Source organism: Narcine bancroftii, chromosome 5 (assembly GCF_036971445.1).
Source record: "Narcine bancroftii isolate sNarBan1 chromosome 5, sNarBan1.hap1, whole genome shotgun sequence".
In the NCBI taxonomy this organism is placed as follows: Eukaryota; Metazoa; Chordata; class Chondrichthyes; order Torpediniformes; family Narcinidae; genus Narcine; species Narcine bancroftii.
Window position 1 is genome coordinate 58,445,713 of NC_091473.1, and position 72,089 is coordinate 58,517,801.

General features: G+C 40.9%; 1 long non-coding RNA gene across 1 annotated transcript; it reads right to left on the reverse strand.

Annotated features, from left to right (window-relative positions):
* Positions 1 to 1,809: 1,809 nt before the first annotated feature.
* Positions 1,810 to 57,176, reverse strand: LOC138762682 (uncharacterized). Its single transcript, XR_011357051.1, has 3 exons — positions 57,117 to 57,176; positions 40,666 to 40,808; positions 1,810 to 3,485 (listed from the first exon to the last, which is right to left on the reverse strand). It is a non-coding gene; the product is annotated as an uncharacterized lncRNA (long non-coding RNA).
* Positions 57,177 to 72,089: the final 14,913 nt, after the last annotated feature.

Here is a 72,089-nt window from a genome sequence, read left to right on the forward strand (position 1 = left end):
GGCTGCACCAAACTGCAATACTAATCTAGCTGATCCCTTCTGCCTGCACATGGTCTGGAACCATTGATTCCCTGCCTCTTAAACATTGCTATTGTGATAGTACAGACCTATCACCAATGTATATAGTTACAGTATCTAGAGTATGTATGTAATGACTGTGTGTGCTTACAGCGATTGGCTGAGAGCTTGCCACGCCTACTGTCTGGGCCTTAAAGGGTTGTGTCCCTAGCCAGGTCGGATCATTCCGGACTGGTCGGCCACCTGTGAAGAGCTCCTGTCTTTTGCTAATAAAAGCCTTGGTTTGGATCAACAAGTCTTTGGTTCTTTCGACGAGCTCTACAGCTATTTTATCGACTTCCACCACTTACCTGGCGGTGTGCCTTGCATACCTCCTTTAAACTTTGCCCTTTCACCTATGTCCTCTCGCATTTTCCTCAATTGATTAAGGCTGCTATGCTTATTTGCCAGCTTACCAGTATCATAGAGAGTGAGAAAATGAGAGATGGAGGGGAAGAGAGGGTGAGAGACAGCAGAGAGAGAGAGAGAGAGAGAGAGAGAAGGGGAGGGGGACAACAAAGTAGCAGAGAGATAGAGAGCATTGTGTGTGTGTGTGTGTGTGTGTGTGTGTGTGTGTGTGTGTGTGTGTGTGTGTGTGTGTGTGTGTGTGTGTGTGTGTGTGTGTGTGTGTGTGAGAGAGAGAGAGAGAGAGAGAGTCGTAGAAAATCCTACAGCCTTTTAGCCCAATTTGTCCATGCCAACCAAGCTACTCCCATTTGCTGGTGTTCAGCCCATATCCCTCTAAACCAGTGGTTTTCAACCTTTTTCTTTCCACTCACATACCACCTGAAGTATTCCCTATGCCATAGGTGCTCTGTGATTAGTAAGGGATTGCTTAAGGTGGTAAGTGAGTAGGGAAAAAAAAGATTGAGAACCACTGCTCTGGACCCAATTGTTACTGAAATATTTTGAGAGTGGGAAGAAAAAGGTTGAAAACCACCGGTTTTCAAAACCATTCCTATCTATATACACCTCTTAATGCCTTTTGTACATTACATTTGTCCCTGCTTTGTCCACTTCTTTAAGCATTCATTCCAAATACCCATTACCCTACATGTGAAGCTGCTGCTCAGGTCACTTTTAAATCTTTCCCCCTCACCTGAAATAATTTCAAACCCAAAGCATCAGCTGTTTCCTTTTTTGGTTCACACTAACGCTGCTTGACCCATTGAGTTCTTCAAGCAGATTGGAATTAATGAATGGTTAAATTTAATGGCCCTTCATTATAACTGGAAATAGTTAGCTATGTGGCAAGGAAGCAAGAACTAAATAAAAGTCCATAACAGGCTGAAAAACAGCAGTAGTTCAAGGAGTGTTGGTAAAAGGCAAAGGGAAATGACAATCAGTTCCGAGGATAGGTGTCCTGCTTAAAAAGTTAAGTTTGTCACTCTTTCCATGGAGCCTACTTTACCAGCATCTTCAATTTTGTGTGAGAAAGACAGGTAAAGAAAGACATTATACCGTATACCCAGAGAGCATGTGCATGAAGACAGCAGGTCATGAGCTGAAATTCTTGACAGTACTAAGTTTGTAAATGAAGTGGAATATCTGGGACAGTTAATTTAACTCTGGTTGTCTGCAATGAAGATGTGTGAAGATTGTATGAGTCCTAAGTAATGACTCTCTTTGAAAGGAGGTCGGGAAGTGAGAGGAATGGTCTGCTACACAAGGAAGAGTCCTGGTCAAGGAGATTGCAGAGACACAGAAAAGGGGACCTTGAACAAACCACATGGATACAAGAGCTGCAGATACAATAGGCCTTTATTCATCACAACAAAGCAGACAGACTGGTACAATTTCCCAGGAGAACTTCTCAGAGGAAGCTTTACATTGAGGTTTTATACTCTGAAGCATGAAGAAAACAATATAGCTTCAGCAGTTACAATAAGAAAATGGAAGGATTACACAGTTCCAATGGAACTACATCTTGACTGAAGTGTTCCATATATCCAAAGGAACCATTTTTAGCAAAAGTATTGATACTTGGTTTATTAGATACACAACATCCCAAATAGAGATTGTCCATGACCATATTTTGAGGGGCAAGGTGACCAGTTTGGACACTCCCTAATCTCATCTGAGGGTGGAGATGGGTGTTTAATGCAGTCTGATTTACCAAAGCTTCGTGATGGTTTCGGAGGTTTGGATCTGGAGCTCGGGTTACTGATGGATTGAACAGAGTCTATAAGGCTGCACAGTTTGTGGAATCACTCGGGGCAAATCCATAGCCACACAATGACTCTGAAGGGGACTCTCTTTTAGTTCTTTTTATCTTATTATTGGGGGTGATGGACAATGCTCATGGTGACTCTTTGCTTGCTTTTATGGCAGGAGAAAGTTGATGTACATTGTGTATACAGGGAAACCCCAACTTAATTGGGAAAAAAGATTGCTCATAATTCAGATTGGGCCTAAGTCGGACTTATCCTACAGCACATGGCTTAACGAGGTCTAAAAGCAAATTTTTAAAAAGATTTTCAACAAATCTAATGAAGAATTTCAACATACGTACAGTACAGTACCTTTAATAAAGATACTCAATTTATGAACTTCTAGTAAAATATAGAAACAGTACTTTTAATAGAAATCCTGTACCTGCACAGTAGTTTTAATAAAGATTGTCAACATTTGAACTTTGTTGGTTAGTGACTTTCATTTTTACCTCCAAAGTTTCCTGAGTCTCAGCACATCTATCTGCAAGGGATTAGTTTTTCCTCTTGCTTACTGTATTTCTAGAATTCCAACAGAATGACGACTGTGCACACGGCCCTCTATAGCGCTGATGTGTTATGCGTAAACAGACACGTATTTTTACAAAAATTTTGATCATATGTGCAGGTGGACACAACTCACATAGGTCGGAAATCTGGGACTACCTGTATTACCTTCTTTGTATGATTACATTTTTCTTATCTAAGCCAAAACTCTTTCACACTTAATTGGATTATTCAAACGCTGAACATTAAAAGTTGCAAAATTAAAATTATACATTTCTTAATCTAATAATATATTCCACTACTATAAAATAATGCTCCCCTTCTAGTTCTCTTAATATTCTAAACCCCCCATGTAAAAATTCCAAAAAAAATGGGAAAAAAACTTACAGTCCCCATAACAAACTACTAAAAAAGTAGTAGCCCCCTAAAAATTTGGGTGTGGTAAAACCCACTAATGGCAGATGACTGAAGGTCTCAGTGTCATCCACCCACCCCCACCCCCCAGTCAGACTTTCACAAAGTACTGAAAGAAAAATAATAAACTCAATGATTCCAATCCCAATGATTGTTCCGGATCGTCAATATCAAGAAGACTTTGTGTCAATTCAACTTTCTTCCCATTCTTTCCATGTTTTCCATTCTTCCCATTTCCATTGCCATTTACCATCCTCATAGGTGATGATAGTGGTGACCGTCCATTTCCTCGTAAATCTGGCAATGAATTAGCAAAAATTAATGCATCGTGATCATTTTCAAAGAATTGAGATTGAAAGTTCTCATAAAAAATTTCAACACGGCCGGATAACGAAAGGCAAATTTATATCCCTTTCGCCACAATACTTCTTTAGCTGAATTAAATTCTCGGCACCTTCTAATAATTTCTTGTCTCAAATCCACATAAAAGAACACCCTATTATTCTGGACCATCATTAGAGCCTGATCCTGCCATGGTTTCTGCACCACCATTCATAATATAATTTCTCTATCCTAATATTTCAAACAGCGAATCAAAACTGCTCATGGTGGTTGGCCTGGAAATGGTTTCTTTCTTAGTGTTCTATGTGTTCGATCTAACTTCAGACCATCTGGAAAAAATTCCTTGCTCAGTACCTCAGGGTTCCATTTCTTAAAAAACTTTACCAGATCAGAACCTTTTACATCTTCTGGAATACCTCCTATTTTTACGTTATTTCTTTGACCCTGATTTTCTAATGAGTCAATCTTCTTCAATAATTCCTTCTTCTGGATCCCCCAATCCATGAACGAATCGTCCACTTTTTCCACGTTTTCTCTATTACGCTCCACTTGGTTCTTACATTCAAAAAAAGCTTCTTCAGTCTTTTTAAAGTTTTCTTGTACAGTGTCCACTGATTTTATACATCTGCTAACATCACTTTTAACTACATTAATATCTTGCTTCATACAAGTCATTTCTTCACATATCGTAGTCATTTTAGTTTTTACTTCCATTAATCTTTGAGTCATTTGAGTACACATCTGTAATGACATATTTTCCATTTGATGAGCAATCCCTTTCAAAATTGTGAACATAGAATTCAGTCCAGGTTCCATCACCTCCCTTTGAGGCCTACCTTCTCTGGTCTCAGTCCTCATTTCTTCTTGTGTAAGTTTCTGTAATGTTGATCTTTCTTCCTCCTCTAACATCCAGTGCGGCTGCGGGACTGGACGCCCTTCGACAGTGTGCCGACCTCATCAGACCACCACCGATCAGGGTCCCCCACAGCCCACACCTCGTCCAGTAGTTCCCGGACCCGCGACACTCCGCGCATGCTTGGCAAAGTCACCGACAGCGTAGGTGCATCTTCTGACATTACTCTGCACACTCCCGGACTGCCAGTCAGTATTGTGGGCTCGCGGGTCTGTTTTCGCTTGGCCGATCCGCCCGCACCTCCGGACTCACGGGGACACGAGTCAGGGCCAGCCGAGTCCATCGCTGAGCCGTCACCACCTTGCAGTTGTGCGATCGGCGCCAATGTAATACTTAACTGAGCAGGAGTCCTCTGAGGCTTGGGGACTCCAGTCGATGACTCCGTGGCTTCAACTTGGTAAGTAGTCCTCAGTTCTTCAACACTTTTATAAGGAAATTTCTTTTGCAATTGAGCTTTTGATTTTTTCACGTTTGCAGCCATTGCAATCCTCCAATATTCTGAAGTTTGTAAAAACTATTTTTAACCACTTTTACTAATTTCAAATTCAGGTATTTAGAAGTCTAACTGGGTGAAGGTGGAACCACATGTCTTCCCACTATGCCATCTTGCCACGTCCTCCCTTTTGTATGATTACATGCCATTAAAAGGAACTTTGAATCTTGAAAAACAATTGTTTCCATGTAAAAAAACATACAAGAGAAAAAAAATCACAAAATTCTGTAGACACCATGGTTGAAGCAAAAACAAAAAATGCTGGAGAAGCTCAGCAGGTCAAACCGTCTCCTTTGTATAGCAAAGGTAAAGATACTTAACCAATATTTGGGCTTGAGCCCTTCATCGATGTATGAGAAAATGGCAGCAAGTGTCCAAACAAAAGACTGGGGGAGGGGAAGGTGGGGGGGCTTGGTCAAGGCACGAGATGATAGGTCAAGAAGGCAGAGAGGGGAAAACAGCAATGAGGGGGAGGGGGTATGGCTGGGTAGGTGGAGGACTGGAAAGATAAGAAAGGGGAGGGGAAAGAAAAGATGAGCAGGTTTAGAGGAAGGCAGTAAAGTCAATCTTCATGCCATCTGACAGAAAATATGGTGTTATTCCTTCCAATAAGGGTGGGATAGTGCACAAGACCATGGATAGGCATGTGAGCACGGGACTGTGACTCAGAATTGAAATGGTTGGCCAATGGAGGATTGGCTGTGGTTGCGAATGGAGCAGAGTTGCTGAGCGAAGTGATCTCCCAGTTTGTGACCAGTCTCTCTGATGTTGAGAATGCCACAAATGGTGCACGAGATGCAGTAGATAAGTCCTCTGGATGTACAAGTGAAGTGTTGCTTCACGGCCCCGGAACATGGTGAGGGAGGAGGTGTGGGCCCGTTGCAACTCCTGCAGACACAGGAGAAGGTGCTGGAGGTGCGATGGGTGGGGAAGGATAAGTAAATAAGGGAATCATGGAGGGAGCAGTCCCTGAGGAAGGCTGAGAGAGGAGGAGAAGGAAAAATGTGTCTGGTGCTGGGATCCTGAAGTAAGTGCCAGAAATTCTGACAGATAATGTGTTGGATACAGAGGTTGGTGGGGTGGTAGGTAAGGATGAGGGGATTCTATGTTTGTTGTGCCTGGGGGAAGAGGGGGCCAGGGCAGATGAGTGGGAAATAGAGGAGATGTGGGTGAGGGCTGAGTTGATGATGGTGGAGGGGAAGCCTCTTCTGTGGATGAAGGCAGACATTTTGGAAGATTTGGGCTGGAATACCTTACTTTGGGAACTGAGGCATCAGGGACAGAGAAATTTAGTGAAGGGGATGGAATCCTTGCAGGGAACAGGATGTGAGGAAGTGTCATCCAGATAGTTGTGCGAGTTGGAGGGTTTGAAATATATGTTGGTGGCCTATTTGTCACCTGACATGGAGACAGAGAGATCCAGGAAGGAGAGAGTATTATTGGAGATGGTCCAGATGAGTTTGAGGTCAGGGTGGAAGCTGGATGTGAAGTGGATGACGTTGACAAGCTCATTACGGGTGCATGAGGAAGCCCCAATGTAGTCGTCTATATACTGGAGGAAGAGCTGAGGGGTCTTGCCCTAGGCTTGCAGCATGGATTGCTGTACAAAGACTGCAAACAGGCAGGAGTAGCTGGGACCCATGTGGGTACCCGTGGCTACTCTTTTGATTTGGAGAAAGTGGGATGTGTTAAAGGAGAAGTTATTTAGAGTGAGGATGTTCTGCCAGGCAGAGAGCGGTGGTGCTAGAGAGTGAGTGGTCAGGTCTTTGGACCAGGAAGAAGCAAATTGTTTGCAGACCTTCTGTGTGGGGGATAGAGATGTAAAGAGATTGGACATCCACTGTGATATGAGGCTGTCCAGTTCAGGGACTCTGAAGTTATTGAGGAGATGGAGGCCAGGTAAGATGTCGCTGAAGTAGGTGGGGAGGGATTGGACCAGGGAGAAAGGATAGTCAAGGTAAGATAAAACTAGTTTGGTGGGGCAGGAGCAGGCAAGAACAATGGGTCTATCTATCCAGATGGTTGGGTTTATATACCTTGGGTAGTAGGTAGAAATGGGCACTGCAGATGTGGGAGAGAATGAGATTAGTGGCTGTGGAGGGGAGGTGACCAGAGGTGATAAGGTTGGAGATATGGTTGGAGACAGTGGCTTGATGTGTGGTGGTGGGATCCTGTGGGAGGGGATGATAGGAGAAGGTGCCTGACAACTGTCGACTGGCCTCTGCAAGGAAGATGTCAGTGCACCAGATCACAACTGCATCACCCTTGTCTGTGGGCATGTGTTAATTTCAGTGGTGCAAAAAACCAAAGCCAGCTAAATGCTAGATCTTCCTTCCAGCATTATCACAGAATTTCCATGTAAAAATCATAATTAGTTTTAGAACCATTATAATATTGATGGATGTTACATTATTTCACAAAGTATCTTTGTAGAGATTGGATTGTCAGTTTCCAAAGTACTCCACATAAGTCACCTTGTGTTGCAGATAGTGGTGTTTGTTTTTCCAACAATTTTTTGCAATGCCAAAAGTGATTATCATTTATAGTTTGCATTCAAAGACAGTTTAAAAGATGGCTCATTTTGCATTACTGGCGCATACTCCAAAATTTTCTGCTTAAAGTGGCTTTTCCCCTTACATGACCTACCATCGGTTCCGTAAGATAGAAAAGGAGGTCAGTCTTTGGAGAGGTGGGGGCGGGGGGGGGGGGGCACTGTAAGTGTTCTTGTTAAATAGAAGATACCCTGGTAAACTATCTAGATAAGAGGGCAGACAGTGAGTGATAGGCAATAAGTGATGGCCTTGGCAGTGTTTCCACATGCTGCAATTACATTTAAAAGCTTGAAGATAAATTTTTCTTCTTTATGTTCTGAATGTTTACAAGCATTATGTTTTCAAACTGGTAGATAACAGGATCTGTACCTGCTAATACCTTCCAGTATTAAACCCATATCATAATTTTAAGCATTAAAATCCAAATCATCTTACTGTTATGTTTTGCAAATCTACACTTCTGTTGTGCGAGTCAGCCCCGATGGCATGAAATAATATAAAGCCTGTTTGTGGCAATTGCTGACTCAATAGAACAATGAAGTGGATTTGAACAAGCTACGTCGCCATAGATCTAGTAATTTGACCAAGTTTAGAAATTCCCAGTCAGGCTTACAGACAACTTAATGATGACTTGCAAAATCCAGATCTGCCACTGTGGCAGCATTCTGATAAAAAACTAACATGCCATGTTACAAATTTTGTTCAATTTACTGGCATTAATTTCCTGCAATCTGTGACACATCTAGTTTCAAAATGTTACAAAACAGAACATTAAATACCTTTGTACTCATTATGTTTATTGCCTGCCCTAATTCAGCACGAATATGGCAAATATTTAGTGCTTGCATTTGCAACTGCTCAAAGACTGACCAAGGTGGCCAACATAATATAGGGGGTTCCAACTAAGCAATGACCATTTGTCAATGGTCACCTCAAGACTGTAACTTATTTAGTGTGTCATTTAGTATATGGGTGGGGGTCGGTGGTTTATGGGAGTTCTGGGACTGATCTCCCGCTCACCCAGGGAAAGTGCACGTATAATAGGTAATCTCTCCTTTCTTGATGTAGTGAGGTCACTGCAAAGGGCCTTTCCTACATTACTGCAACCTTAGCCACATCTCGTTGGTGTCCCCTGTTTTCACTGAGATTGCTACTTTATGGCATGACCAAGTGTAACTGGATGGATAGGTTGGGCTTGTTAGCTTTGGTTGGCAGCCAGCCTAAGAAAAGGAAAACTCTGATTTCATACCTGAGCAGATGGGGTTCAGGCCATCCATCAAAGAGAAGGACACTCTGACTTGACCCCTATGATCCGAGGACCTGGCTGTCACTGTCCTAACATGCTCAGCTGTGGCAGATAAACCCCAGTTGTAAAGGATGGGGTTGGTACTGCAAACACTGCACTCCACCTAAATAATCCATTGTGCATCCTCGAAGGACATGCCCATGTCTACGATCCTCCCTAAATTTTCATTTGCAAAGCCAGCCATGATGATGTATTAAATATACAGTAAAACCTCTAATATCTGGCACCTATGGGGGGGGATTGGTAGATGCCAGATAAGTTTATTTTCTGGATCCTTGGGATTCATTCTTCCAATACCTAACTTATACACCTGCATTAAGAAAAACAGTTTAAAACACAAAAGACAAAAATACTGTACTGTACTTACATTGATCAAACTTTACTTGCATGAATATAAAGAAAAAAGGTTCCATTATTGTCACATTAGAAGGTAACATACATGAAATTCTTTAACCTTGTCTACTCTAACAAAGACAGAGAGTTGCTACATTTTCCAGCACCCCACACAGAAATGATGCCCCAGCAAGAAACAAACTCGCAACCCCTGGTTAACAAGACCACTACTCTAACCACTAAGTTATCAGAGTCTCTGAATATATAAACCTTAAAGCATTTTACTTTATTTTCAGTCATATTCCTTGAAACATTTAACTGTCGTTGAATCTGCAGGCTCCTCCTCCTACATGGAGACGCTTGAAAGATTAATTATATTATAATAAAAACAAATTATAATTATAGATAATTAATTCCCTCTCCCTCAAGTTTACAGATAAAGCTTCTGACTGGGGCAACTCTGTAGTGATGTAATGTATTATGCTGACTGATTGCTTTTGGTTATGACTGTAGATTGACTCCACCCTACTGGTATAACGGATGGTGCAACTTATCCCACTGGTCAGTAGAGGTGGCTTCTTCTGTTAATAAAAGCCTGTAGTATGATACAAGACAGGTCCTTGCTTATGGCATATCAATTTTATTAACAGAAGAAAATAATGGATACTTCCCTGAATCCTGGAAGTCTCGAGATAGATCAAGATGCCACGGAGCTGGAGAAAAGTTCCACCACTGGCTCCAGTGTTTTGAAGCGTACATGCGAAAGAACAATGTCGTGCAAGATACCGAGAAAATGGACCATTTCGTGGCTCTCCTCGGAGACGTCCCCTATTCTGTGCTATCAGAATGCAGAATGCAGTGAATCTCCTTAGAGCCTATTATGATAGGCCTCAGAACACCCTATTTGCAAGGCATCAGCTTCACATTCAGAAGCAACAAGCAGGTGAGAGTGTAGATGTCGTTGTACTCTCCCTGAGATGGCTATCCAGGGACTGTGCCTGCGCTGCTGTTACGGCTAAAGCCCACCGTGAGTTCCTGATGTTAGACGTGTTCATAAGCGGTCTGCAATCAAGATATGTTAGACAGCATCTACTGGAGACTCTGGGTTTGACCTTTAACGCGGCTCTGCAACAAACGAAGATGTTTCTAACTGCGTTACAAGGGGCGAAAGCATTCGAGCAAGGGAGAAGTGCAGAAGTGGCACCCCTCAGACTGACATGTAGTGAAGATACGCTACTGAGCACTACAAAACTGCGGTGCAAAAGCTGGTCCCCGAAGTGATACTTCTGCAGCTTGGCACTACATGCCTGCAACCGGTGCCCTGCACAGCAAGATACCTGCACCAACTGCGGGAAGAAGGGCCATTGGGTCATAGCTTGCCAAGCTAGAGAGTCGACATCTGGCACTTGTGGTGAGCAGAAGTAGAAGAAGCGCTCAAGCGCTGATACTAAGCAAGGTTGTCGTCACAACGCCACGATGCTGAGCTGGAGAATCAATGATTCATCTAGCCCGACTTCAACTTCTTCGACTTCTGAATCATCCAGCAGCGAGGCGAAGCCCTACACGCCGCAGCTACAAGGATATCCAATCCTGGGTTCCATGAAGGTAAATCAAAATAAATCCTACGATCTGCAGCCATCCAAGATGAAAGTGGAGGTAAATGGGCAGCCTATTAACTGTTTATATGATTCGGGCAGTACAAACAGTTACATTCACCCTTTGACCGCTAGAGCACTAAATGTTGCGCTATACCTGACTAAGCGCATGATCACGATGGCTTGCTCGGGACTAGAACAAGATACAACAATTTATTGCAAAATTAATTTAAAAATACATGACAATGAATATACTGAATTCAATATTTCTGTACTCCCTGCGCTCCAATGCTTCTGGGTCTAAACTTCCAATGCCAAATGAAAAGTATCATATTACCATCCATCACCGTCTTGCCAAAGATGTTTTGCAGTTTGCCCACACTAAAAATCAAACCCCTTCGTCTCTTCACTAATTTGACCTTGGATTTAACCCTATAGCTACAAAAAGTAGGCGCTACAGTAAAGAAGACAGACTCTTTATTAAAGATGAGGTCAAGAACTTGTTAAAGGAAAATGTCATCGAGCCCAGCACAGGTCCTTGGCGTGCTCAAGTAGTAGTGGTCAGAAATGGCGTGAAACCTAGAATGGTCATGGATTACAGCCAAACTATAAGCAGGTACACTCAACTAGACCCTTACCCTCTGCCTCACATTTCAGACATGGTTACTCAAATTGCCCAATATGACATATAATCTATTATTGATCTGAAATCAGCTTACCACCAAGTTCCCATCCATAAGGATTAAAGGCAGTTTACTGCTTTTGAGGCAGACGGCAAACTCTTCCAGTTTAAGAGAATTCCTTTTGGCGTCACTAATGGGGTATCTGTTTTTCAAGGATACCTATAAGTTGCAGGTTACTTTTTCTTATCTGGACAATGTTACAATCTATGGCAAAGACATGAATAATCATGATCGGAATTTACAACGGTTCCTCCAAGTAGCCAAAACCTTGTGTTAAACCCTGAATAATGACAAATGTGTCATGTGTCACAAGGAACTTGCCAATATTAGGCTACGTAGTAAGTAAAGGAGAAATCAGTCCGGCTCCAGAGAGAATGCGACCATTCATAGAGCTGTCCCCTCCAACAACGCAAAAGGCCTTCAATTGTTGTTTAGGGTTTTTCTCCTATTTTGCTCAGTGGGTGCCAAACTTCGCTGACAAAGCATGACTTCTTTTTAAAACCGTCAATTTTCCTTTGAGTAATGAGGCCCTCCAAGCCTTTGAAAACATTAAACAGGATATAGCCAAGGCCTCCATGTCTGCAATTGATGAGGATTTACCTTTTCAAGTGCAATCAGATACATCTGATTTTGCTCTAGTGGCCACACTAAATCAAGCTGGCAAACCTGTGCCCTTCTTTTCTTGCAACTTATGCGGGCCAGAATTAAAACACTCTTCCACTGAAAAGGAAGCACGACAAGGAAGCACAAGCTATTATAGAAGTTATCTACTACTGGAGACCCTTCTTAGCTGACAGGAAGTTTTCCTTGTTAACTGATCAGAAATCTGTTGCCTTCATGTTCAACACTAAATTGAAGAGCAAGATTAAAAATGATAAGATTATGCGATGGCGCATCGAACTTTCTACCTATGACTATGACATCCTCTATTGTCCAGGAAAATTCCATGATCCTCCTGATGCTCTCTGTCGCGCATCTTGTGCGAGCCTGCAGCTAGACCGATTAAAATTTCTTCATGAAGAACTGTGCCACCCAGAGGTCACAAGATTTTATCGCTATGTGAAATCTCTCAATTTGACGTATACATTAGAGGATGTGAGAACCCTAACTGGACAATGATCTGTCTGTGCTGAATGCAAACCGTGTTATTTCAAACCCTCACCTTCCTCATTGATCAAAGCTTCTAGACCCTTTGAATGCCTCAGTGCAGATTTTAAAGGGCAACTGCCTTTAGAAACGTTTACTTTCTTCGTGTTATTGATGAATTCTCTCATTTCCCTTTCGCTCTCCCTTGTACGGATGTTTCTGCTGGTTCTGTAATTAAATGTCTTGATTCCATTTTTAATATTCTTGGTTATCCAAATTTCATTCATAGAGACAGAGGTTCAGCCTTTATGAGCTCGAGCTTCAGCAATATCTTCTTGACAGAAGCATCGCCACAAGTCACACTACCAGTTACAACCCTCGAGAGAATAGGCAAGTTGAACGCAGCAATGGCACAATCTGGAAAGCTGTTACCTTGGCACTCAAATCTAAGGGCCTCCCCACTAGCCGCTGGCAAGAAGTGTTGCCTGAAGCTTTGAACTCTATCTGTACCTTACTTTGCACGTCAACTAATGAAATGCCTCATCACCGTTTGTTTTCTTTTCCCAGAAAGTCAAAGATTGGATCGACCTTGCTGGCCTGGCTTTCCAGACCTGGAGAAGTCTTACTGAGAAAGCATGTAAGACAGAGCAAGGAGGATCCATTAGTCAAGTGTGTACAACTGCTTCATGCTAACCCACAATATGCTCAAATTGCTTTTTCTGATGGGAGACAGGACACTGTTTCCTGTAGGGATCTTGCTTCACCAGGGGTTCTGTCTGCAGGTTCTAACCTTTTCCCACTACCACTAATCTTCCTTTGCCCTCCTCAGAACAACATGTCATTGTCCCTGATATTCAGTTTGCAACACACAGAGACTTGCCCCAAATAACAACTGCTACCAATCATTTCTTATCTGCTGAAAAAGCAGCTTCTCCTGTTAGCTTACAGGAGTCCTCTCCAGTTGTTTTAAGAGTCTCAAGGCCACCCCAACGGCTTTCTTACGATGTTTTTATTGCCGCATTTCTCACAGATTTTGGGGAGTGGTCAGTAGAGGTGGCTTCTTCTGTTAATAAAAGCCTATAGTATGATACAAGACTAATCCTTGCTTATGGCATATCAGACTCTTACTAAGCAGCGATAAGGAGACAATTTCAGAGAGTCACCCAACAGCAAGTGACATCAACAACTCTTCATTCTGGTCATTGACATTTATTCAAACACTACTTTATTCAAACTTTATCCAAACAGCTGCTACAAGCAAAACACGACCAAGGCACCCCCACTGAATATTTGCTCCCATCTTCATCAAAAGTTCATGTGCTACTTCAGAGAACATTTATATTATAATTTTATAAAATTATAAATTTAGATATACAGCACGGTAACAAGCCCTTTCAGCCCAATTGCACCCAATTAGCGTACAACTCCTGGTATGTTTTGAAGGGGGGGAGGAAACTGGAGCCCCCAGGGAAAACCCGTGCAGACACGTGGAGAATTTACCAACTAGTTACAGTCAGCACAGGATTCGAACCATGCTCCCGATTGTTGGCACTGTAACAGCGTTGCACTAACCGCTATGCTAACGGTATCGGACCATTTAATTTTACATTTTCAAACTTGAGAGTGTTTTTTTTTAATCTATTATTTTATTCTTATTAATTTTAAATTTTAAATTTATGTTCCTCAACTTTTTTTGCCAGTTGCTTGAGTCTGCTGTTTGCATGAATTCCGTAGACCAGGGGTTTTACTTTAGTAACAACTTCAGTTAGTGCCGTACCCTGGAACCCATTTCTCAAAATGAGATCAAATAAACTGCAGATGCTACAAATCTGAAATAAAACAGAACATAGTAGATCAGGTAGTATCTGTGGAAAGATAAAAGGAGTTTCCTTTTATTCTTTTCTTCTCAGATCTGAAAAGCTACTGCAGTTTCTCTTGCCACAGATGCTCCCTGCCCCACTAAGAGTTTCCATGGTTTTCTGTTTCTTCCAACTGACATTTATTTTTCTATTCAATAGAAATAGACAATAAAGAGCTATCCAGCTAAGCTAAGGTAAGGAAGATAACTGTAAATCGTGGCTCCTGAGGTAAAATGTGATAAATTGTCAAAGCTCTAGTCTAGATCTCCCTGTACCATGTGCAATTCAGGTGAAATGATCAAAGAACCAAAGCAGCTCAATATTAGAATTTGTATTGGACTTTTAACATAGTGAAACAGGCTGAGGGAGTTTGTTAGTCCAAAGAGATGAAACTGAACCGATTCAAATAAGTTGTGCAGAGCATCTTGAAGAACAAGGAAGTGGGAAAATGGCAAGATTGTTAGTGGAAGTTAATGGAGAAATTTGTTCAATAGGCAATTGCAAAAAGACTACGTTGCTGAGGGAATTGAATCTTTTTGTAATGCTGCACCAAATGACATTGCCATATCTCTTGCCAAAGATAGTGTGATGTAACTGAAAATGTCCATACAGACTTTATATCACCTTCGTCAGCAGTGGTATTTTACTTGGAAGCAAAGCAGGAAGATGTGCAGACACTGTGGTTGGAATAAAAATTGGAGAAACTCCGCAGGTCAGACAGTTACTTTAGGTAACAAAGCTAAAGGTACATAAGCAGCGTTTCAGACTTGAGCCCTTCATCAAAATATGAAAAAATATGGACAGGCACATTCAAATCAATATTTTAATATTGTTTGTTTTCATCATGCTTTCAACTTAATTTATGATCAAGTTGCTATTAAGATCAAAATCAAAAAAACCCATTCTGTTCAGTACAAAACAAAATAAATCACATGACTGCTGTTCTGATAAAAAGAAGTGATTAAATCGATTTCATGTAAATTGAATTACTGGTAAGTGGTTTGTGGGATTAGTTATGTTTCGACTTAAATGCTAGTGTTCAGTTTACATTGATTTTTTTTAATTAAATGGCAAAAAATTGAGTTACAAATGTGGCCCATAAATGAGAGGTTCAGTCACATTGGTTTTTTTTTGTTGTTGGGGAAATTACTGTATTTACTTCCCTTGTGGTTTGTGTGGTGAGGAAGGGGCTCTGCACAAGAGCCCACTAAAAAGGGCACCATGTGCAACTCTTTCTGCCGTTGGTTTAATGTCATTGTTGTGCCATCTTTCTAAACTTCTGTTCAAAGTTCAGATTTATGGTCAGAGTACATACATGACATCACATATAACCCTGAGATTCTTTTTCATCGAGTCAGGCAGAATTTCTACTTATCAGGAGTGCAAAAAAACTGTACTCCAGAAAAGATATGTAGACAGAAGAAAGAAATGTAAACAAACTGACTGTGCAAACAGAAAAAGTAAATATTCAGTAATAAATAATGTGCAAAGTGAGAATCCTTTAATGAGTCCCTGATTGAGTGTTGCTTCGGTAGAGGAGTAGCAACTGTTTGTGAACCTGGTGGTACAAGCTTTGTAGGGTAGAGGTCCTGCAAAGTAAGTTCAGGGAGTTAGAAGAGGCTGAAGAGCAGGATCTCCAAGGTGGTAATCTCTGGATTACTCCCGGTGCCACAAACTAAGGAATGTCAAAACAGGAATATAGGGCAGAAAAATTAGTGGCTGAAGAGATGAATGAAGGGGGCAGCATTTCAAGTTCTTGGATCATTTGAAACCTTTCTGGGGAAAAGGTGAGCTGTATGTGGGGCGGATTGCACCAGAACTCAAGGGGAATCAACCTCCTGGCAGGAAGATGTTCTAATGTTGTTGGAGGGGGTTTAAATTAGATTTTCAGGGGGATGGGTACCAAAGTGAAGAGGCAGAAGAAGAGGCAGTGGGCTCACAAGTAGGAACTGGTGGTAGGGAGTTTGTGTGGAAAGATAAGCCGATAGGGCAAAATTGTAGCCATTGGGATGAGTTGCAATGCAACTGGGGAACAAAGTCAAAAAATGTAACAAATATAGGACTAACAAGTTTGTGTTTAAGTGCAGGTTGCATAAGAAATAAAGTGGATGACCTTGTAGAACAGCTACAGATTGGCAGGTATGATGGGGCCATTACGGAATCGTGCTGAAGATGGGTGTCATTGGGTACAAGGATACACAGTGTATCATAAGGATAAGCTGGTAAGCAGAGAGGGTGGAGTGGCTCTGTTGGTAATGAACAACAGTAAATCATTAGAAAGAGGTGACAGAGCATCATCATGGGTTGAGAAGAAATGGCAAAGGATAAAAGACAAAGTGGGTTATTATGTACAAAACTCCAAACAGTAGTCGGGATGTAGACAACAAATTGCAACAGCAGATAGGAAAGGCGCTTCAGAAGGACAATATTATAGTAGTCATGGAGGATTTTAATATGCATTTTGATTGGAAAAATCAGTTGGGACAAGATCCCAGGAAAGAGAATATTTGCAGAAAGCTGTTAAGAGCAGCATTTTGATGAGCCCACAGGGAAATCAACTGTAGTGGATTTTGTAAGAGAACAAATCCAATTGTTCTTGAAAATAAATTCTGTGTATGGAAAATGCATTTATTATATGGGATGCACTTGGAGCATATTTAAGAGGACAAATAATAAGTTATTGTGCTAAAATTAAAGTAAGACTATATGAAAGAGAGTAACCAGTTGAAACAAGAAATAGATAATTTGGAAAAGGAATACAGAAGAAAGCTACGGAAGAAAAGAGGAAATTTTTAATAAGAAATTGATATAATGCTATTCAAACAGTCAGATCAGAAAAAAAAAACTACTTCTAAGAACTAAACAGAGATATTATGAATTAGGAGAAAAAGCAGGACAGACATCGAGAACAATAAATGAGGTTGAAAAGAAAAAGAAAAGCCTCAGGAGATAAATGATTTTTTTTTTAAGGATTTTGATATGGAATTATATCAATCAGAATCAGTTCAAGATGAGAATAAGATAAATAGATTTTTATCTCAAATAAATTTACCTAGTTTAAATGATCAAGATATTAGCATGGGGAGAGCATTGGCTGATTTGCAGGAGGCAGAGAACTGGAATACAGGCATCATACTCTGGTTGGCTGACAGTTGCTAGTGGAATTTAACAGTTGATATTGGGGCCGCTTCTTTTATCCTAATATTAATGATTTGTATTATTGCAATGAATGGCTTTGAGGCCATTTGCAGATGATACAAAGGAAGGATGAGGTACAGGAGGTGTTGAGGCAACAGGGAAGCTGCAGAAGGGCATAGACAGATCAGGAAAATGAGCAGAGAAGTGGCCAATGGAAGACAATGTTGGAAAATGCACAGTCATGCACTTTGGTAGAAAAAAATAAACACGCATATGATTTTCTAAATGGGGAGTGTAGTGCACTTCGAAAGAACCAAAGACTTGTTGATCCAAACCAAGGCTTTTATTAACTAAAAGACTGGAGCATATCACAAGTAGGTCGACCAGTCCAGAATGACCTGGTCTGGCTAGGAGCAATCCTTTAAGACCTGCCAGTAGGTGTGGCTACACTCTCAGCCAATCACAGTCATCCTACACTACCATCTGTACATATGTACATATACACATTGGTGATAGAATCTGTACTATCACAGGGAGAAAATTTAAAATACCTAGATTCAAAGGGATTTGGGCATCCTTGTGGAGGATCACTTTTGTGTTGGTGACGAAGAAGGCAAATGCAATTCTGGCATTCATTTCAAGAGGAATTGAATACAAGAGCAAAGCTGTGATTTCGAGGCTTTATGAGGCACTGATGAGACCTCACTTGGAGTATTGTGAGCAGCTTTATCTCCTCATTTAATAAAGGATGTGTTGATGTTGGAGAGGGTTCAGAAAGGTTCACAAGAATGATTCTGCGAATGAAAATGTTATCATATGAGGAGCATTTGTCAGCTCTTGGCCTGTGTTCTTTGGAATTTAGGAAAATGAGGGGGGGATATCATTGAAATATTTCGATGTTGAAAGTCATGAACAGATTCGATGTAGAAAGGTTGTTTCCCATGGTGGGAAAGTCTAGGACAAGAAAGTATAGCTTCAGGAGTGATGGGTATCCACTTAGAACAGAGATGTGAAGGAATTTCTTTAGCCAGAAAGTGGTAAATCTGTAAAATTTGTTGCTACAGGTGGTTGTTGAGGCTAGGTCATTGGGTGTATTTAAGGGGAGAGATTTGATATATTCTTGATTAGCAAGGGCATCAAAGGTTATGTGGAGAAGGCCGGTCAATGCAAGTAAAATGGATCAGCTCATGATGAAATGGTGAGCAGACTCAAGGGAGGTATAGCTTGTTTCTGCTCTTATGTCTTATGGTCTTGTGCACCTATACCTCTTTCTTGATGGCAGCAGCGAGAACAAAGCATGGTGTAAATCGTTAATGATTACTGCTGCTCTCTGATGGCAGTGTTCCATGTAGATTTTCTCAATAGTGGGGAAAGTTTTGGCTATGATGTACTGGACTGAATGAAGATATGCAAAACACCCAGGATATACAAAAACAAGCCATTGCTCTAAAGTAACCATTCTCAACCTTTTATTGATCCCCCCTCCCCTCCTCCCCCAGGCCCCTTTCCCTGCGAAGCAATCATGTTTTTGTTTCTTCCATATATCTCTCCTATTGACAACATAAAAACAAGAAAGCAAGACTTTTACTTAAATGTTCTGTGAACTCAGTGGGCCATAGGGCCCCTCAGGGCCAGATTAATATAGTAGCAAAAGTAGCAAATGCTATGGGTCCTGTAATTTCAAGGGACCCTGCATTTATGTACTATGAAATATAAGAAACATTTTCATTATCATCTTTGTGCAGCATCTATCAGATTCCACTGATACTATGTGTTCATAACCCCATTTAAAGGTGATAAGTGGCTAACATTGCTAATATTAAATTTAAGGTTTGTGATCTTGGTCAATTATCACCTTTAATCCAGGTTATTAACATAGTCTATGGGTATGCTGTAATTTGTCCAGCGCCAGCGGTGATGAGAAACCACTCTGAGAGTGTGTTAATAACCCCTATTAAAGGTGATAATTGGCTAAAATCGCTAACCTTAAATTTAATCAGGGTTATTAACAGAGACTATCCTGGCAGCTTGTGGCAATAGCTCAATGTGGGAACAATCGCCGTCTTGGTTACCCATAATCCCCCTTGCAGCTGGAATTGCTTTGCCAGAGTCAGCGCCAGGGATATGCAAAGTGGTTCCAGCTGCATGGAGGATTATGGGTAATGAAGATGGCCATTGACCCTGCATGCCACCAGCTGCCGCCATAAGTTTTGTTTTAACAAAATGTGTTAGTAAGTTTTTGTTGTTTGGATTCATGTGGGTCCCACAGGTTAAAAACCAGACCAAAGTTGAGGTATAAAGCATACGTTTATTTCGAGGATGCAAATGGGACAACGGGGTCAATATGTTAGGTAAATCTCTACACACATACACACGCAATTTTCTTCTTTGGCTTGGCTTCGCGGACGAAGATTTATGGAGGGGGTAAAAGTCCACGTCAGCTGCAGGCTCGTTTGTGGCTGACAAGTCCGATGCGGGACAGGCAGACACGGTTGCAGCGGCTGCAGGGGAAAATTGGTTGGTTGGGGTTGGGTGTTGGGTTTTTCCTCCTTTGCCTTTTGTCAGTGAGGTGGGCTCTGCGGTCTTCTTCAAAGGAGGTTGCTGCCCGCCAAACTGTGAGGCGCCAAGATGCATGGTTTGAGGCGATATCAGCGCACTGGCGGTGGTCAATGTGGCAGGCACCAAGAGATTTCTTTAGGCAGTCCTTGTACCTCTTCTTTGGTGCACCTCTGTCACGGTGGCCAGTGGAGAGCTTGCCATATAACACGATCTTGGGAAGGCGATGGTCCTCCATTCTGGAGACGTGACCCACCCAGCGCAGCTGGATCTTCAGCAGCGTGGACTCGATGCTGTCGACCTCTGCCATCTCGAGTACTTCGACGTTAGGGATGAAAGCGCTCCAATGGATGTTGAGGATGGAGCGGAGACAACGCTGGTGGAAGCGTTCTAGGAGCCGTAGGTGATGCCGGTAGAGGACCCATGATTCGGAGCCGAACAGGAGTGTGGGTATGACAACGGCTCTGTATACGCTTATCTTTGTGAGGTTTTTCAGTTGGTTGTTTTTCCAGACTCTTTTGTGTAGTCTTCCAAAGGCGCTATTTGCCTTGGCGAGTCTGTTGTCTATCTCATTGTCGATCCTTGCATCTGATGAAATGGTGCAGCCGAGATAGGTAAACTGGTTGACCGTTTTGAGTTTTGTGTGCCCGAGGGAGATGTGGGGGGGCTGGTAGTCATGGTGGGGAGCTGGCTGATGGAGGACCTCAGTTTTCTTCAGGCTGACTTCCAGGCCAACATTTTGGCAGTTTCCGCAAAGCACACAATACGCAAGGGGTTAACATACACTTCGGATAACAAGGGAGGAACTGACAGAAACGGTGGGGGAAATTACACGAACACATACATTCAACAGTCAAGATCAAGGTGATACTATGTGCCCCCACCCTTTGACCAGTATGGGCACAGCTCTTGCTACCTGACCTCGAGATTCACCCCAACCCAGTGTGAAAAGTGCTACTTGCATGCCACAAGGCATCCAAAGAGGCAGAGCAAAGGGGGAGATGGTCCTTTATAGTTCTGCAGGCAGTACTGGGGGGCCAATCACTCAGAGCAGTCTTGGCCCCATTGGCTGCTGTGGCCAATGGCTCGAAGTCAAGTGCAGGGGCTCAGCAGGGGTCAGCTGAGGTGATTCACCTGGACCAATTGGGTGAAGGTCAGGGCTGAGTCTGGGCAGGCTGCTTGGACTGCAGCACCTGGTGATTTAGGTGGGCCAATCGCAAGGGTCACCTTGATGGCTTGGGGTGAGTCTTTGACCTTGATTGGCAGGCAGTGTGTCCTCTGAACAAGAGCACAGCAGCGCCACCAGGAGGTGGATGGTGCCTCTCTATTACAGTTTTAACGGGGAGGGGAGGGGGAAGGGAGAGGAGGGGAGGGGAGGGGGAAGGGAGAGGAGGGGAGGGGAGGGGGAAGGGAGAGGAGGGGAGGGGAGGGGAGGGGGAAGGGAGAGGAGGGGAGGGGAGGGGGAAGGGAGAGGAGGGGAGGGGAGGGGGAAGGGAGAGGAGGGGAGGGGAGGGGGAAGGGAGAGGAGGGGAGTGGAGGGGGAAGGGAGAGGAGGGGAGGGGAGGGGGAAAGGAGAGGAGGGGAGAGGAGGGGAGGGGAGGGCACAATTTCAGTGTAAATGTAATTTCAGGGGTAAGTGTAATTTCAGTGCAAGTTCTTCCCTCCCTCATCGCGCATGCACCAGCTGGCTCTATTTAGGAATGCGCATGAATTAGCCGGCACAATGTAGGGCCCCCTTTAAAATATTTGTTACAGGCCCCACAAAACCTTAATTGGGCACTGGGGCCCCTGTTAAGAATGGCTGCTACAAAGAAATTCACAAGTGATAAATGATATTATTATTGTTATTATAACTGCTATTTAATTCAATGTCCAATAGGGTCTTTCTCAAGCCATGTAAGTACAACATGATCATGAAATCTCCTTAATTATGATGATATTGGTGAAAATTATGTGAAAAGTTTTAACAATAAATCCCTTGTGAAGCTTATGGCCTGTTCAAGCAACTTGCTGCTTTTGGTTGGGCCTCCATTAGCTACACTTCTCCTGCCTGCAAGAGAATGATAGTAGTCAGTGGGCAGGGTGTGGAAAGAAAATAGCCTGGGATCTGTCTTTTCCACTATCATGTGGCAGATGTTGCTGTGGATAGTGGTATGTCATCTGGGAAAAGTTTGTAAACAAAAGGTGGCCTCCTCTCTCTCTCTCTCTCTCTCTCTCTCTCTCTCTTTCTCTTTCTAGCTATGTCAGCACTCACCTACTGCAGAAATGTGGAGAGTTCATAGATCCTCAGTCTATGTTGACCATTGATAATGCATTAACACCAATCATAGCCATTCCTCCCATCTTCCCCAGCAATCAGGTACATGCTAGGGGCAATTTACAGTCATGAATCAATGTACCAAGCTTAATGTTTTAGTGAAGAACAAGAGCACCTGGAAGAAATCGATGCCATCACAGGGATAATTTCCAAACTTCATACACAGAGTACCAGAGTCAAAGGAGCTGTGAAGCCAAGATTGCAAAACTTATCTGACAATTTTGGAACAATTCACCATGTATGGGACCTCAACATTAAAACAATCAATGCAGATCACTGAAAATAATACTCAAGTGTGCAGTGCAGGCTTTGGGTAACACCTTAAGATCTTGGTACAGGCCAGGTCACCAAATAACAAAGGAGATATATCTTAACTGAGAGAATGTAGGGCAATAACATAGCAGCTTAATTTAAAGGCAAAATCTGAAAAATAAAATGGAAAGGGATGGTGTGATCAATTATAAATAAATGTAAAACAATGAAATTACCTTCAGTTAAAATAGAGTTGCAGAATGAGTGGCACATGTGTTTAAATGAATAGTCAGTTAGCATTGAAATCAGGAAGTTAGTCATCAGGCTTTGGAGTTCTACAATGCAGAAACATGCTCTGCTGCCCATCACCTTCATACCGACCATACTGTTCGTGTACTAACCGTATCTACTCACATAAGGTCTGTAGACTTGTACTGCTTGCAATTCAAGTACTTGTTCAGATTATTCTTTCCATAGACTCGTAAAATTCAAAAAAATCATATAATCCTTTTTTAAACATTGATGTATTTAACCCCTTCCCACCCCCACTCTCGTACAACTGAAATTACAGTCAATTAAATTATTCTTAATTGAAATGAGAGCCCCTGCCTATACTACACCTTCAGGCAATGGGCCCCAGGGTCCATTATCCTTTGAGTGAAAGTATTCCCCCTCAGAGCCCCATCCCCAAACCTTCTGCTTTTCACTTTAAACCTATTCCTCCCACTTTCCAAGCACAGACACGGTGAGTAGGTCAATTGGTTACAGGAGTGCAATTGGGCAGGATGGGCTCATGGGTCAGAAGGGCTTGTTACTGCGCTGCATTTCTAAAGTATCTAAAATAATTCCATTCAAGCAACTTATGTTTCTCTAATGTTGACACTCCCACACACGTGTATAACTTCCAAAGGGAATAGTTTAAAATCATTAAAAATTAGTTGCTGGGTCTGGTTCACTGAGGTAGCAGCATGCAAGCGCAATGAACAACAGGCTTTAATCCAGTAAAAGCCTGAACACCAGTGCAAGTCTTGGTGGCTCCACGTGTGACTGGCTCAGGAGGGGCCGGCTCAGGTTTATATTCGGGTCGGCTGATTGGCAGCCGGCCAGGTGGAGTCAACTCCTTATGTGGTTTTCCTGCAGGTACAGAGATCGCCCCCTGCAGTAGGCTAATGGTCATATCACCACACTGGGGGATTTTGAAAGTATTTATTGAAGGCTGGAATTGATCTTTTTAGTAATTATCGACTATATAAGCCTGTGAAATTGTGCTTTACTGGTAGAAAAGCTGAGTGTTTATCAGAAGGTGAAAGAATCAGGTAAAAGTTGGAATAGGACCGTAGAAAGTAGGATAATGAACCAGCAGAAATAACGCTGCCAAAGGTCCTGCACTCCAAATGCAGCCTCCAAATTTTCACGATTCTGTTCTCTGCCACATTAAGGAGCAAGCAATGAGGATAACCAGGTTGGAAAGGAAAGGGTGATGAGACTGAAGGGGAGAGGACAGAGGCAGAAGTGAATCAGAGAGGGGAAGCATAAAAACAAGAGCAAAAAAAAGAATACTGAGAGTTTATTGTCTTATAAATAAATACAATGTTCAGATGCACCTGAAGTTCTTATTGCACAGCTACACAGCTATGTAAGATACACCAACCACAATTTTTTCTTTGGCTTGGCTTCGCGGACGAAGATTTATGGAGGGGGTAAAAAGTCCACGTCAGCTGCAGGCTCGTTTGTGGCTGACAAGTCCGATGCGGGACAGGCAGACACGATTGCAGCGGTTGCAAGGGAAAATTGGTTGGTTGGGGTTGGGTGTTGGGTTTTTCCTCCTTTGCCTTTTGTCAGTGAGGTGGGCTCTGCGGTCTTCTTCAAAGGAGGTTGCTGCCCGCCAAACTGTGAGGCGCCAAGATGCACGGTTTGAGGCGTTATCAGCCCACTGGCGGTGGTCAATGTGGCAGGCACCAAGAGATTTCTTTAGGCAGTCCTTGTACCTTTTCTTTGGTGCACCTCTGTCACGGTGGCCAGTGGAGAGCTCGCCATATAACAGGATCTTGGGAAGGCGATGGTCCTCCATTCTGGAGACGTGACCCATCCAGCGCAGCTGGATCTTCAGCAGCATGGTCTCGATGCTGTCGACCTCTGCCATCTCGAGTACTTCGACGTTAGGGTTGTAAGCGCTCCAATGGATGTTGAGGATGGAGCGGAGACAACGCTGGTGGAAGCGTTCTAGGAGCCGTAGGTGGTGCCGGTAGAGGACCCATGATTCGGAGCCGAACAGGAGTGTGGGTATGACAACGGCTCTGTATACGCTTATCTTTGTGAGGTTTTTCAGTTGGTTGTTTTTCCAGACTCTTTTGTGTAGTCTTCCAAAGGCGCTATTTGCCTTGGCGAGTCTGTTGTCTATCTCATTGTCGATCCTTGCATCTGATGAAATGGTGCAGCCGAGATAGGTAAACTGGTTGACCGTTTTGAGTTTTGTGTACGTTAAATTAGCACATTATACTCAGACAGTAAAAGAGATGATAAATATAAAAGGATATATTCAGTTACAGTCAGTGTAAAAAATTGATATTTTAATAGTGAAAAGGTAAGATACTGAAGGAAGAAGGAGGGAAAGGGAAATGTAAAAGCAGGAGGAGAATCATCCAAGGTAAATAGCGCCTTTGGAAGACTACAGAAAAGAGTCTGGAAAAACAACCAACTGAAAAACCTCACAAAGATTAGCGTATACAGAGCCGTTGTCATACCCACACTCCTGTTCGGCTCTGAATCATGGGTCCTCTACCGGCATCACCTACAGCTCCTAGAACGCTTCCACCAGCGTTGTCTCCGCTCCATCCTCAACATTCATTGGAGCGACTTCATCACCAACATCGAAGTACTCGAGATGGCAGAGGCCGACAGCATCGAATCCACGCTGCTGAAGATCCAACTGCGCTGGGTAGGTAACGTCTCCAGAATGGAGGACCACCGCCTTCCCAAGAACGTGTTATATGGCGAGCTCTCCACTGGCCACCGTGACAGAGGTGCACCAAAGAAGAGGTACAAGGACTGCCTAAAGAAAGCTCTTGGTGCTTGCCACATTGACCACCGCCAGTGGGCTGATATCGCCTCAAAACGTGCATCTTGGCGCCTCACAGTTCGGCGGGCAGCAACCACCTTGGAAGAAGACCGCAGAGCCCACCTCACTGACAAAAGACAAAGGAGGAAAAACCCAACACCCAACCCCAACCCACCAATTTTCCCCTGCAACCACTGCAACCGCGTGTGCCTGTCCCGCATCGGACTTGTCAGCCACAAACAAGCCTGTAGCTGACGTGGACATTTGCCCCTCAATAAATCTTTGTCCGCGAAGCCAAGCCAAAGAAGACAGCATGGTAAAAGACCATTTCGGCCCATGTGTCCAATTTACACCGAATTAATCTACACCCCTGGTACATTTTGAATGGTGGTAGGAAACCAGGGCCCCTGGGGAAAACCCAAGCAGACATAGAGAGAATGTATAAACTCCTTACAGACAATGTCGAATTTGAACCCTAGTCCCGATCGGTGGCGGTGTAAAGGCGTTGCGCTAACTGCTGTGCCAACAACGCCAACTCGATAAAATGGAGAATGCAGGCATCAATCCAACTATCTCTCGCATGCTAAGTGAGTGCTTTATCATTTGAGCTACTTTCCCCACACAAAACTGCTGATAGAACCAGAGAACTAAAGAACACTACAGCCATCTAGTTGCTGCAGAGCTATTATACTATATACCAAATCCCATTGACCTCCATACCCCTCAATAATTAGAACTTTTAAATTCTCATGTTTGAAGAACTTGTAATCCATATAAGTTGTCTTAAAAATATTGCAACACGGAGGACCTGAATATCCCTTGGAACTAGGGAATCAACAGAATACTTGAATGGGTTCCCTTATGCAAAAGGTTGGGCAGGCTGGGTTCGCATCCTTAGAATTTAGAGGAATGAGAGGCAAATCAATTGAAACATATAAGATAATTGAGAAGCTCTTGTTAGGAGGGATGTGGAGAGAATGTTTCCTCATGTGGGAGAATCTAGAACTTTAAATCATTGTTTGAAAATAAGGGGAAAATTATTTAAGAGATGGGGTAAGGTGCAACCCCAGAGGTATAACCTCAGAAGTGTTATTGGTTTCACAAGTACCAATTCTGACAGTTTTGCCATTAGTATCACTGCAAAATTAAGACCAAGTTTTATTTCATTTGACTGTAATTTTATAAGAACATCATTATAAATGGATTGTAATGAAAATCATCTTCTCTTTCATTGTTAACCTTACTCTTAATGTCAAGCTGGTTTCAAATGCTACACTTCTGTGTCACGAGGGCCCATAAGCACCTGGTCATATTCTTAGATTTCCCCATGTTGGCATTCTGGGGATATCATTGCAATGTACTGTAGAGACAGCAAGCAGACACAAGATTCGGAAGACTGAGCAATAGGCTTTATTCTAATTAAAGTCTCTGCTGTATTCTAATTAAAGTCTCTGCTGCAGTTCCGTGTGACTGACCTCAAGGGGAAGGATGTGGCTTATATCCCAGCAGATGATTGGCAGTCGACCAGGTGGGGCTTAGTCCATTCAGTTTGGCTGATTGACAGCCGGTCAGGTGTGGTCTGTCCTCCGGTGATCTTCCTGCTGGTCCACAGGTCGGCCCCTGCAGTAGACTAGTGGTATATCACCACAGTCATCAGCGACAGAACTGCAGCTGTTTTGAAGGCACCTTCTTCCCAAGGAATTTAAATCTTGGGATACCCTGGGATAGCTACAGGCCATCCATGTATACGAAAAATAATAAGGGCTGGAAATTAAGCCAAAAGGAGATGATGAATGAGGAAGTAGTAAACAATCAGTTGAAAGTAAATATCCCCACAAAGAATAAGATAGCTGCTGAACCCAAACACAATCTGCTGGAGAAACTCAGTGGGTTAAAGAAAAAAGATATTTTGAGTCAGAACCCTTCATCAAATCTTGAGAAGGAGTTTCAGCTTAAAAGCATGCTCTTTTTAATGAAGGAGAGCAACTAGATATCAGTTGCAAATTTATGTTCTACAGCTTTGAGCTCAACGTCATTCATTCTGATCTTGCAACGGAAAATTATTAGACTTAATTTTTCCATTCTGCAAGGTAAACTAATGAAATTCCTTTTATGAGGGAAATGTCTTTATCATGTTATTTCTCATAACCTGAGGCACTGACTTATCTGTAATATTTCAGATTGCGAAAACATAGTAGGGGCTAAAGATTTATGATGCACTTTATGTATATGGATTATGGTGATTTGTGGTTTATGCAGCATTATTTTCCTCTGTTGATCAACATTCTATTTTTAGCTGTTTTGTTTGTTTGGAAGTGTTATGTGTTAAGCCTTGCTCCACAGAGTGTGATGCAGATAATTAGGGAGAGTGAATTAGAGAAAATTTGGCACATCGCTGAATACACTATTAAAACTCTGTAGAAAGATTGCTGACTGGTTGCATCATGGCTGGTTTAGACTGAGTCCTGCAGGGTCTGTGCGGAGTGCAAGCCGTGCTTCTTCTGCCCAGCATAGGCCCACGCAATAAAGGCCACTTGGCCCTTTGAGCGACTCAGCATCGACTTTAAGGGACCACTGCCTTCCGCGAACAAGAGCGTCTATTTCCTCTCAGTCTTCGACAAATACACCTTCGCCATCCAGTGCCCTGACACCTCCACTGCCTCCGTTATTTAGGCTCTGACACAGATCTTCACCATGTTTCAATACCTGGCATTCATCCACCGTTCCATCGTGACCGGGGATCCAGTTTCATGACTGTGGAGCTGCACCAGTACCTGGCAGCACAAGGCATTGCGTCTAGTCACAAGACTAGCAACAATTCCAGGGGCAACGGGGAGGTTAAACGTGAGAATGGGGTGATCTGGAAGGCAGTCCTCCTGGCTCTTATGTCGAAAGGATGGTCCACCAACTATTGGCAAGAGGCCCTCCCTCAGGTGCTTCAGACCATACGGGTCACTCTTATGTACAGCTACCAATTAAAATCCTCACGAAAGCCTTTTCTCCATTCCTAGGAAATCGGCAATAGGAGTCTCCCTGCCAACATGGCTGATGTCTCCGGGACCAGTACTCCTCCATAAACACGTGAGGACCTACAAATCTGACCCCCTGGTTGAGCAGATGCACCTCCTCCATGCAAATCCAAATTATGCCCCAATGGACGGAGGACACCATCTCCACCCAGGACCTGGCACCAGCAGGTGCCTAGCCCCTCATCCCAGGCACCCCTGGCCCATCCAGGCCCCCCAATCCTCTCCCCGCCTCTCCACAGGATCCCGGCTCTCCACGGGACCCCACTCCCCACGGTCCCAACCCGCACCTACACCCATGCACTACCAGAGATCTCCACTCTGCCAGACACCATGCTGCCCACACTGCCAGCCATCCCAAGCACCCCTGACCTAGCTGACCTTCAGACAGCCCTGCCCCCACTGACCATTGACCAGGAGCCAGTCCTATGACAGTACGAGAGGTAAAGATGACTACCTGACTGCCTAAATTTGTAAATATGTTTTTTGGGCTATGGTACCATGCGGACACTGCACCCCCCTCCCCCCATCCCTCCACCGGAAGGGGGTGAATGTGATGATACAACCACTCCACTGGCCGCACTCCTAATGGCCTACTGTAGGGAGACAACCTGGGAGACTGGCCACACCTACTTGCTCTCAATCACCGGCCCATATAAAGACTGGTGCTGGCCCCTTTGGTAGTCAGTTGAGCACATGGAACCAGGAAGGTACAGAGATCTTTTCTGTATGAGTTTAAGCAGAATAAATCCTGTTTGTACAGTCTACAAACTTTGTGTCTGAATTCTCCGCAGAGCAGCGCTCACAGATAGGTGAAACACTATTGCAGCACCAGTGACCCAGGTTGCCTATTAGGATTTTGTATGTTCTCACCATGACATGGTGCTCAGGTTTCTCCAACTCCCAAAAGATTTATGGGATTGGTAGGTTCACTATGTGTCATTGGGTAGCATGGGTTTCATCGGCTGATATGGCTTCCTACCATGCTATATCATTCAGCAAAACTTTAAAGAACAGTCACATAGCATGCAACAGGCCATACCAACCAATATGGTATTCTGGGCTAATCCCAATTGCCTGCACTTGCTTTGTATCCTTCCAAGTCCCTCTTATCCATAAATATCTTCAAATGTCTTTTGAATGTTCTTATTGTGTGCACTTTCACAGTTTTCTCATTAACAACCATAAAATGGATAGTCGTGTGGAGAAGAAAGGATTCCACTTCCTCAACCTTGGGCCTGACAATGATTTGATGAGAATGTGGGGAGAATAGAAGAGAGATCAAAAGGATTAGTGCAAATGTGTTGTTAATAGAAGGACTGGGTGAGCTGTAGGACCTGTTCCTGTGCTGTTTGACTTTGTGACAATGATGTACAGGCCCTTGCTTCACAAGTGAAATAGCATGCTGGTGAAATACATTCTTCCAGGATTCCTTCTGCTGGAGAAAATCCACCTTGCTAGACCTTTTCAGCAGTTGGTGCTCTTTGGATCCCGGGGTACAGGGATTCTCCTCTTCTCCACTGGCTGAGCAGTGCAGTACCCTCTCCAACAACTTAGAGGTGAAGCTGAGAGAGCCACTGCCCGGCAGAGCCAGAGAGCCGAGTTTGATCCTCGTCACTGTAAATTGTCCCTTTTATCTAGGTTAGGGGTAGCTCCTGGAAGGAGTTTTTGAGAATGTGGGGAGAAAAATAAAAATGGGATTAATGCAAATGGGTAGCTGATGTTTAGTGTGGACTCAAGAGGGCCAAGGACCCTCTCTCCAAGATGCATCTCTCTGTGAATCCATGACACCTAAATGCAGATACGAGAGCCATACAAGGATAAGGAAGCACTAGTAGAGAGGTCTCATTGGCTGGATCAGATAGGGGTGCTGGGCACTAGGCACCAGCTGAATATGGAAACTTCATCATCAGGCACCTTATGCTACACAGGCAGGTAGTAGCTAATGCCATGGGAAAGAGCTGCAAGGGAACTCAGAGGCTGAGGGCCATAAGATGGAATCTACAGTAGAAGCAGCAACAGTAAGATGAGCAGATGGAAGACAAAGGGGGGATCCCTGCTCAGCATCCTTACTGGTGGAGGCAGGCATTAGCTGCTTGGGATTCAAGGGACTCTCCAATACAATGACAATTCTCAGAAAATAAAATTCCCCAGTGCAAACCAAATGACCTGATCCACAGTACATTCACACTGTACACCAATAAGCAGGTAGGAGTGTCCAGATAATGCAAAAAAATTCCCACCATATTCTACTGTGGAGATTGACCTCCACAAAATGTAAAACATAAGTTAACTGGCTTGTACAACATTTCGATCTTTATTTGTGAGTGGCATTTTGCTCGACGAAGTCAGATGTCACCATGAAATTCCTATCTTTTAATAACATTCCCATGTTATGTGTGTGAAATATGGTGCACAGGTCACCTTTTTTAACCAAAATTAGATTTATTCACAATAAATTATTAATAAAAACAAAACCATTCAAAGTCTCTTTGCACCCTTAGTGTCATATCCATACATTTCCATCAGTGTTCATTGTTACATTCATTTTCTATTGAGCAGCATTGACACCACTTTGGCACCTTGTCTTTACTCCCCCTTCTGTTGTTTGAAGGAATTCCCTTCAGTCTTAACCCCTCAATACCTGGTAACAGAAGGGCTCTAAACTATGGTCACAGGTCATGAATTCTTTTCCCTTGCTGGTCCTCTGGGCAAGGATTCTCACATGTATAAAAGATGATTGTTGGAATCTGTTGTTACTTTCATGTTAGGTTTTGAGGAGATCCTATACCAAGATCTTTCTCCTGACTTGAATCTTGTTAACCAGAAGGGTTGCAGAGCTGCCAGAACTCACAAGAGCACGGCTCCGGTACCTCAGGAGACCACTCCACCTCAAGGGGTGGCTCCAGCACCTCCTTGTTGCCACTTTGGTGAACTTCGGCACCTAAAAAATTAACACTGCACCCCTGTTAATCAGGATGGATATAATATAAATGTGAAAGATTTTCTATCTTCCCCTATAGCCTAAATCTCCTCAGAAGTCAAAGTGGATGTCACTGATGTATCACTCCTATCATTATAAGAAATCTCAAAGTTTCAAAATAAACTTTATTCACATTAAAAACACATGCACACACACATGCACACATATACACATTATATACACAAACACACACACACACACACACACACACACACACACACACACACACACACACACACACACACACACACACACACACACACACACATATAAATATACATATATGCATACATACAGTGGCAGGTCTTTTCAAATTTGAAGTGTCATTCTCGGAAACAGTAAACACCAAGCAAAATAGTTCAAAGTCTATTAAGTCTCATAGTGACACGTTAATTTGTACATTCTGTATTTTGGTGCTTTGTAGGATTAACCACCTTATTGTGTCTAATGTGCACCCCCCACCCCCACATGGTTACTCCCTTTCTGTTCTTTGAGGGGTTTTTCCATCAATTTCAGCTTGTCAATGTTCAGTCATGGAAGGATCCTTTCCAACAGAGATTTTTTTTCCCCAAAAAATAAACTTTATTCACAATGAAATGATACACAAAGGAAAACAGTACAATGTATTTTCACATCCTTAGCGTCATATTCCATTACTCTGCATTGTGATGTTAATCCTCTAGTATGCAACGTAGCTCCATTGTCATTAATGTGGCCCTTTATAGTTTCTCCTCCATCTCTTCTTTGAAGTGTTTTCCACTCACCTCAGCCCCTCAGTGCCTATTAGCTGGAGGACCCTAAAATGTGGTCCTTCCCCACAAAGCCCTCTCGTTAGCTGCACCAAGCCTAAGTGTGCCCCTCAGCATGTTCTCCTGGAGTCTGATGATGTTGGTTGTCAGTACTCGCTCACTGACATTTCACTGTGCTGGAAGACAAACCAATTGTGGGCAGACTGTGATCATCAGAGTGTTTGTCACTGAGTTGATGATCTTCCAGCATCACTGGATGTCCGTCTCTACATGCATCCCCAGAAACAGTCCATATATCAGAATCCTCTGACAATACTGCCGCTGGGTATGAACTATGACAAGGACACTTGCATCCTTCTCTACACACTCTTAGCAAATCTGCTGTCTGCAAAGAGGTGGCCAATTGTTTCCAGCCTATCACAATCATCCCAAGGGCAAAATGCATTGTGGGTGGCATGGTACAGAAGGATTAATTGGGAGGGCACCTCTGATTGCCAGTCAGGCCAAGTCCTGGTGCTTTTTAGTGAGCTCTGGAGATGAGGCATTCCGCCAGATGACTTGGAGAATTTGCTATGCAAATGAATTTGCATTCCGCAGAATTCATTATCCCTCAGCGTCTGCAGGATGTTCCATGCTGACCATTGCCTCATGACTTGCAGTCAAAGGTCCACCAACTGAAACTGGTGAAGTCTTATCAAGGAATGCACAATCCTGCTATGGCCTTGTTTCTGGGTACAAGCCATACTCAATGGGAGCCATGCATTCCCCCTGGGAGCCACAGCACATTATAGGGGGAAGGCACAGACTGAAATTTAAAAATATTTTTTATGTTTTTATATTCAGTCAGTAGGAGAGAAGTAGGATGGAAGAAACCAACTAAACTTAATTTTTCACAGGGAAGGGGACCCCTTAAACCTTGAGCAGAGTCCAAAGTGGGGCATAGTGGAAAAACAAGTTTGAGTATGGCTGGTATAGATCAACTCGGCACCACCTCAAACTGAAACTTGGTCATTAGGTCTAACACAATCAGCATTTTTGAGCATAAACAAACTAATTACTAAGGTATGGAATGTTTTTTTTAATCATTCAGAGCAGTATTCCCTGATATCACTGTAACAGAGTATATGGTGATCATTACATGACATTTGTGAGTTCTTGCTGTCTATTCATTGAGTGCCTCTTTATAAGTATAAGCCAATCTTCAAAAACACTTCATTGTGAAAAGCTTAAAGTGTTTAAAACCCACATAATGAATGAAAACAACATCTGATTACTTTTTAAAAGAAAAAGTGCTTTTAGTGACTTCAGGAAATAAAAAAAATATTTTGCCATCTAGGAGTCACAGTTGGGTGACTTAGCAGTTAGCAATCAGACAAACCATCTATCAGTGAATAGGCTGGAATTTGGTCACTTAGTTACTTATTGCACCAGAGAAGGGGTTATTTTCAGCCCACCAGGTCAATGCTGGCATCCAGCAGAGCAATTCCACCAGACCTCTTCCCAGCTGAGGCCCTGCAACTTATTCTCGCTCAAGTGCCCATTAAGCCCCTTTTGATTCTCGTGTCATTTACGCTGAGGTCTAACTTGCAGAGCCAATGAACTTTGGCATGTGAGAGGCAACTGGGTCACCCAGATGAAATGTGAACAGTCACAGGGAGAAAAAGCAAACTCCACACACAGGAGGTCAGAAGCAAACCCAAAATGTTGGGGCTGGCAGGCAGCACAACTAACTGCTTCACCATCCAGTGACTCAATGCTGTAACAAAATCAAGTTTCATTCCAGAGTGAAAATCTAGGCTGGTTCCTGCTCAGAGCTGGCAGAGGGTTGCATTGTCAAAGATGCAAATGAAATATTGTCTACCTTCTGCTGTGGGTATTAAAGATTCCATTTACAATTTTCTAAATGGAATAAAAACAAGCCAGTCAATTGTGTAGGCAAAACAGTAAACTGTGGAAGCAATCAATAGCATCCATGATGGGGGAAACCGATGCCATTTCAGATCAACTCACATCTGAGAAAAACATCATCGACCATGTGTGCTTGCACTAGAGAATTCCAGTTATTATTTTTACATTCCCAACTAGTTCCAAAAACTGTGCCTCTGCATTGGATCGTTGACTTCCTCATCAGAAGACCACAGCTGTATTGAATTGGAACCATGTCTCTTCCTCACTGACAATCAGCACGGGGCACATCTCAAGGCTATATGCTTAGCCCACTTTTCTACTTGCTCTACACTCATGACTGTTGGATAGTCACAATTCTAATGCAATCTCCAAATATGACAAAGACACGATGGTTGTTGGCAGAATCATAGAGAGCAATGAGGAGGCATACAGGAGGGAGATAGAGCCAAACATTGATTGGTGTCACTACAATACCTTTATACAATGATAGTAAAATTAAGGAGCTGATTGTGGACTTCAGGAGGGGGATATCAAGAGAAGTGAGGAATGGCATGCCCAAACGTGAGGGTCTGTCCCAGGCAGGCACTCTAGCAGGGGGAAGCAAGATGACAGAGATGGGGAAGAGAGGTTGGAGGGGGTTCCCAATGAGGAACTCATTCAGGCACCAAGCCAGGACCGAGCTGGAGTAGGCAACAGCAGTGGAGTTCCTGTCAATAGCAATGGGCAAGCCTTGGCTCACCAGAGGGAGAGTCAGCACCAGGTAGCACAGAGGTTTGACTGCTTCATACCCCAGCCTCCGCCCCCCAGGAGTGGCAACTGGGAAGAGGGGAACGGATGCAGGCACCCGAACAATGTTCTGGCGATATTTTGTTCATACATTGATGAAGGGCTCAAACATGAAATATTGGTTATGTACCTTTATCTTTGCTATAAAGTATTCTGTTTGACCTCCTGAGTTTCTCCAGCATAGTGTTTTTATTTCAAGCATGGTGTCTGCAATCTTTGGTGTTTTGCAAAGGTATGGTCAACGTTTTGGGTCTGAGTCTCAGCTCAAAACATCAAGCACCTTTTATTCTCCCACTCGTGTCCCTTAACATGTGGAGGTTCCTCCAAACTTGACCTAGTTCGCTGAACTTCATAAAAGCAGGCAAGAAAGGGGCAAAAGTTGCTTATGTGATTCAAGCAGTGAGAGACATTCATTGTGGAGGTTGGTGTTATGTTTGTTCTTTCAGGAAGAACAACTTTACTTGGGTTTAACACTTAACTGACTTTATTTTCCTTGAGCTGCTTCAACTGACAATCCCCCATCATATGTCACTTCTGGTTTCTGGCCCACTGCGGGCATTGCATGCTGGGAAATGTACTTCTTATTTTCTTTCTTCTTTGGCTTGGCTTCGCGGACGAAGATTTATGGAGGGGGTAAAAAAGTCCACGTCAGCTGCAGGCTCGTTTGTGGCTGACCAGTCCGATGCGGGACAGGCAGACACGATTGCAGCGGTTGCAAGGGAAAATTGGTTGGTTGGGGTTGGGTGTTGGGTTTTTCCTCCTTTGCCTTTTGTCAGTGAGGTGGGCTCTGCGGTCTTCTTCAAAGGAGGCTGCTGCCCGCCAAACTGTGAGGCGCCAAGATGCACGGTTTGAGGCGTTATCAGCCCACTGGCGGTGGTCAATGTGGCAGGCACCAAGAGATTTCTTTAGGCAGTCCTTGTACCTTTTCTTTGGTGCACCTCTGTCACGGTGGCCAGTGGAGAGCTCGCCATATAATACGATCTTGGGAAGGCGATGGTCCTCCATTCTGGAGACGTGACCCATCCAGCGCAGCTGGATCTTCAGCAGCGTGGACTCGATGCTGTCGACCTCTGCCATCTCGAGTACCTCGACGTTAGGGGTGTGAGCGCTCCAATGGATGTTGAGGATGGAGCGGAGACAACGCTGGTGGAAGCGTTCTAGGAGCCGTAGGTGGTGCCGGTAGAGGACCCATGATTCGGAGCCGAACAGGAGTGTGGGTATGACAACGGCTCTGTATACGCTTATCTTTGTGAGGTTTTTCAGTTGGTTGTTTTTCCAGACTCTTTTGTGTAGTCTTCCAAAGGCGCTATTTGCCTTGGCGAGTCTGTTGTCTATCTCATTGTCGATCCTTGCATCTGATGAAATGGTGCAGCCGAGATAGGTAAACTGGTTGACCGTTTTGAGTTTTGTGTGCCCGATGGAGATGTGGGGGGGCTGGTAGTCATGGTGAGGAGCTGGCTGATGGAGGACCTCAGTTTTCTTCAGGCTGACTTCCAGGCCAAACATTTTGGCAGTTTCCGCAAAGCAGGACGTCAAGCGCTGAAGAGCTGGCTCTGAATGGGCAACTAAAGCGGCATCATCTGCAAAGAGTAGTTCACGGACAAGTTTCTCTTGTGTCTTGGTGTGAGCTTGCAGGCGCCTCAGATTGAAGAGACTGCCATCCGTGCGGTACCGGATGTAAACAGCGTCTTCATTGTTGGGGTCTTTCATGGCTTGGTTCAGCATCATGCTGAAGAAGATTGAAAAGAGGGTTGGTGCGAGAACACAGCCTTGCTTCACGCCATTGTTAATGGAGAAGGGTTCAGAGAGCTCATTGCTGTATCTGACCCGACCTTGTTGGTTTTCGTGCAGTTGGATAATCATGTTGAGGAACTTTGGGGGACATCCGATGCGCTCTAGTATTTGCCAAAGCCCTTTCCTGCTCACGGTGTCGAAGGCTTTGGTGAGGTCAACAAAGGTGATGTAGAGTCCTTTGTTTTGTTTTATTATGCATAATAACACATTTTTCCTCTTAAAAAAACACAATATTATGTCTACAACAACAGTATCGACATTCTGTGGTCAATCTCTCACCATCAGTTTCATCTGGTGACTTCTGGCTTCACGAAGTCATTCAAATTCATTCAGGGCATCCGCAAGATTCAGCTGAAGTTTGGAAATCTGTGAAGAAGTTTTTCCTGCTCTTCCTTTTCCAGTTCATTAGCAAGTTCACAATCACCAGTAGCTGTTGATTTTGCTGTTGCAGTTCCTCTCAACATTACGATAGGTCACCAGATGCTGGGAAATCACTTCAGAGGAACTGCTTATGTCAGCAGAACTAACTTAATCTTCACGTAAAATAGGATTTCCTCATGCATCTTCTAGTTCCAATAAAAGCACCCTCTTCTGCTGTGAAAGATCTTTGCATTTTGTGTCTCTGATTCTCCCTGTTGAGTAATGAAGTATGCTGATTTGCCTCATTCGTGCACTTTTGTAAATGGTGAATTTCCTTCATGGCATCTTCTAATTTATCTGAAAGATCCACCACAGATTTTTGCACATATTCATATTCTTCACATTGGTGCTTCATCTTTACTCTTTTCACAATTTCATCCAAATTTTTATTCACTCCCTTATTTTCCTGCTTTGACAATAGCAATTAATCTTGGGCTTCAACATATCCATTATACAACTATGTGAGCTTAATTCCAGGCTTTACAATCTTGGCCACAGCTGCTGCAATGAGCAACATAGTTGCCAGTTCCTCTTTTGATAGTGTGGCAGCTCCTTTAAGCTTTGCAGTTGGTCATTTGCCTTTTCCAATTCCTTACTGTTATGGGGTATATTATATTATATATAAATATGTCTGTAAAAGAGATAGATTATGGGGGTTTCATGTGTAGGTCACTTCTTTAACAGAATAACATTTCACAAAAGGCATCTCATTTAAAATGCAAGAGCTTTGCTGAAAGTGAGACATTGAGGTCCAGTGCCTTTGCAAAGACAATGAAATTACTTTGGAAGGAACTTCAGAATTAGGTGTAAATGGAACAATGCAGGCTCAAAGTGCTGATAAAATCTTTCAAAGATTGGGTTTTGAGCCTTGGGGAGGTGTTCTAGATTTTACAAGCAGAGTGAGAAAAAAAACAAATAGGATTTCTCTTTGAGCGAGAGAGAGTGTGTATAGTTCTGCAGTAGCTGGCAGGCTTGTTGAAAACCCCATTTTGAAGATGGGTTGTGAGTTCTGAATTCAGCCTGTTGAAAACCATTGTTGTCCTTAGTGATTCTCCTGAAATAAGGGAAACAAGAGGAACTGTGTAGTGACCTGTAAGAAGAGGCTATCAGAGAGTGGCTGAATGGAATGAACTTCTGGAAGAGGTGGTCACAGCAAAGTCAATTTTGTAATTTAAGGAAAAGTTGGATAAGTATATGGATGAGAGGGGATTGGAGGGTTATGGGCAAAGTGCAGGTAGGTGGGACTAAAGGAGAGTAGTTAGATTAGTATGGACTAGAGGGGTCGAGATGGCCTGTTTCCATACTGTAATTGTTATATGGTTATATGGTTATATTTGGAAAATCCATGATGAGGCAAGTTTCTTTGGCAAGACATCAGAGAGAATTAGTTTGTGTGTGTCCAACGAGCAACAAACATCTCTCTGAAACCAACGAGAACCTTTCTGAACGATTGGACTATTAAAGCAAAGAACTTTCCTGAACATATACAGATTACATACACGTGCGCTTTGAATTAGAAGGGCGTTAAGTTAGGTTAAGTTAAGTTAATAGTAATAAGTTAAAGATGAATCCTGTTTTATATGTTTAAAGAAAATTAAAAGCAACTTTTGTTTAAGTAACCATTTGTCTTGATGAATTTCTATTGCTGCTGGGTTTTGGGGTCCTCTGGACTTATAATATTACATGAAGAGACTCTTCAAGTTGGTTTCTTAAGAGTTCAGATTCTTGAATCAATATATTCTTATCCTCTAATTCAGCCATTCTTTATTTTAGATGCAGCTGAAGTCACTCATTAGAGTCAAGTCTCGAACATTCTTCAAATGTTGCTATGCCACTGTTCAACCTTTGTCAGAAATGTAATTTACGGGGTAAGTTCAGCTTCTACTTCTGGTAATGTTTCTAATTGCCTCATTGTTTGCTGCAGTTTCTGTTTGGCAAGTTCCAGATGTTTCTGTAACTGTCTATTTGTGTCTTCTAGCTGGCAATAACAAAGCATCCTTATTTGCTAATTCATTTTCCAGTTTGTCCTTCATGTCATGTAATGAGGTTGATTCTCTCTGTACATTAAGTTATCACTCCTCCCATGCATTATCCATTTTTTCCATGAGTGCTGTGTGCTTATCTTCAGTCTGTAAAGCCACTATGAAATCTTTTCACCAGGTCAAGCACTTCACATGCCCTCAGGCCTAACATTGGTTGTACTCTCCTTTTTACAATCAGTAGCTGTGACTTCAGATGCCGCCCTTTGTGCTTGAAGCTCACCATAGAGTCCCCTTCTACTGGAACATTCTCTCTAGTGTAGACTGTCACTTTTAATTTCACAGGACAAATCTTGCTCTTTACAGTGAGGGTCTTGTAATCATACATAGATAACAGATTCACCTTGGCTCTGGTGACATTCATACTCACTGGAATAATCGATTCCATTTTGCCAGCACCAATTTATAGTGAATCCAGGAAGAATTCCTCCATTTCTTCATCCACTGTGTATTACTTTCTCTTGGTAGCCCCTGCTTTGCAGAACTTTGCAAAATGATTATTCTTCCCACAGTTATAGAAGGACTTTCCATAGGCAGGTCACATCTTTAGAATATGTCTACCTCCGCACCTGCTGCATTTGCTGATTGAGCTTGCCACTTTGCTTTGTTGTTGCTTTAGGAAACTCCTGGTGCTATTCTTCTCTGTTTTCACACCATGCACTCTTGTGTCTATCCTGTTGAGCTCCTTAACTTGCGCTCATGTGGTCTTTGCTGCCCTATACACATTCACAGCCTTTTCCAGAGTCAAATTTTATTCATGCAACAGTCTTTTTCTAAGTCCATTATCTGGGATTCCACACACTATTCTGACTTTGATGAGTGAATTTTTCAATCTCCAAATTCACAGGACTTGCTCAGTGTGTAAAGCTCATACCTTGTTTCTGGTCACAGGAGAAAAAAAATTAAATCTCTCAAACGTGACGTTTTTACTTGGAACAAAAGACTCCTCAAATTTTGTCATCAGAGTGTCCAATGTAAAACCTGTCACATCAAGTTTAAAATTGTTTTAGATGTCCAAGGCATCTTTGCCCATCGTATACAAAAGTATAGACACTTTCTGTTTTCCATTGGTCTCTCCCAATCCACCAGTCTCGAAATTTACGTTGAATTGCTATTTGAAGTGTTTCCAATTATCAGCTGGATTGCCAGTGAACTGCATCAGTGTGGAAGGACTTAACTTATTCATGCTTACAAACTATTGTCTTCTCTTACTCACTCAGATATTTCTGATCGAATGTTATGCTTGTTCTTTCAAGAATGACTTTATGTGAGTTTAATACTTAACCAACATTATTTTCCTTTAACTGCTACAACCGACTTCCAAATGACTTCCCTCTGTCTTCAAACGACAATCCATGTCACATGCCACTTCTGGTCTTGCCCAATGGTGTGCATTGCATGCTGGGAAGTGTAGTTCTTTTTTTCAATTTTTCTTTAAAAGATTTTTAAAAAAACAAAATACAATCAAATAACACCAAAAAAATTTTAGATACATAAAGAAAAACCCTCCCCACACTCCCAACCCTTTAGCCAGCTCCGTATAAGGGAGCCAAATACAAAAACAAAACAGAAGATATAAAATATACAGAATATTTCAAAGTATTTTCAAATTCATATATGCCAAATAAGAAGACCACATATTAACAAAGAAGGAATAATTATCATGCAAGTTACATGTAAATTTTTCCATAGCAATACAAGCTCTTAATTCATTATGCCAATCGATTAAATTAATCTCCACATTGTCTTTCCAAGTACTAGCTACACATTTTCGTGCTTTAGATAACGCTAAATGTACAAATGCAATTTGAAATTTATCCAACCCCAATCCTTTCAAAGAAACAATATAGCCCAACAAAAAGATCAATGGGTCTAGTGGTAATTTAATCGTAAATAATTTTTCCAAGACCAATCTAATTCCTTCCCAAAATGGTTATACTTTAACACAAGACCAAACAGCATATAAAAAAGTTCCAGTACAAAGTCCACATTGAAAACAAGAATCCAAATTGCTAAACCCATATTTTTTCAATTTCTCTGGAGTCAAATATAACTGATTTAAAAATTATAATTAATCATTTTATATCTTACATTCATCAATTTAGTTACACTGTTGTGACACATAACTTCCCAATTGTCTTCAGGAAGAATATAAGTTAAATCACTTTCCCGTTTAAGCCTCGATTTCTCCCATTCCAGTTTACCCATACTAGCTTGTAACAATTGATATATATATGAAATATAACCTTTCTTTGGTATAGAGGAAATCAAATACTCAAATTTCATCAATATAGAGAAATTAATCTCTTTACCATAATTGTCTTTTATCAAAGCTCTAAGTTGATAATACACAAATAAAGAATTTACAGATATATCAAATTTCTCCATCAATTGATTAAAAGAAAGAAAATGTCCTTCTTAAAAACAATCCTGAACTACCTTTATACCCTTAAAATTCCATCTCTTTAAGTGACTATTAAACATTGAGAAAGGAATAAGTTGATTATGATATAATGGAGTTTGAATTGATTATTTACCCTTCGACCCTAAAGCCATATTTCTTTTACCCCATATTTTTAATGTGTTTTAATATCAGCATATTACATCCCACAATAAATTCAAATTCCATCAGTATAAACTGATGTATCGCAACTTCAGAAATACAAGCCATTTATTCAAAGTACTACAAAAATTCAACCTACCGGAGAAATATATTGATTGGATTAAAGCATTATATAAGGGACCATTGGCGAAAGTGACAGTAAATGGATATATATCAAACCAATTTAAATTAAGCAGATCAACAGGCAGGGTTGTCCACGATCTCCCTCACTGTTTGTGTTAACTATAGAACCACTAGCAGAACTGATAAGAACAGAAAATAAAATAAGAGGGATAAAAATAAAAGAGAAGGAATATAAAATCAGTCTATCTGCAGATGATGTTATAATATGCTTAACAGAACCAGAAATATCAATAAAAGAATTACATAAGAAATTGAAGGAATATGGAGAAGTATTGGGGTACAAGATCAACGCAAATAAAAGTGAAGCAATGCCAATGAATAATGCGGATTTCACAAAGTTTAAGAAAGAATCACCATTTAGATGGCAAACACAAGCAATTCGATACCTAGATATACAACTAATTAATAATCTCGGCCATCTATATAAACTAAATTATCAGTCATTAATGAAAAAATTACAAGACAACAGAGCACTGAAAAGACTTGCCACTAACACTGATGTTAAAATGAACGTCTTCCCAAGGATACAATACCTATTTCAATCATTACCAATTCACCTAACAGAGAAATTCTTCAAGGAGCTAAAGGAAATAATAAGGAAATTCTTATGGAAAGGGGGAAAACCAAGGATAGCACTAGATAAATTAACAGAATGGTACAAACAAGGAGGCTTACAACTACCAAACTTTAAGAATTATTATAGAGCAGCCCAATTAAGATACCTATCAGATTTTTATCAAACAAGGGATAAACCAGATTGGACCAGATTAGAGCTAGATAAAATAGGGGAGAAGATACCTGAACATATACTATATAAGTGGGATGAAAAATTGGTGCAACATAGGAATTCACCAGTATTGCACCATCTGCTCAACATTTGGAAGAAGATTCACATAGAAAGGGATAAAATAAATGATCAACTACCAAAATTAATACTGACACAAAATCAACTAATCCCTTTCACAATAAATAACCTTTCCTTCAGAGAATGGGAGAGAAAAGGGATCAAAAGAATAGAAAATTGTTTTTCAGGAAATAAATTATTATCTTTTGAACAAATGAAGGACAAATATAATATAACTCACGATACAATGTTTGCACACTACCAACTGAAAATCTACTTGAAGGACAAATTGGGGTTACCAGAAGGAAGCAATTTTGAATATGTGATTACAGACACAATGATAATTAAAAATTTATAACAAACATGTACATCAAACTGCAAGAAAAGGAGAATGAGGAAACAAACATTAACCTAAAGAAAAATGGGAACAAGATCTAAACATAAAGATAAAGAATGAAACATAGGAAAAGCTATGCTCCGGAATTATGAGAAATACAATAAACATGAGGTTACGCATGATACAATATAATTGGTTACACAGGCTATACATAACACACCAAAAGTTAAATAAATGGGACCCAACAGTATCAGACAGATGTTTTCACTGTAAAAAGGAAACGGAAACAACAATACATGCAATTTGGACATGTGCGAAAGTGAAAAAATTTTGGGAAGATCTAAACCAGATATTAAATAAAATCACAAAAAGCAATATACCAAAAAACCCAGAGATATTCCTTCTAAGTAATATAAGAAATAAAGAATTTGGATTTGATTAGGATGGAGCACAAAAAAGATTTATTATGATAGCCCGAGCTGTAGCAAAAAAATGTATTATGTCAACCTGGAAATTAGAAGACAACTTGAGAATACAACAATGGTACTTAGAAATAAATAAATGTATTCATGCCCCAGTACTTCCCACTCACATCTCTTGTATAGCTTCTTTAATCTCGAAATCTGTAAATGGAGCTGTTAATTCCCTAACCTCCTCCTCCTCTAAAACAGGTAAATTTATTTTAGATAAATAAGAATCAATAGAACCAGCTTCTTGCATTCCCTCAGAAGTATATAATTGTTAATAAAATGAATAAAACTGGCCATTAATTTCCTGAGGTTTATAGGTAACTATTGAATTCTTTTTAACAGTATTAAATAATTTGCAATTTCTGTTCTGTTTTTAATTGCCATGCTAACACCTTATGAGCCCTTTCACCTAATTCATAATAAAGTTGCTTAGATCAATTGATTAAATGCTCATACTGATAGGTTTGTAATGTATTATAACATAATTTCAGCTTCACTAAAGCTGCCTTTTTATCTTCTGTAACATCTTTCTGAAAATCCTTTTCCAACTCAGTAATTTGTTTCTCCAATGTTAAACTTTCCGCTACATATTGTTTTTTTAAATTTTCATAGTATAACTAATAATTTGCCCACGCAAATATGCTTTCAAAGTGTCCCATAACACAAAAGTACTACTCACTGTATTAATATTCTCAGCTAAAAATAAAGCAATCTGGTCCTTAACAAAAGTAACAAATTCTGGTTTCTTTAATAGCATTGTATTAAACCACCATCTATAAGACAATTGCATCACTTCCGGACTTGCACAAGGCAAAAACAACATAGAATGATCCGATATGACCCGGCTTTTATAATCAGCTTGAAGTACTCTACCTTGTAAATGTGCCAATACCAAAAAAAAATCTATTCTAGAAAATGAATCATGTCTCAATGAATGAAAAGATAAATCTTTCTCTGTAGGATTTACGCTCCCCCAAATATCAATTAAATTCAAATCTTTCATCAAGGTCCCTATTTGTATTGCTGTCTTTGATTTCCTTATACTTTTCGGAGACCTATCCAACAAAGGATCTAAAACACAATTAAAATCTCCCCCAACCAAAAATATTTTCCTTGGCCTGACTGAACAAGAAAAAAGCCTCCGACATAAACCTTTCATCATCCATATTAGGTGCATAAATATTTAACAAAGTCCATGATTCAGCAAAAATTTTACAATTCAACCTCAAGACTCTCCCTGTATTACCTTCAAAGGATTTTAATTCAAACGGTAATTTCTTATGAATTAAGATCGCTACACCTCTCTCCTTAGAATTAAAAGAAGATGAAAATACATGACCAACCCAATCTCTCTTCAATTTTATATGTTCCTTTTCAATCAAATGTGTCTCTTGCAAACAAGTCATATCGACTTTCATTTTTTTTTATATAAGCCAATACCCGTTTACACTTAATAGGATTATTCAATCCCTGGACATTGAAAGTTGCAAAGATCAAATTAGACATTTCAGTAAAAAACTCTACTATAAAATATTACTCCCCTTTCTAATCCCTTAAATATTCTAAACCCTCCCCTATATCGCAAAGCAAAAAAACACTTCCTCTCAGTAAACTACTAAGAAGTAGTAACTCCCTAAAAATCTGAGTGTGATAAAACCCACTAGTGGCAGACGACTATCAGGTCTCAGTGTCATCCACCCCCCAAATCAGACTTTGACAAAGTAATTATTCAGACATATTCAACCCAGTGATTCTAATCCCAATGATTGTTCCGGATTTTCAATATCAAGAAGACTTTGCATCAATTCAACCTTCTTTCAATTCTTTCCATGTTTCCCAATCTTTCCAATCCCATTTCCAATCAAGCTCCTTTTAGGTGACAATAATGGAGACCGACCATTTCCTCGCAAATCTGGCAATGAATTAGCAAAAATTAATGCACCATGATCACTTTCAAAAAATTGAGACTGAAAATTTCCATAAAAAACTTTAAGTATAGCTGGGAAATGAAAGGCAAATTTGTAACCCTTTCGCCACAACATTTCTTTAGCTGAATTAAATTCTCGGCGCCTTCTAATAATTTCTTGACTCAAATCCACATAGAAAAACACTCTGTTATTTTGAACCATCATTGGAGTCTGATTTTGCCGCGCCTTCTGCACCGCAACTCATAATATCATTTCTCTATCTTGATATTTCAAACAACAAATCAGAACTGCTCTCGGTGGTTGACCTGGTAACACGTTTTTCCTCAATGCTCTATGCGCAAGGGAGGTCCGGGAGAAACTCAGCAGGTCAAGGGAGGTCCAGGAGAAACTCAGCAGTCAAAGGGGGATCCGGGAGAAACTCAGCAGGTCAAAGGGGGATCCGGGAGAAACTCAGCAGGTCAAAGGGGGAGGGGTCCAGGAGAAACTCAGAGGGTCAAGGGGAGGGTGTCCGGGAGAAACTCAGCAGGTCAAGGGAGGTCTGGGAGAAATTCAGCAGGTCAAGGGAGGTCCAGGAGAAACTCAGCAGGTCAAGGGAGGTCTGGGAGAAATTCAGCAGGTCAAGGGAGGTCCAGGAGAAACTCAGCAGGTCAAGGGAGGTCCGGGAGAAATTCAGCAGGTCAAGGGGGGGTCCGGGAGAAACTCAGCAGGTCCAGGGGGGTCCGGCAGAACCTCAGGGGGGGCCTGACCTCGCCAGGACTGTTGCCCACTCCCCCTTCCTGCCGCAGGCCGACCCGCGACATGGTGATGGGGCTACTGATCCGCCAAGATGCCGCCCTGCAGGGAGAACCGATGCCCCCGCACTGTCGTTGTCCAACCAGATCGCCCGCAAACCCCACCCTCCCGCATACAGGAGTAAGTATTATGAATCTCAGGATAAAAACGATCTTCCAATAGTTTCATGTCACAGTGATAAATATATTCCTGGTTAATAATGGTCCTGCACCTGGATACAAGCTCATTAGGCATAAAACTTGAAAAGGATATCTGTACCAATGGAAAAAGGGCATGGCAGATAACCCTGCTAGAGTTCATGCCCACAATCAGTCACCCATTTGATTGTTTCAGGAATCATGTTATTCTCCCACATTCTCAATAGCCCTCAGATTTTACTATTCGACAGCACACTAGCAACATTTGACAAATCCTCTGTAGAGAAATATTGTTTATTGAATATTTTATTTCTCATTTGTTAATGCTTCTGGAAAGAGTTTATCCAAAACTATTATTAAACATTTATTTTAATAAGAAAAAGTTTAACATTACATATGTTGAAAGAAGAGAAAACATGCAGATGTTGTTGAAAATTTTCAATAAATATTTAGTTCGGCCTTCGACTTAGTCCAAGTTTTTAATTTTGGCCCTCCGTGAATTTGAGTTTGACACCCCTGCTCTATAGCAACCATACCACACTTTGATGCAGCTAGCCAGGATGCTCTCAATAGAGCTCTTGTAGAAAGTTAACAGAATGATGGCCTGTAGCGTTGCCAGCCTCAGTCTTCTGAGGAAGTGCAGTCACTGTTGTGCCATCCTGACAAGTGAGGAGATGTTAAATGTCCAGATAAGTCCAGATTCTGAGGAACCTGGTGCTCTCTATTCTCTCCATTACTGAGCTATTACTGTGTAGTGGCTGTCACTGGTCCTCTTGAAGTCCACAAACATTTCTTTTGTCTTGTTCACGTTTTGTGCCTCAGGTTATTATTCCCCCACCATTTCACAAAACTTTCCACTTCTTTTCTGTAGAGTGATTCATCATTGTTGCTGATGAGAACAACTACTCTTGTGTCACTTGCAAATTTGATGACACTGTTGGAGCTGGATCCTTTGTTGCAGTGGTGGGTCTGTAGAGTGAAAAAGAATGGGCTGATAACAAAGCCCTGGGCTCAGCATGACGATGCTCAACATTTTGCTGCAAACCCAGACAAACTGTGGTCCTTCCGTTAGGATGTTTAGAATTCTGTTACAGAGAAGGGTGTTGAATCCCAGTAAGGACACCTTCGCCATAGTCCTCTGGGGTATAATTGTATTAAACACCAAGCTGAAGTCAATGAGCAGCAGCCTGGTGTATGAGGCATTCTTCTCCAGGTGAGACAGGATGGAGTGTAGGGACATGGCTATAGCATCATCTTTGGGTGAATTGAAATGCATCCAGCATCTCTGGAAAGTGTGGTTTGATGTGTTCTATCCTCAGACCCTTGAAGCATTTCATAATTGTGGAGGTCAGTGCCATTGGGTAGTTGTCATTGAGCCCTGGTACTGTCAGCCTCTTTGCTACCGGTGGCTGTCTGGAAACCCACATAGATGAAGAACTGCTGTAATGATGTGTTGAAGATTTCCTTAAGGATCTCCGTCAGTTGGCCTGGTCCCATTGCCTTGTGTGGGTTCACCTTGTTGCCGAGATTCCTGAATTGACCTTCAGTTAGTACAGGAATATATTAGAGTGAAATGCAAAAGTCTGCAGATACTGTGATAGTAGTCAAAACACAAAAATGCTGGAGGGACTCAGCCAGTCTCACAGCGTCCAGACCACATTACCCTTGTTTCAGCCCTTAGCACTTTCTCAAGATATCAACCTTGATATATGGGACACAGCTCTGCCTTGATCACAGTAATGAGCTCATTTGAACATCGAAAAAGAAAAGGCAATGGCATATTTATCACTAGTCACAGTGTGATGGTATTGTCAGTGAGTTCCAATCCCTGTGAGATCTTCCTACAGTCGGACAGACCCAAAAATCTCCCTGAGCTTCAGTTTAGATGTCTAAGCACCTATTGCCTGTCTCACCTGGGGAAGTGGTGCCCCCCTATGATGACTACTTGCACAGTATCACCTATACCTTGTGCCAGACTGCAACCCATAGTTCTCTTGCATCATTACAACTCTTCATTTTCTCCTCCTTCTCCATTTGCTCCTCTTCCAGCTCAGTACCTCCCTCTTCTGAAGAAGGGACAATAAAAGACAAAATGGAAGAGAGCTGCAAGAGCCAGCTGCACGAAGGGGCAGCGACACATGTGTGATTACATCTCAACAGTGGATCATTTCAAAGGCGATGTGCTGACGAAAATGTGACCCTGTTATCCACCCAATCAAGCAGTCAATAGTATCTTTATTTTGAGGGATCCTGGGCTCTAATGAAGTCTGCCTTATCAAGAGCTGGACAGTTTCACTCAAGATGTCTACTCTACCATGTGGATGGACCCTCTCCTCTTCTTTGCTATTTCATTGTCAGAGATGGAGGACACTGACTGATCTCATTGACCTTCATCTGGAAGGTTTGTTTCTGTGTAGAGTTGGAGAAAATAGTGCAATGACGATGGAGGCTGATGCAAGAGAATTGGATCAATACTTTGAAAATAAAAATGCATTGAATACTGAAGGGGAAAGAGCAGAGAAAGAATGGGGTTGATCCTTCAAAGAACCAGTCCAGGCACAATGGACTGATTGGCGCTTATAATCAAAGAATCATACAGCACCGAATCTTGGCCTTTGGCTCTCCATGTGCTTTCTAATGTTTTTGTATATCTATACTTTCCTGGATTAGGACCGTATCATTCTAAGTACTGCCTATTTCAGTACATTTCTGGATCCTTCTGTGCTGAATATATGCATAATTCAATAAAAGAGCAAAATTTAAACTGTCTGAGGGAAGCAGTGGAAGATGCAGCAACTGTTGAAAGCAAAGCATCAAGAGATGCAGTGGCTTGACCTGAAACACTGATTATCCTTATGCTCTCACAGATGCTGCCTGACCTGCTGAGTTTTTCCAGCAATTTGTTTTTTGCTCCAGGTTACTGCAGCTGCAGTTACTCGTCTCTCCACTTAGAATGTAGAACAATATAGCACAGGAACAGGTCCTTCAGCCCAAATGTGCTGAACGTCGTTCAAATTGAATGAGGGATCTGCTGCACCAGAGATTATTACCTCAATCACTGGAATTGTTGAGCAACAGCATGATTGTTCACTGTCAGAATGTAGGTTTTTCTGAACATTGCGTATACATGATTTCCGCTGAACTAACTGCTCTACCAGGCTATCTTTGACTGTTTAGAGTTACTAGCATGGCTACAAGTGGATTTATGCTCACAGGGAAATATATTAGACAACCAGGTGAGTCAACCAGGTGAGAAAACAATCCAAAAGCTTCATGGTGTTAGGTCTGCTTTGTTCGAGAATGAGTGAGTCAGACACCAGACTGAGTCAAAATCAAGGTTCTTTATTACCGGATTGTAACACTTGCAACTAACAGTGTTAGTTGGAGAAGGCGCATTCTCCCAATATCAGCAAGTGGTGTTTTTTTTATACCTCAGGACACGCACTTAGTAAATTATCATACCATTACATTGTCCAATGAATAAGCTGTTGCTACCCTTCGCTGTTAGTCTGCTGCACATCATCTTGTTATTGCCACACTTATCTTGAGCGTACAAGGTCACACCTGCATCCAGTTACTCCTTAGTACTGGGTGACTCCTTCTCCGGTCCCAACTCATGATGTTTTTTACCTTACAATGGTCAGTCTTACATTGTTCATCCCTGAGTTATTTTAAATTGCATAACCACCATCAGAGGATGATAATCCAATAATTTAGCTATCAAGCTATGGAATAGAATTAAATAATTATATCTTGAAGGCGAGTAAATGGAGCTAAGCTTCATTACATCTATGATATTGAAAACATAACAAGCATGTAATGATAGTGATCATTATTTCCAAACAACTTGCAATGCCTTACTGTTTGATTAGACTTGGCTGCCAGCAGGGGGCTGACACACAGTATGCAGATCTGTAATGGAGGCTTGCAGCCTCATAGCATGTCTCATGTGCTGTTTACATCAACTTTAAAGTAAAGAACCTTTTCCTTCATCCATGTGTTGTTTTAAGAACTCACACATACAAATAAAAGATAAAACATGGTGTCATCAGTGGGATGAAGAAAATTAGAAGGAAAAACTTTAAAAGTTAAAATTTAGTGAAGAGAAGCTAACACAGTGAAAAAGGAAAGAATTACATCCACCAGTGAAACTTCAGCTGACAGGTAAGTTTGATGTTTGTAATGTCTCTGATAGTCACAAAAACATTGAAAGCATGAACAGTCAAACATACTATATAAGTAGGTTTCATCACTGCATATGAAAAATAAATAGAAACATAGAAGATAGGAGCAGGAGTAGGTCATTCAACCCTTCGAGCCTGCTCCACCATTCAATGAGATCATGGCTGATCTTAAAGTTCAGTACCCCGTCCCCGCCTTCATCCGTAACCTTTAATATCCTTATACTGAAGAAATAGATCTAATTCCCTCTTAAATATATTTAATGAACCTGCCTCCACTGCCCTCTGTGGCAATGAATTCCACAGATTCACCACCCTCTGGGTAAAGAAATTCCTCCTCATCTCGGTCCTAAATGGTTTGCCTATTATCCTCAAACCATGGCCCCGGGTTCGGGATTTTCCCATCATTGGAAACATCCCATCTGTATCCATTCTGTCCAGTCCTGCCAGAATTTTATATGTCTCTATGAGATCCCCTCTCAATCTTCTAAACTCCAGGGAGTACAATCCCAATTTGTGCAATCTTTCCTCATAAGTCATTCCTGCCATTCCAGGTATCAGCCTGGTGAATCGCCTCTGCACTCCCTCCATTGCAAGAACATCCTTCCTGAGATAAGGTGACCAAAACTGCACACAATACTCCAGGTGTGGTCTCACCAAGGCCCTGAACAGCTGCAGTAAGGTATCCTTGTTCCTATACTCAAACCCTCTTGATATGAAGGCCAACATACCATTTGCCTTTTTAACCGCCTGCTGTACCTGCATGTTCGCCTTCAGAGACTGATGTACAAGTACACCTAGGTCTCTCTGCACTTCCCCATCTCTTAATCTATTGCCATTCAAATAGTAATCTGCCCTTCGGTTTGTATTACCAAAGTGGATAACCTCACATTTATCCACATTGTAGTGCATTTGCCATGTGTCTGCCCAGTCCCTCAATTTATCCAAATCACACTGGAGCTTCCTGACCCCCTCTTCCGTGCACACAACCCCTCCTAGCTTAGTGTCATCTGCAAATTTGGAGATATTACATCCAATCCCCTCATCCAGATCATTAATGTAAATTGTGAACAACTGGGGTCCCAGTACAGATCCCTGTGGTACCCCACTGGTCACCGCCTGCCACTCAGAAAATGAGCCATTTATCCCAACTCTCTGTCTTCTACCTGCCAGCCAGTTCTCAATCCACATCAATACTTTTCCCCCAATCCCATGAGCCTTGATTTTGGAAGCCAGTCATTTATGCGGGACCTTATCGAAGGCCTTTTGGAAGTCCAGGTACACCACATCCACTGGCTCTCCCCCATCTATTTTATCTGTCACCATCTCAAAGAATTCCAATAGATTTGTCAAGCACAATTTACCTTTTGTAAATCCATGTTGACTCCGTCCGATCCCTTCTCTGCTAGTCATATGCTCCGCTATTACATCCTTAATAATGGATTCCATCATTTTGCCCACTACTGATGTAAGGCTCACAGGCCGATAATTCCCCACTTTTTCTCTACCCCCCTTTTTAAATAGTGGGGTAACATTAGCTACCCTCCAATCCATGGGTACTGATCCTGAGTCTATCGAGTTCTGGAAAATAATTCTTAAAGCATCTGCTATCTGAATGGCCTCTTCCTTGAGTACCCTAGGATGTAGATTATCAGGCCCTTGGGATTTAACTGCCTTCAATCCCATCAATTTCCCCAAGACCATGTCCTTAGAGATACTGATTTCTTTCAGTTCCTCCCTTGCATTAGTCTCTATGTTTCCCAACATCCTTGAGAGGTTATTTGTATCCTCTCTTGTAAAAACAGAACTAAAGTAAGAATTTAATTGGTCTGCCATTTCCTTATTCCCCATTATATATTCCCCTGATTCCGACTGCAAAGGACCTACTCTGGATTTCACCAATCTTTTCCTCTTGACATATTTATAAAAGCTTTTGCAGTCGGTTTTTATATTTGCCACATGCTTACTTTCGTAATTTATTTTTGCTCCCTTGATTAATCCCTTTGTCATCCTTTGGTGCATCTTGAACTGCTCCCAGTCTTCGGTTGCGGTACTTTTTTTGGCCAATTGATATGCTCTCTCTTTGGACCCAATGCTGTCTCTAATTTCCCTTGTTATCCACGGTTGAGTCACCTTTTTTGTTTTATTTTTATGCCAAACCGGTATAAACGATTTTTGCAATTTCTCCATTAGATCTGTGAATGCTTTCCATTGTCTATCCACAGTCAACTCCCCCATAAACACCACCCAATCAATCTTACTCAACTCCTGTCTCATACCATCATAATTCCCTTTATTTAAATTCAGGACCTTAGTCTCATTTTTAATTTCATCACTCTCCATGTCAAGTGAGAATTCGATCATATTGTGATCGCTCCTACCCAAAGGGCCTCGCACAACAAGATTGCTGATTAGCCGCTTATCATTGCATAATACCCAATCTAAAATGGCCTGCTCCCGAGTTGGTTCCTCGACATATTGATCTAGATAACCGTCCCGTAAACATTCAAGGAATTCCTCCTCCTCTGTATTTTTACCAATTTGACTAGTCCAATCTATATGCAAATTAAAGTCTCCCATGATGACAGGTGTTCCCTTATTGCATGCATTTCTAATTTCTCTTTTAATGCCTTCCCTCACCTCTACACTACTATTTCGAGGCCTATATACCACCCCCACTAACGTTTTCCGCCCCTTGCTATTCCTCAGTTCTACCCATATAGATTCCGCATCTTCTGAGTTAATATCCTTCCTGTCAATCGTGTCGGTCCCTTCTCTCACCATCAATACTACCCCACCCCCTTTTCTTTCTTGCCGATCCCTCCTAAATATCGTAAAGAAAGAACACTCAGAAGAAAGTTCAAAGTTCAATACTTCAAAGTTCAGATTTATTACAGATTACGTACATGACATCACATACAACCCCAAGATTCTTTATCCTGTGGACCAGGCAGAATTTCTACTTATCGGTGCTGCAAAAAACTATATTCAAGAAAAGATCCAGTATGTAGACAAAGGAGAGAAATGTGAACAAGGAGGAAGTCCAAACAAGGTGTGTAAAACAGAAAACAAATATTTAATAATAAATAAAGTGCAATGTAAGAATTGTTAAATGAGTCCTTGTTTTAGTTGTTGATTCGGAGTCTGATGGTGGAGGGGTGGCAACTATTCCTAAATTTGGTAGTGCAAGTCTTCTGGCACCTATACCTCTTTCTTGATGGTAGCAGTGAGAACAGAGCATGTCCTGGATGGTGCAGATCCTTGATGATTGCTGCTGCTCTCTGATGGCACCATTCCATGTAGATTTTCTCGGTGGGGAGAAAGGCTGTATCCGTTACCTTTTACAAGGCTTTCTGCTCAAAGGTATTGCTGCCCCCATACAAGTCCATAATACAGCTGGTCAGTGCACTTTCTACTGCACAACTGTAGAAGTTTGCCAAGGTTTTCAATGTCATATGAAACCTTCACAAATAGAGGCATTGATGAACTTTTTTCCACTATGATATTAGAATGTCAAGTTCAGGAAAGGTCCTCCACATTAATGACTCATAGGAATTTAAATTTGATCACCCTCTCCACCTCAAATCTCTGAATGATCACAGGATTTTCGCCTCCTGAGGGCCACATCAGCTGCTTGGTTTTGGTGACATTGAGTGTGAAATTGATGTTGGTGCACCATTCTACCAAATTTTCTATTTCCCTTTGATATACTAACTCACCACCCCCTTTTATACATCCGACTCCCATGGTATCATCAGGAAATTTGTAGATGGTGTTATTGTTGTACCAAGCCACATGGTCATAGTTGTAAAGCGATTAGAGAAGGGTGCTAAGCATGCAGCCTTGTGCTGCTCCAGTCCTGATGGATTAAATTAAATCAATGGATTTAAATGAAATCAAAATTTAAAAAAAAAAGAGAAGACCTGAAAATGACCTCTTTCTCACAATGCCACTCACTCCATCACAATGAATGGAATCTGTTGAAGGTTCATTGGGCAGATTCCCACTGCAATTGTAGAGACATTTCTTTCCTGCCAGATACCATTGGGAATCAAGCTTATATTTTAGTCAGAATGACAGAAGTGAGGACCCCTCAGCAAGTTCAAGACTCCTGTGCCCATGCACTTAGATGCATAGATACATGCCTGATTGAAGATGGCATGAGGCATGCCTCAAGAATGCAACCAAAATCATTAAGAATCCCCACCACCCTAGTCATGCTACCTTCATGCAGAAAGTACAAAAGCTTGAAGTTTGGCACCTCTAGGATCGAGAATATTTTGTTTCCAAAAGCTGTCAGGCTCTTGAAACTTTTCCCATCTTCATCATAACACTGCTCCAGAACCACTAACATGTCTACACTATTGTGTTACAGAGTTCTGTGTTGTGTATTGGCCTATGTGTTGTGTGGTTTTATGTTAAAAAGTGACAGTTTTCCTTAGAGAGCCAAGGTGAAGATGGACTGCTGAGAGAGTGGGAGATAGAATGAGCATGTGCAGAAAAATGATCTAAAAATTTCTGGACTTGGATGATAAACCACCACTGCTGTGGAGTGGAAGAAGGGCCAGAACATGAGTCATGGTCTGGAGAATAGTTTAGAATGTTGGGATTTCAAAAAGGATGAATATTCCGAAGGCAGCCAGAAGGATCCCGACCATGTCAATGGTTCTTCTCTCTGCAAGCAACACAAGACAGCTTCAAATTTTGTGCTCTCTCTCACTCTCAAAGATCTTTTGGCTTCAGTTTATCAAACAAACTGAATTTTATTTATGATTTTTACTTCGGATGAGATGGAAGTTTTATGAGTCTTGTGTGTTTTGTGTTTGTTTTGTGTCTAAGTTTTTCTTTGGGTTGGTTGGAAATATGACAGACTTTAATTACATATATTATATTTAGGCTGGGGAATTTATTAGTGTTACACTGTTATAGGAATTTGCATAGTAACCCGTGGGCATTGTTATAAAAGGGGGGATTTTGAATTAAAGTTTGAAGATGAATTTTTTGTTAATGAAGTAATTGTAAATGTGTGATATGCCTTCTTTGTGGTAGCTGGTTTGATCTTGTAACAATTGTAACATCATTTTGTTTTGCATTAACTTCAAATGTGAGTAATTATCTATCTTTTAATATTATCTTTTTTTCTCTTGTGTAATGTTTAATTCATGCATATGGTATTTAGTGTTTTATATACCTGTATAGCTGCAGCAAGCAAGAATTTCAGCGCACCTGTCTATTGTACTGATGCACATGATAATAAGTTCATTCATTTTCACAAGGAGTCCACTTTGTGACCTTCTTAATGGACATATTGGATCACTGTGAAAGTTGTTACCTTTAATGATCATATTGAAATCCTTGATCATCTGTACACATATAGACCTCCCATGGCTTTGGGGAATCAAGGAGGTGCGATGGAGAGCAGATAGATGGAAATAGGGGCTCAAGCTCGAGCTCAGCGTCCGCAGATCCCAAACCACTGGACCACAACAAAAATCAATGAGAACCAGTCACAGTCAGTCTGGCAGCAGTGACTACACAGTGCTTAGGCAATTAGTGATGGAGGTGGCTACATTACAGGAGGCAACATGATCCTCGACCTCTCACTCGCTCCAAAATAACTTTTTTCCTTTATTCTCTTTTCCTATTTTTTGCAAGATGTTGCCAGGCATGGTGACTCTTTGCTACCCTGAGAGTGACATACAAAAGAAACATTTTCACTGTATTTCAGTAAAATGACAGACAGGTAGATAGAGATAGATAAAGAAATAAATCAACCAATCAAAGTGAATAAATATATAAATAAAGGAATGAATAAATGAGTTAAGCTTCTGATAGATCTGCCTGATCAAGTTACTTTAAATTTTGCTTTTTGTTGGCAGATTCCAAATGAATGTTTCTGAAAATGACAAAAAAAAATTGCAAAGGCAGCAGGTTAAGCAGTTCATAGAAGAGAATGTGAGCGATACATGATTGATCAACAATCCAGGCTTATGGAAACTGACAGGAAAATGGAATTTTTTTCTCAGTAATTCTCATGTTCACTCTTTGGTTCTCCATTTCCTTTTTGTCATAGACAAGCAAAGACTTGGTAGAGATGGAGAAATGCCAAAGAAGTTTAGATCTTCAAGGGGCCTGTTTACAAAAGGCCTGTTTACAAAAGCTGCTTTGCTTGGTTTACATTTAGAGCAGTGATCAGTAGTCAAAGTCACTTAACTCAGCTGCTTATCACCAGTGACATCAGGTTCCAAAAGCAGATTATCTCTTTGCCAACTAATATTCCTGCAATTAAGAAAAAAATAATTTACCTTCTTGTTATTTGATCACTTCCCTTGAAAAAGCAGCCAACCTTCATATCCTATTTCCTGACTTGACTGGAATGAAAGCAATTGAATACTCTGTAATATCTTTATTCAATCTATGCTGAACTGCTTGGAAGTATTATGAGTCAGATGACTTTACCGATCTCTATTAATAAACATAGATAATTCTGGTTAACACATTATCTAATCCTGCACAACTGAAATGTCAGCAAAAAAAATTCTTGAACTGAGGGTGGAGTTGGGTTTATGACATAATTGTTGTTTTGGTTAAAAAAATCACTCACACTGTGCCTGGTTCAGGACACAGAGAAGCACATTTATTTTAATCTTTAATTTGAAGTTCAAATTTATTATCCCATGTTCCAAAGATGCTATGGCAGAGGTTGTTTTACAACCAGATGAGCTAGGCATCTCATACTTAGTACAAGTAAAACACAGTACAGAAGTGTGGAGATAAAGATGGAGATAAGTTGGTATGGATCAAGGGCAACATAATTTTAAATTAAACGGGGGTGGGGTGTGGAATAAAAAGGGGAAGGAGAGGTATTGCTCATCAGGGACAATATTGTAGCTGTAGTCAGGCAGGACAAACCTGGAGGCTCATCTACTGAGCCTATATGGGTGGAACTGAGGAATGGGAAAGGAATGACAATGCTCATGAGTTGTATTATAGACCACCCAATCATCAATGAGAATTTGAGGAGCAAATCTGTAGAGGGATAATAGTCAGCTGCAGGAAACATAAGCTTGTGATAATGGGAGATTTTAATTGACCATATATTGAAAGGGACTCCTATACTTTAAAAGGGCTGGATGGCTTAGAGTTTGTCAAATGAGTTCAGGAAAATTTTCTAAATCAATATATGGAGGTACCAACTCGAGAGAGTGCAATACTGGATCTCGCATTAGGAAATAAGACAGGACAGGTGACAGAAGTAAGTGTAGGGGAACATTTTGGGTCCAGTGATCATAGTGCCATTATTTTCAAGTTAATTATGGAGAAGGATAGGTCTGGGCCTCAGGTAGAGATTTTAAACTGGTGGGTGGCCAATTTTGAAGAAATGAGGAAGGATCTAGAATGGGTGGATTGGAATAAATTGTTTTCTGGCAAAGATTTGCGAAGTAAGTGGAAGAAGTTCAAAGGTGACATTTTGAAAAATCAGAGTTTGTATGTTCCTGTTCGGATTAAAGGCAAATTTTTAGTCATGCAGAATCTTGGTTTTGAGGGATATTAGGGAAGAAAGAAATATGTATAACTGGTATAGGCAACATGGAGCAAATGAGGTACTTGAAGAGTATAAAAATGCAAGAAAAATCTCAAGACATAAATCAGAAAGATGAAAAGAAGATATGAGATGGCTTTGGAAGACAATGTGAAGAAAAATCTTAAGGGTTTCTACAGGTATATTAAGGGATTCCAAATCCTTTCCTCAGCACATAGTGCCTAAAGCTCCATGGAAAACAGAACAAAAGTTCTCTGAGGACAGAAGAGCTACAAGGCATCGTGTTCATCTTCGTTTGTGAAGGGATGGCCATGAGATGAGATGAGATGAGATTAAGGGACAAAATTGGTCCCCTCTAAGATCAATGTGGTCAGCTATGTATAGAGTCAAAAGAGAAGGGAGAGATCTTAAATGAATCTTCATGATCAGTAAGGGAGGATAAATCCCCATGGCCTGAAAAGATATTCTCTCAGACATGGAAGGAGGCTAATGTATAAATTGCAGGGGTTCTGGCAGAAATATTTAAAATGTCTTTAGCCATGGGTGTGTTACTGGAGGGATTGGACCGTTGCTCATGTTGTTCAGTTGTTTAAAAAAGGCCCCACAAGTAACCTTGGAAATTATAGGCTGGTGAGCCTGAAGTCAGTAATAGGTAAATTAAAAGGGACAATTATTTTTATTCACATAGACATCATACTTATTCGGGAATATATTGCAAGGAAGAATTATGCATACAGATTACAAGGCTAGGATTCTATCTGATTACTCATTACTTCTGATGACATGCTTGGTCCTTGAGAAAGAAAAATTGGATTTATAAGTGGAGATTTGATTGTATATTGCTGAAGAGGGTGGATTTTTGTGACTTTACAAGGAAAAAGATTCAAGATTGTTTAGAAATAAATTCTAACTCTGGACAATAAATTTGTTATTTGGCATCCTTTGAAGGCATATTTATGAGGTCAAATAATAAGTTATACATCAAAAAATTAATAACAATTATAAGAGGTTATAACAATTTTATAACAATTAAAAAAAAAGAGGTTGATCAATTGGAAAAGGAAATAGAAAGCTTGGAAAAGGATTTACAAAGAAAGGCTTCAGGTGAGAAAAGGAGGAATTTAATAATTAAAAAAACATTATAATATGATTCAGACCTATAGAACAGAAAAATTAATTGAGATAACTAAACAAAGGTATTATGAATTAGGAGAAGGGGCTTATAAAATTCTTGCTTGGCAGTTGAAAATGGAACAACGTCTATAATTATTAACGCTATTAAAAAGAATTCTAAGAAGATTACCTATAAACTCAAGAAATTAAGATTTTTATTTCAATTTATATAGATTTCAGTCTACTTGTGAGGAGACTAAAACTGAGAATATTTTATCTTAAATATGTTTATCTAGTTTGAATGATCAGGATCAAAGAGATTTAGATGCTCCCTTTACGGCAAGAGAAGTTAGTGAGGTATTGAGTTAATTGTCAATTGGTAAATCACTAAGGGAGGATGGTTTTCTGCCTTATTTTTTATGTAAGGAGTTGAAGCAAGTGGTGGAATCCCATTCTTTACCAGCTATTCCAAAGAGGGATAGAGATCTATTAAAGCCATCTCCTTATAGACCAATATCATGATTGAATGCAGATTATAAAATTTTAGCGAAGAGAGTAGCTAAATATTTACCAAATTTAATTCATATGGATCAAACAGAGTTTGTTTAAAAACAGCAATCTACTGGCAATGTTGCTAGATTGATTAATTTAATTCATTTAGCTCAGAAAAGGGGTGACTCCTATATAAATTGAACTATTTACCATTTCTTAATAAAATTAAGAAAGATTTGAATAGATGGAATAACTTACCTATAACTTTAGTAGGTAGTGTTAATTGTATTAAGATGAATATTTTCTCTAGAGTTCAATAGTTTTTTCCATCGATCCCCATCTCAATTCATATAACCATATAACCACTTACAGCACAGAACAGGCCAGTTTGGCCCTACTAGTCCATGCCGTAGCAAATCCCCACCCTCCTAGACCCACTGACCAGCACCCAGTCCATACCCCTCTAGTCCCCTCCTATCCATGTAACGATCCAGTCTTTCCTTAAATGTAACCAATGATCCCGCCTTGACCACGTCTGCCGGAAGCTCATTCCACATCCCCACCACCCTCTGCGTAAAGAAATTTCCCCTCATGTTCCCCTTACAATTTTCCCCCTTCAATCTTAAACCATGTCCTCTAGTTTGAATCTCCCCCTTTCTTAATTGAAAAAGCCTATCCACATTTACTCTGTCTGTCCCTTTTAAAATCTTAAACACCTCTATCAACTCACCTCTTAATCTTCTACTCTCCAGAGAAAAAAGCCCCAGTCTGCACAACCTTTCCCTGTAACTCAGACCCTGAAATCCTGTCAACATTCTCGTGAACCTTCTCTGCACTCTCTCTATTTTGTTTATATCTTTCCTATAATTTGGTGACCAAAACTGTACACAGTACGCCAAATTTGGCCTCACCAATGCCTTGTACAATTTCATCATAACCTCCCTACTCTTGAATTCAATACTCCAATTTATGAAGGCCAACATTCCAAATGCCTTCTTCACCACACCATCTACCTGAGTATCAGCCTTGAGGGTACTATTTACCATAACTCCTAAATCCCTTTGTTGGTCTGCACTCCTCAATTGTCTACCATTCAATGTATATGACCTATTTAAATTTGCCTTTCCAAAATGTAGCACCTCACATTTATCTGTATTAAATTCCATCAGCCGTTTATCAGCCCACACCTCCAGCCTTCCTAAATCACCTTTTAATCTACGGTAATCTACCTCACTGTCCATAACACCACCAACCTTTGTGTCATCCGCAAACTTGCTTATCCAATTCTCCACCACTACATCCAGATCGTTAATATATATAACAAATAATAGTGGACCCAGGACCGAACCCTGAGGAACTCCACTAGTCACCGGCCTCCAATTGGACAAACAATTTTCTACCACTACTCTTTGACACCTCACATACAACCACTGCTGAATCCATTTCACTACCTCTTTATTTATACCTAATTCCTCCACCTTTTTTCCTAACCTCCTGTGGAGAATTTTGTCAAAAGCTTTACTAAAGTCCAAATAGACAACATCCACAGCTTTCCCTTCATCAACCTTTTTTGTAACCCCCTAGAAGAACTCAATCAGGTTTGTCAAGCATGATCTACCCCTGTCAAAACCATGCTGATTACTCCCTATCAATCCCTGTACCTCCAAAAATTTGTAAATAGCATCCCTCAGAACACTTTCCATCAACTTGCCCACCACAGACGTCAGACTTACAGGCCTATAATTCTCAGGTTTGCATTTGGACCCTTTCTTAAACAGAGGAACCACATGTGCCACCCTCCAATCCTTTGGCACCACCCCTGTGGCCAGTGACATCCTAAACATCTCTGTTAATGGCCCCACTATCTGTACACTAGTCTCCCTGAGTGTCCTAGGGAATATTTTGTCCGGTCCAGGAGATTTATCCACCTTTATCTTTTTTAACACAGCCATCACTACCTCCTCGGTTATCCTTATATGCTTCATGACCCTCCCACTATTTTTCTTTACTTCAACTGGTTCAACATTTTTTTCCCTAGTGAATACCGAGGCAAAGAAATCATTCAAAATTTCCCCCATTTCCTCAGACTTCTCACTCAGCCAACCCTCGCTATCTACAAGGGGTCCAATTTTATCTCTCACTAATCGTTTACTTTTAATGTACTTATAGAAACCCTTTGGATTTATTTTTACTCTGTCAGCCAAAGCCTCTTCATGCCTTTTTTTGGCCTTTCTAATTTCTTTTTTAAGATTCCTTCTACACTCCTTGTAGTCCTCCTTCAACTTCTCAACTCCCTGCTCTTTATACCTCTTGTACACCTCCCTTTTTCTCCTAACCAAATTTCCAATATTCCTCGAAAACCAAGCCACCCTATGACTTCTAGCCTTTCCTTTGATCCACACTGGGACATAACTACTCTGTACCCTCAAAATTTCTGTTTTGAATATCCTCCATTTTTCATTAACATCCTTACCTGAAAATATCCTGTCCCACTCAATACTCCCCAAATCCCTTCTTATTCCTTCTAAATTTGCTCTTTTCCAATCCAGAACCTCAACTTTAGGCCTCTCCTTGCTCTTCCCTAAAACTACCCTAAAACTAACAGAATTATGATCACTAGACCCAATTGGTTCTCCACATTAATGTCCGCTACCTGACCTAGCTCGTTCCCTAACAGGAGATCCAGTGTTACCCCGTCCCAAGTTGGTTCTTCTACTAACTGATTTAGAAAGGAATCCTGAGCACATTTAACAAACTCTAGCCCATCCAGCCCTCTAACCGTATGGGTTTCCCAATCAATGTGTGGGAAGTTAAAATGTCCCATGATCACTACCTTATGATTTTCACACATATACGTTATCTCCCTACAAATTTGTTCCTCTAATTTTCTTGGCCCATTTGGTAGTCTGTAATACACCCCTATTAGCACCCTCTTGCCTCCTCCACCCCTCAATTCCACCCAAACAGCCTCACTGGTCGATCCCTCCATACCATCCTGCCACCTCACGGCAGTAATGTCCTCCTTAACATGCAGTGCAACTCCTCCTCCTTTTTTACCCCCTGATCTATCACATCTAAAACAAATGTATCCTGGAATATTAAGTTGCCAGTCCTGCCCCTCCTGTAGCCAGGTCTCACTAATTGCCACAATATCGTGACCCCAAGTATCTATCCATGCTCTCAGCTCATCTACCTTGTTCACTATGCTTCTTGCATTAAAATATATGCATCTCAGAGAATGACCCTCACATATATTTTCTTTTTTACCTTCTACCCTAATCTCCATCCTACCTTTGTTATCTTTTTTATTCCTATCTAGGTGGCCATACTCCCTGGACACTGCTCTCACACTCTGTTCCCCACCCCCCTGCCAAACTAGTTTAAACCTTCCCCCACAGCTCTAGCAAATCTGCTTGCCAGCACATTGGTCCCCCTCCAGTTCAAGTGGAGTCCGTCCCTCTTGTACAGGTCCGACCTTCCCCAGAAGAGATCCCAATGATCCAGAAATCTTATCCCTTTCCCCCTGCACTATCTCTTTAGCCACGCATTCATCCTCCACATCCTCCTATTTCTACCCTCACTAGCTCGTGGCACTCACTAGCTCGAAAAAAAAAAATTAATGACTTGAAGAAGAGTGTTAGAAAGTTCATACAGAAAGGAAAAATGGCAAGGGTTTCTTTGAAAATTTTGACTTTGAAGTTCAAATTGGGAAGTTTACAACTTCTCTACTTTAAGAATTACTATAAGGCAGCTCAATTAATAATTATTAATGTATTGCTTTGTGTAAATAAAATTCCTGCTTGTTCATATAGAACTTAGTAAAATAAGAGAAATTAATATGCAGCATTTTATTTAAAAGTGGAATTCAAAATTATTGGTTGCAAGTGGAGATACATCTTTTTTAAGCATTTGATTGAATTATGGAATAAAATTGATTATAAAATAGGTGCAAAACAATTTCTTGAAAACTGCTTTTATGTCAAAATAGACATTTCAATTTTCTATGGATAATCAATTTCTGAAAACTTGGATGTGGATGGGTATTGAGAGAATAGTGGATTGTCTTGAGGCTGGGAAATGTATTACTTTTGAATGAATAAAATATAAATTTAATATGCCAAATAAAACCTTAACAAGTTAAGGCTTTTTGACTGAAAAAAAATCCAAGTTTGACATTACCTAGTCAGAGTGAATTGGAATTATTGATTCATAATAGTAATGTAAATAAATTTATCTCTGTAATGTATTAGTTGCTTGAAAAGAATGCCCATGAAATAGGAATGCTTAGGTCGAGATTAAGATGGGAAACAGATTTTAATAGACAAATAAATGAGAAAGATTAGGTACCATTATATAGAGATAATATGACAAAAATATTAATGTTAGATATAGATTGGTTCAATATGATTTTTTTGCATCAGTTATATTTAACTCCTCACAAATTTTTTAAAAATTGAATCCTACATTATTATATTTATGTTTTAGATATGATTAATGGGTTGGATCATTTCTGTATTCTACTTGGAAGTGTTCTAAAGTTGGAAATTTTAGTTGAAATTTGGAATTTTTTTGAACGAATAACAGAGGTTACGTTTCCACAGATTCCAATGCTATTTTTGTTGAGTAATATTAAGACTATAAGACCTAAATTGAAATTAACTATGTATCATATTTAATTTGTACAAATTTCTTGAGCAGTTTCTTGGAAGTGTATAGCTATTACTTGGAAATCAGATACAGATTTAGGGATGGAGAGATGATATGCTGAACTTGAGAAGATTACTTATAATTTATTTATCAGATACTTTGGAAAATATGGTGCTAATATTTTCAAAATGTGGGCATGATTGTTTAACAGACTCTCTGAAGATGCCATCTCTTGGTGATCTCCAGCATCATTATACTAATAAAAACTTTATGAAATATAGTTTATCCTCTTGACACTCTCCAGTTTTTCTCTTTCCTATTTTCTTTTTCCTTCTTTTTTTTCTTTCTTTGGGGTTTGGGAATGGAGGAGGTGGATTTTGTACACCGCCTGTATAATTTTTGAAGGTTCTTTACTGAAGAAATGTATTTACTATTGTGGTTTAAAATTGTTAAATAAAATATTCAAAAAAATTAATAAGCAAATTATTTGTAAAGTGTTCTTAGAGATTGGATGTACAATTATTTGGATAGCTAGTGACTGATTAGGAAGAGTCAACATGGCTTTGTGCATGGTAGGTCATGTTTATTCAATCTTATAGAGTTTTTCAAGGAGGTTACCAGGAAATTAGATGAAGGAAAGGCTGTGGATGTTGTCTACATGGACTTTAGTAAGGTCCCCCATATAAGGTTAGTCAGGAAGGTTCAGATGCTCGGTATTCATGGTGTAGTAGTAAACTGGATTTGATAGTGGGTGGATAGGAGAAGCTAGAGAGTAGTGGTGGATGATTGCTTCTCAGACTTGAGGCCTGTGACTAGTGGTGTGCCTCAGGAATCAGTTGTTGTTTGTCATCTAGATCAATTTTCTGGATGATAATATGGTAAAATGGATCAGCAAATTTTCACATGACACTAAGATTGGGGGCGAGTGGACAGAAAAGAAGGTTTTCAAAGCTTGCAGAGGGATCTGGACCAGTTTGAAAAATGGGCTGAAAAAGAGCAGATGGAATTTAATGCAGACAAGTGTGAGGTGTTGCATTTTGGAAGGACAAACCACGAAAAGACATACATGATAAGTGATAGGGCACTGAGGAATGCAGTACAACAGAGGGATCTGGGAATACAGATGCATAATTCCCTGAAAAATGATGTCACAGGTGAATAGAGTTGTAAAGATTCTTTTGGCATATTGACCTTCATATATGAAAGCACTGAGTTTGAGTTGGGATGTTATGGTAAAGTTGTATAACCCACCTCACTGACAAAAGGCAAAGGAGGAAAAACCCAACACCCAACCCCAACCAACCAATTTTCCCTTGCAACCGCTGCAATCGTGTCTGCCTGTCCCGCATCGGACTGGTCAGCCACAAACGAGCCTGCAGCTGACGTGGACTTTTTTACCCCCTCCATAAATCTTCGTCCGCGAAGCCAAGCCAAAGAAAGAAGTATAAGACATATGTGAAGCCAAATTTGGAATATTATGTTTAGTTTTGGTCACCTAACTACAGAAAATATATTAATAAAATAGAAAAAGTGTAGAAATTATTTACTAGGATGTTGCCTGGACTTCAGGGACTGAGTTACAGGGAAAGGTTAAACCGGTTAGAACTTTTTGTTCCCTTGAGCGTAGAGAATGAAGGATATTTGATAGAGGTATTTAAAATTATGAGGGAGATAAACAGAGTAAATATATGTAGGGTGTTTTCACTGGAGTTAAGTGAGAGAAAAACCATAGGACATGGGTTAAGGGTGAAAGGGTAAAACTTTAGGGGGAACATGAGGGGGAACCTCTTCACACAGAGAGTGGTGGAAGCATGAAACAAGCTGAAATAGTGAATGTGGGCTCAATTTTAACATTTAAGGAGAATTTGGAGAGGTACATGGATGGGAGAGGAATGGAGGGTGATGGATGGGTGCAGATCAGTGGGACTAGGCAAAAATATAGTTCAGCACAGACTAGAAGGGCCAAAGGAGCCTGTTTCTATGCTGTAATGTTCTATGATTCTAATTTTACACTTTTCAGGAATCTGATAATGACAGGAAAGAAATTGACCCTGAATCTATTGCTAGTGATTCTTTGTGATGAGAGAGGGTGGGGGGGGGGGGGTGGTTGGGGGTGGTTAAAGAAAGTAAGGCTTTAACTAGTTGAATATGTTGGCTGCTTTTCCAATGCAATGGGAGTTATAGATAGAATTGATGGAGTGTGTATGATGGTCTGAGCTTTGTTCACAGTCCTTTGTATCTTCTTGTGGCCTTGGGTGGAACATTTACTGTCCATCACAATGATGTATGCTGATGTTTTCAAGGGAACGTCTGTACAAGTCATTAGGAATGCAGGTGGCATACCTTTTGGAAGTAGGTGAATGTGACCTTTTTATACATAATCAAAGGCATGGTACAGTCACTTTCATGTCAACACATTAGATAATCAAATAATCTCATTAGATAATCAGACATTATTGACATCACTGCAAAGCTACCTCTACTAAGTCATATTCTGTGAAAAAAAAATAAGGGGTTGTCCTGACAGAATCATGTGCTCGGGTAATTATATATTTTTTTACATCATTGACTCAGTGACCTTAGTGGACTCTGAACATTTGTTTTAAATACAAAAGGTTGTGTGAGATCTCAATGCTTATTAGGTTCTACTGACAGTAGCCATAGCGTTTCTGATCATCACAATCAAGGAGCAGTTTCTACCTTCACTCCCACACTTACTTCCATCGCACTTTTCCTTTTCCTTTCCTATGTTTGCTTCCACTCAAATGACCCTGTCTCCAACTCAAACCAACCGGTTTGAGTAAATAGTTGTCTGTCAACCTTCCTGCCTCATTGGTCCTTCTATCATCTACCAATCTCCATTTCAGACCTTACCCTCTCCTGTTTATACTTGCCATCTCCATCTGGGTCTCAACGTAAAATGTGGATAATTGCTTTCCCTCATAGATGCTGAGCTCCTCCAGCAGTTTTTTTTAAATTATCTGGCATCAATCAATTACTCACTGTCCTGTAACTTATTCCTGTAGCATCCTGTTCTTATTTAATGCTTTCCATAGCATTCAAATGCCTTTAAAGTCTTCTCCTACAGTTTAGGATTCCTCTACCTTGCCTCCACTTGTCAGTTTCTTTACTAGTGTCTCCAACTGAAACTCAATGAGCACATTGTTCAACTCTCTGTGCTGCTCATTCTTGTTTGAGCGGACATTAGAATTGCTACTCCTCACCTGCATACCAGAGATGAGACAACTGAAGCAGGAATGATGTTGCAGAGCAGATTATATCATTGCTGGTGAGAGATTGGCATTGTAGGGGACTTTCATATTTCCTAAAGACACAGAAGGCCACTCATCCCATCCAGACTATGCCAGCTTCCAGAGTAATCTCATCACTCTCACTGGTCTACCATTTTCCCTGTAACCTACTCACATCAAGTCCATTCCAACTGTTCCTCCACCTATCTACCACAGGGGTAATTTATGCAGCCAACTAACTTGCTAATCCACGCACTTTAGGGATATTGTAGAAAAGCAGAACACCTGGGGAAAATCTATTCAGTTACCGGAAGATTATGCAAACTCCATTTAAAAACTCCCAAGGTCAGGATTGAACCTGTGACCCAGGAGCCTCAATGCTACTCTGGCCAAAGAATAGGCCAATCTCATCAATTCAGCCAATAACTCATTGCCTCTTGGTGGGATCCATTTGGGCAACTATTTATTATTAATATGGAATGTGGGCTTCACAAGCTGAACCAGCCTATCCCTAATTGACCTTGAGAAGGTGGTGATGAGCTGCCTTCTTGAACATCTGTAGTCCTTGTAGTGTGTGTATACCAACAATGCTGTTGGGGAAGGAGTTCCAGGATTCTGACCCAGCAATGGTCTAGGAACAGCAATTATGTCCAAGTCAGGATGGCAACTTCAGGCGATAGTGTTCCCATGGTTTTGCTCCTCTTGTCCTTCAAATTGGTAGACGTCATGAGCTTGGAAGGTGCTGTTCTATAGTTAAGAATGTTGTGGGAGGTAATTTGTTTAAAAGTCTGGTTGACAGCCTTGTGCATGTGTAAGCTTGTGGTGCATACAGAGTGAAGAAGTGATCCGAATGCTTTGGCAGATTGCTGCAGTGCTTCCATGTTATGTTCAGTAAAGCTACATTCATCCAGGTACATGTTCCATCACACTCCTGGCTTGAACTTTATAGATGGTGGACAAGGTTTGCGAAGTTAGGAGAGTTGCTTACCACATAACTCCGAGACTCTGGACTGCTCTTATTTTCAAATCAATGATAACTTTCAGGACATCATAGGCAAACCCCTTCCCATCACCAGGAACATCTATGGGGAATGCTGCCATTAGAGAGCAGCAGCAATGATCAAGAATCCACACCACCCGGCATATGCTCTGTTCTTGCTGCTGTCATGAGGAAAGAGGTATAGGTGCCACACGAACAACTCGACCCCTCCACCATCAGACTCCTCAACAACAAATTAACCAAGGACTCATTTAAGGATTATTACTTTTCCACTTTAGTTTGTTGCTTTTCTCTCTCTCTCTCTCTCTCTCTCTCTCTTGTCTGTACATTTTACAGTCAGTTGTTTACATTTGTTTATTTGTTTACCTGTGCACATTGTGTACAGTTCTACCAATAAGTTGTAATTCTTCTGATCTGCAGGAAAAAGAATCTCAGGGTTGTATGTGATGTCATGTATGTATTCTGACAATACATCTGAAATCTGATAATGATAGTGGAGGACACAGTGATGGCAATGCAATGGCATGTCAAAGGGTTACAATTGAATATTTTCTCTTCTTGGATATCATCATTGATTGGCCCTTGTGTGTGAGCCACAAGTTACTTGCTATCTTACTACATTGTCCAGGTCTTTCTGTATTTGGGATACAAACTGCTTCATTATATCTCAGGAATCATCAGTTATGTTCCCTGGACATGGTGTGGGACATTTATGCTGCGGAACTGCATAAATTTAATATGCCAAATAAAACCTTAACAAGTTAAGGCTTTTTGACTGAAAAAAAATCCAAGTTTGACATTACCTAGTCAGAGTGAATTGGAATTATTGATTCATAATAGTAATGTAAATAAATTTATCTCTGTAATGTATTAGTTGCTTGAAAAGAATGCCCATGAAATAGGAATGCTTAGGTCGAGATTAAGATGGGAAACAGATTTTAATAGACAAATAAATGAGAAAGATTAGGTACCATTATATAGAGATAATATGACAAAAATATTAATGTTAGATATAGATTGGTTCAATATGATTTTTTTGCATCAGTTATATTTAACTCCTCACAAATTTTTTAAAAATTGAATCCTACATTATTATATTTATGTTTTAGATATGATTAATGGGTTGGATCATTTCTGTATTCTACTTGGAAGTGTTCTAAAGTTGGAAATTTTAGTTGAAATTTGGAATTTTTTTGAACGAATAACAGAGGTTACGTTTCCACAGATTCCAATGCTATTTTTGTTGAGTAATATTAAGACTATAAGACCTAAATTGAAATTAACTATGTATCATATTTAATTTGTACAAATTTCTTGAGCAGTTTCTTGGAAGTGTATAGCTATTACTTGGAAATCAGATACAGATTTAGGGATGGAGAGATGATATGCTGAACTTGAGAAGATTACTTATAATTTATTTATCAGATACTTTGGAAAATATGGTGCTAATATTTTCAAAATGTGGGCATGATTGTTTAACAGACTCTCTGAAGATGCCATCTCTTGGTGATCTCCAGCATCATTATACTAATAAAAACTTTATGAAATATAGTTTATCCTCTTGACACTCTCCAGTTTTTCTCTTTCCTATTTTCTTTTTCCTTCTTTTTTTTCTTTCTTTGGGGTTTGGGAATGGAGGAGGTGGATTTTGTACACCGCCTGTATAATTTTTGAAGGTTCTTTACTGAAGAAATGTATTTACTATTGTGGTTTAAAATTGTTAAATAAAATATTCAAAAAAATTAATAAGCAAATTATTTGTAAAGTGTTCTTAGAGATTGGATGTACAATTATTTGGATAGCTAGTGACTGATTAGGAAGAGTCAACATGGCTTTGTGCATGGTAGGTCATGTTTATTCAATCTTATAGAGTTTTTCAAGGAGGTTACCAGGAAATTAGATGAAGGAAAGGCTGTGGATGTTGTCTACATGGACTTTAGTAAGGTCCCCCATATAAGGTTAGTCAGGAAGGTTCAGATGCTCGGTATTCATGGTGTAGTAGTAAACTGGATTTGATAGTGGGTGGATAGGAGAAGCTAGAGAGTAGTGGTGGATGATTGCTTCTCAGACTTGAGGCCTGTGACTAGTGGTGTGCCTCAGGAATCAGTTGTTGTTTGTCATCTAGATCAATTTTCTGGATGATAATATGGTAAAATGGATCAGCAAATTTTCACATGACACTAAGATTGGGGGCGAGTGGACAGAAAAGAAGGTTTTCAAAGCTTGCAGAGGGATCTGGACCAGTTTGAAAAATGGGCTGAAAAAGAGCAGATGGAATTTAATGCAGACAAGTGTGAGGTGTTGCATTTTGGAAGGACAAACCAAGAAAAGACATACATGATAAGTGATAGGGCACTGAGGAATGCAGTACAACAGAGGGATCTGGGAATACAGATGCATAATTCCCTGAAAAATGATGTCACAGGTGAATAGAGTTGTAAAGATTCTTTTGGCATATTGACCTTCATATATGAAAGCACTGAGTTTGAGTTGGGATGTTATGGTAAAGTTGTATAACCCACCTCACTGACAAAAGGCAAAGGAGGAAAAACCCAACACCCAACCCCAACCAACCAATTTTCCCTTGCAACCGCTGCAATCGTGTCTGCCTGTCCCGCATCGGACTGGTCAGCCACAAACGAGCCTGCAGCTGACGTGGACTTTTTTACCCCCTCCATAAATCTTCGTCCGCGAAGCCAAGCCAAAGAAAGAAGTATAAGACATATGTGAAGCCAAATTTGGAATATTATGTTTAGTTTTGGTCACCTAACTACAGAAAATATATTAATAAAATAGAAAAAGTGTAGAAATTATTTACTAGGATGTTGCCTGGACTTCAGGGACTGAGTTACAGGGAAAGGTTAAACCGGTTAGAACTTTTTGTTCCCTTGAGCGTAGAGAATGAAGGATATTTGATAGAGGTATTTAAAATTATGAGGGAGATAAACAGAGTAAATATATGTAGGGTGTTTTCACTGGAGTTAAGTGAGAGAAAAACCATAGGACATGGGTTAAGGGTGAAAGGGTAAAACTTTAGGGGGAACATGAGGGGGAACCTCTTCACACAGAGAGTGGTGGAAGCATGAAACAAGCTGAAATAGTGAATGTGGGCTCAATTTTAACATTTAAGGAGAATTTGGAGAGGTACATGGATGGGAGAGGAATGGAGGGTGATGGATGGGTGCAGATCAGTGGGACTAGGCAAAAATATAGTTCAGCACAGACTAGAAGG